This window comes from Cetorhinus maximus, chromosome 14 (genome assembly GCF_964194155.1).
Source record: "Cetorhinus maximus chromosome 14, sCetMax3.hap1.1, whole genome shotgun sequence".
NCBI classification, from domain to species: Eukaryota; Metazoa; Chordata; class Chondrichthyes; order Lamniformes; family Cetorhinidae; genus Cetorhinus; species Cetorhinus maximus.
In genome coordinates this window covers 52,292,127-52,364,215 of record NC_135892.1, presented here as the reverse complement: position 1 = coordinate 52,364,215, position 72,089 = coordinate 52,292,127, and positions in this window count along the sequence as shown.

Here is a 72,089-nt window from a genome sequence, read left to right as displayed (position 1 = left end):
TGTTTCAATATCGGGCACTTTGCATTTTAATGTCTCTTCCTTAGACAATGATGAGTTTTGATGGATCTCTGAGTTGTAGGAAAAGTCCCCCTCTTTGCACTTCCCTGAGGGTGATTTGTTTGTTTTTTGCCATCACCTTGGAAGGTGGCCTTGCATTTTTAAGCAGTTTCTTCAGGTTCATTTCAAATTGCAAAATTTCCATTTAGTTGAAAAATCATATTTCAAAACTAAGGGGCATAGCCTCATAACAGTGCCTTCAATGTGAAGGCGGGACTTTATCTCCACAAGGATGACCCAGGGTGGTCATTCCTGCCAATACTGTCATGGACAGATGTATCTGCGTCAGGTAAATTGATGAGGATGAGGTCAACAGGCTTATTCCCTCTTGTTGGTTCCTTCATCACCCGCTGCAGACCCAGTCTAGCAGCTATGTCCTTTAGGACTTGGCCAGCTCAGTTATTATTAGTTCTACTGAGTCATTCTGGGTGATGGACATTGAAGACTCCACCCAAAGTACATGCTGGACCCTTGCCAACCTTAGTGCTTCTTCCAAATGGGTTCAACATGGAGGAGTACTGATTCATCAGCTGAGGGAGGGAGGGGAGTGCAGTAGGTGGTAATCAGCAGGAGGTTTCCTTGCCCACATTTGACCTGATGCCAGGAGACTTTATGGGGTTCAGATTCAATGTTGAGGACTCCCATGGCAACTCCTTCCCAACTGTATACAACTGTGCTGCCACCTCTGGTGGTTCTGTCCTGCTGGTGGGACAGGATATATCCAGGGATGGTGTTGGTGGTGTCTGGGATATTGTCCGTAAGGTATGATTCCGTGAGTATAACTATGTCGGGCTGTTGCTTGACCAGTCTAGGAGACAGCTCTCCCAGTTTTGGCACAAACCCCCAGATGTTAGTAAGCAGGACTTTGCAGGGCCGACAGCACTTGGTTTGTCATTGTCATTTCTGTTGACTAGGTCGATGCTGGGCTGTCCATCCAGTTTCATTCCTTCTTTTGGCTTCATAGTAGGTTTGATACAACTCAGTGGCTTACTTTGCTATGGACCTGGAATCACATGCAGGCCAGACCAGGTAAAGGGCATTAGTGAACCAAATGTGTTTTTATGACAATCAACAATGATTTCATGGTCCCCGTTACCGGAAACTAGCTTTTAATTCCAGATTTGTTAACTGAATTTAAATTCCATCAGCTGCGTCCCCAAAGCCTGAACCTCCGGAATACTAGTCCAGTGACATTACCATTACATCGCCACCTCCCCTATGGGCCAAAATACGTATTAAAATCAAGGAAAAATAACCTAATAATGCTATTTTAGTGCGTTAAATAATGTTATCCAAAGTAGGAAAGAAGTCTAAGAAGGAATAGAAGAAAAGATAACACTGGGCAAAAATAATCACGGACAAATGAAATCAAAGGAAAGACCCGTTTTTTTTCCCTTCAGTTTGGTATTTTTCTCCCACCTTCCCATTTATAACTGCAGTTACATCTTGCTTTTCTTTTCCACATGTGACCTGTAATGTGCTGCTATGTGCCAAATGTATGCATCCATCTTGTGTAATATTGGAGAATTATCAATAAAATCTGTCAACTTTTGCTATGAATATCACACCATACTGTGCTGCGTTCACCAATGCCACAGTGGCAGCTAGATTGAACCATCTCATTTTTTTAAGTTAAACTATGGGCTTTAAGTTCCACATCGGTGATGCTTTATTGCCCTCACTGCTTGATTGCTATCCAAAATCCCAGCTCCAAACCAAGGCTAAAGCCACTTCAGGTGCATGCTTGGATGGCTGGAGAGGTCAGCACCAAAGTGAAGAAAATCCTGTTGGTAGTTAAATGAAGTGGCTTGGAACAGAAACAGAAAGAAAGTGGGCTGGGAGCAGATGGAGAGACACAAGCAGGAAGGAAACTAAGATGAAACAGGAAAAGCTGTTCGCTGAAAAGCTGGGAGCAAAGAAAGACAAATGCGAACTGAAATTAAATGAGCCTACAGGTATGTTAAGTTCACAGCTATAGAACCTATAGGCGATAGTTAAAGCTAATCCTGATCTGATAAATTGACATACCATCCTCATTATTTTGTATGTGAACATGAACTGGAGAAGTTAAATTCCTCCATATTACAGCTAACTTGTACATTAGCTAAATGTTAAAGTGCAGAAACTTTTTGGATGAAGTTACCCTCAATGATATTTGTAATAAATGTGTTACCATATTAGTATGAATCCTTTGGTCATTATTTTAGTGCCTGCCTTAACTCATCTAAAGGAAATTTTTTAATGATTTGATCTTCCCTTCCATTAAATGAAGCTTTCTTTATTACAGATCTTTGTCTGGAAAACATCAATTTTGAAATAAAACAAGTCCAGAAAGTTTAAAAAGATGTGCTGTGTCCTCATTTCAACAGTATTGAAGTGTTTAATCTGATAAGCAGCTGTGTTTTCCTTTTGTATTCCATGTTCTTGTGTGAAATGGTCTTTCTAGTGTTTTATTTATGAGTGATGTACTAATGAAAGCAGCTGTCTTCTTGAGAACCCTTACTTTGACATGTTGCAATCCTGGATGATCCTTCTGCGTGCCAGAGTAGCAAGCCCGGTCTCAGTTACTTGGATTGTGGCTTCTCTGATCACTTTTGCAGAGGCCCTTTCTGGAAAAGGACTGGCAGTGATTTGAGAGTAAAACACTTGCTCTGATGCACCTACACTACGTGCCTGTGTTGGAGCCAGCCACCAATCACTTCAAGCATCAGGCCTTTGCCCTGCAGTTCTTTAATAATTGCATGCTACCCAGCCTGCATGGCTTCTCACTCTATAGCATCTGTTATAACTTCTTCAACATGGTTTCACACACTGTGCCCATTGTCACTTTGGCCTTGGTGCTTCCTGCTTTAAGGAGCCTTCTGCAAAAAGGACAATCTGAATGAGCAGTTATCTTGTGTTCTGTGTTTTAGGCACAGCATAAATTTATGGCTAACCTGAATGTAAAGCACCTTGACAACAGATTGCTTGAGAACTGGCTGAATACGTTAGAGTTATCACCTGTAGATTTAAATAATTATAATTGGTCTGAAGTATTTTTCATGTGCAATTTTCTCAATTGTGCTTTTATGGCTTGCTGCACTACCTCTCAACAATTTTCAATACTTCCTTATGTGTTGCAATCCCAGCAGGTTTCTGGATCAGTCTCATGTTAACTTTAGCAAGCTACTGAAGTAAACATGGTTGATATTTTTAATTTATTTTTTTTCCTTTCATGGGATGTGGATGTCCCTGGCAAGATCAGCATTTGTTGCTCATCCCTAATCGCCCTTGAGCTGAGTGGCTTGCTAGGACATTTCAGGGGATTAAGAGTCAACCACATTGCTGTGGGCCTGGAGTCACATGTAGGCCAGACCAGGTAAGGATGGCAGATTTCCTTCCTTAAAGGACATTAGTGAACTAGACAGGTTTTTACAACAATTAATTATAGTTTCATGGTGACCATGACTGGGACCAGCTTTCCAGATTTATTAATTGAGATTAAATTCCACCAGCTGCTTTGGTGAGATTTTAACCCATGTCCCCAAGCATTGCCCTGAGGGTCTTGATTACCAGTCCAGTGGTGTTACCACTATGCCACCACCTCAAAACTGGGCTCTGGGTGCCTTTGTTAGAAGAGAGCTGGAAACTATGCTTTAGCAAACTAGTGAACGTTTCTTGACAACTTACACTTTTACGGAGACGGACTTTAGCAGGACTCCATTAGAACCTTCTTCCCTCCGGGTCCAATTCCATGTGATCTGACATCACTGATGATGCACCATAGCTATTAGCATAATAGCTATTAACCCTTTATACTACACCTCACCCTAATTCTTCTGTTCTACTCATTAACATTAACTGTTTACACATTCATCCTACTCCTACCCTCCTCCACCCCTCACTGTCTCTTGTGCCAGTCAATCTCCAACTGTGTTCTTGACTCACTTTCAGGATGTGTATGAGACATAAGCTCTCCATAAGCTTCTCTTTGGAAGGCACCGACCTCTGCAGAAACAGATTTCTGCTTCTGCCCCCTCAGTATAAAGGTGATGTACAGGGATTTTCATTTTTTTTCTCTCTTTTCTTTCGCTTCTTCTTGGTATTCTGGGGAAAGGTTGGACGGCTGGCTGCTCCTACTTGAAAAAATGAATCTCATTCAGCTCCTGTGAAGATCTATACAGTTGTATAGGGTCTACAGACGTCTATTTCTGCAACAAACAAAATATTATGTAATGAGCAAATCAGATAGACAAAGAGGAGGACAAAGAATATTCGGAAGAAAAAATTATGATTGTCCTGCTAATACTGTAGGAATTTCCTTTTCTGTAGGTAGTGGCTCAATTTGCACACTCTCTTCTGTGTGAGTTTGCTCCTTAGCAGGCATGAACATCTCTGGAACTTTATCAGAGCGTATGCTGTCACCCACATCAGCAGTGAAAGAAACATGCAGAGGCAGAGAAATTACACTTTCTTGTATGCCTATGGTGGTTAGTAAGATCTGTAGAAAGCACCTCTGTAGCCTTTTGATCTTCAGATTTAACTTCAGATTTAATACTAGCAGGGATTTGTTCTACAACGGTTACAGTCGCAACAGTAAACTTCTGGTCTCGGTTCTCTATTGTGCAAAAGAGTTGCTGCATCAGGTTGTTGCTGTATATCATTGGTGTCTTCAGCAGAATGAACAGACAGGTATGCATCTTTATCACCATCTTCAATAATATGCTGATCCGCCTCAGCAGAGGTATCTGGGCTATCATCGTCATCATCTATGCTGTCTTCAAAAAGTAAAGCAAGGTTCAGTATCGCCTCTCTTCTCCTGCCTTATTGATATTAATGGTATCTTGGTTATCATACTCTCCAATTCTTTCCTGAAAGAGAAAGTTAAGGTCTCGAATGTCATCTTGTGGCTGGTCACCTTCAACCTTGGTGTATCTATCTACAGTTTCATGTAGCCTCTCCTCAAAGAGAAATGCAAGATCTACGCTTTCCTCCTGTGGTTCTAGGGATGGAGTTTTGTCTATGAAGACTGATTCACAGTGTTCTGAGTCAACTTGAGTTTCTTCTGCAATTGGTGAATAAAGAAGATGCAAAGCTTAACAAGCTTCTCTGCTAGTGTTGATTTAGGAATGCCATATAGAGTATTGGTGAGCTCTATATCATTATAATGAAATGTAGCAATCATCTCTCCTCTCACCTTCCTGCACTGTGAAGTTGAATGGTAGAAAGCTGGAGAAATTCAGACTTCAGCCATGGTGTGATAATGGAAAGAATGCTCCAGTGTCCAGTTTAAAATTCACCTTCTTGCCATTAACCATGATATCTGCATACCAGAAATACTCTTGTGGCTCTGCCACTTCACCTAGGAAGAATACATCCAGTTTTTCAGTATCAATTAATTCTTGGGCATTTGCAGATTCGAATTGTCTATCTTAAAATTTTTGACTTGAAAATGTTTCCTGCTGCTGCAGCATACCATTTTAAAATGCCCCCTGTTGTGGCAGGAGTGGCACTCGGCACTAATGGCTTGGCATCTTTCTGCTGATCAGGTTTGTTCCCATCACAACGCAGACATGGAATAATGGCGGCGACCATGCCCTCTTCATACTGGCTCGGTTTTCTGGCAGGCGCACTGATAGCCCTATGGCTCACAAACTGGAAGGAGTCGGTGGTCTGCCTCCAAGAAGATTCCCTATAACCCCGGGTGAATAGCCTGTTTTGCTTGTGACGTTCAGCCTGCATTGCTAACTATACTATCCTGGACAAATTGAGATTTTCTCCAGACTACAAGAGTTCTGACAATGCTTCATTGACCAGCCCCACCACAATGTCGTCTCTGATGAGCTTATCTCACAATGTCCCATATTCACAGTTATCTGCTAAGCTATACAGGTTGTTTATAATGCAATCAATATTCTCTCCAGGTTTTTGGCTGCGCCGGTTGAATTTTGTCCGGTCCATTATAGTATTGCATCATAGACTAAAGTAGAAATCGAAGGCCTTGATAACCTTTTCATATTTAGCAGTTTCCTCGTTGAGCCCTGCCTTCTTAGGTTGCCATGAACACAGCTACCAATTGCATAACGGATAATACTGACCTGGTCCTTATCTGATTTCTGAGTGAATCTGCACATAGCCCAGCATCAGTTCAATGGGGGATGCCAGTTTCTCCAGGGTCCAGCTTGGCCGAGGCCCTCTACGAGGTCCAGGGCCTCAGGCAGAGGTAAGACTTTCTCCATAATCCTATGCACTTGTAGTGAGCTGTCTCGGGACTCTGGTAGTGATTATTTGCTCTGATTGCTGTTTCTCAAGCATTGTCTGCCGGGCTGACAGCCTTCGCTTTCTCACCTTTACCAGCGTCAACTGGGATCCTGAGTGAAAGATTCACAGAACGCTGCCGCCATGTATTATTATTGCAACTGGACACTGGGTGCCTTTGATAGAAGAGAGTGGAAACCATGTTGTGGCAAACTAATGAACATTTCTTGACTATTTACACTGTTTACAGAGGCAGACTTTAACAGGAACCCATTAGAACCTTATTCCTTCGGATTCCAGTTACATGTGATTTGACTTCACTGATGTCACACTCTAGCTATTAGCATAATGGCAATTAACCCTTTATAATACATAGTTGGCTTATATTGCTTCATGTAGCACTCTAATTATATGAAAGCCTGTTTATTCATACTCATTCAAACTAGCCAGTTGGCATTTTATTTTTTTTTACTTATAATCTTCTGCTCTTCCCAGGTCTGTGAGCCCGTGTTCACTGCTCCAACTTAAGTCTTCCATTCCAGAATTACACACTAGTTATTGATAAACACCATAGGGTCTATCAGGGATTCCCAAACAGTGGAACAGGACCTCCAATAGGGTTGCAGAGGTCACATTTGGAGTCACAAGTTGCCCCTCTCCCGAGCAGCAATGGTGACTGTGGTGAGGAGATGACTCAGTCTGAAGGCTCTGGCTTTGCAACCCTGGACCCACTTGATTAATTCCACCAAAAAACACGGGGTGGATGTTGAGCCGAAAGTGCTTTTTAACTTCAGAAAGCAACACTAGCGGTGAGTATGAGTTGGCCCAGGATGTTTGTGTGCCAACTTGGTGAAGCTAGAGGCCCACAAGTGTAACACAGTCACTGCCTGAGTGCAGGAAAAACAGGGAGGTCACATCCTGAGCAGGGAAGGTGAGTGGTGGCTTCAAACTTGTTTCTGTTTCTGCTCCTGTCTACCTGCTGTACAGAGTCCTTACCCACAGATAGCAACCCTGCTTCACAGGCACGGGCAACTTGACCAACAGCATGGAAGGAGAGAGGGGCTGGTGAGTGAGTGAGTAGGGAAAGGGGGTTGGTAAGAGGGGCTGCTGAGTGAGTGAGTGACTGAGGTGGAGGGGATTGTCAAGAGGGGCTCCTGTGTGAGTAAGTGGGGGGAGGCAAGTTGGAAAGAAAGGATGTTGAGTAAGTGCATGTGGGGAAGGGATTGAGAAGGGGTGCTACTGTATGAGTGTTGGGAAGAGGGGTGTGTGTGTGTGTTTGTGGTCTGAATGTGTGTATGTGTGTTGTGTTTATGTGTGTATGTGTGTGTGCGTGTGTGTGTGTGTGTGTGTGTGTTGTGTGTATGTGTGTATGTGTGTGTGTGTATGTGTGTATCGTGGGGGCTGATTTCAATGAGTCTGTGGAAATGGGGGAGGGGGCTTCAATGAGTCCTCTGTAACCAGGGAATGTGGAGCTGGGCTGCAACCTACATGAGTTCATAAAATTATAACATTTTTACAAGGTGCTTTAAAGCACAGATTGTCATATTTATATGATGTTATAAGTTGATCTAAATTAAATTATATTTTATTATATGTTGCTCTATAATATGCAAGCTTTAATAATTGTATATTGCATATTAATGCGCTGCTTTATTGCTGGCGTCTGTGGTCACATTAATCTTCAGGTATTAAAATGGGGTCACATTGGAAAACAGTTTGGGAGGCACTGTCCACTTCTCCTAGATACTATTACAAGGCAAAGATCTTCATTAGTAGATTTGGATAGCGCCTCATGCACTGTTGCTCTACTTCACCCAGAAATTGCATACCTAGCAACTGGGTTGGCTTAAAATGTATTTTTTAAGTGAATATTAAGATATTTGACCAGCACTGTTACTGATATACTCGATTACTCACTAGTATTAATGCACTCAATACACCTGAGTTTAAAGAAAGCACACATAGTGAAGTTGTGCATTCCTATAGCATTCGAAAAAATGGCAGAAAATTAGCTTTAAATGAATGAACTATTTGTGCACTATCTGCACCTTTGCTGAGCAGTAGATTGAAAGAAACTGGATATTCCATCGTCACTTTCGGCAAAAACGAATTATTTTTCCCTTGCATTGGCGCACAACGATACACACATAAAATCAATGGAAGTGGGGAATGTATGCTTCTTCTCTCATCACGGTTTATATATATATAAAAAAAACTTACATGAGCTACCTCTGTTGCTCTGGTTCCAGAAGAAAGTATAGAATAAATAAAATAGATGCAAGCAGTCAGACAAATAGTTCCTCTGTGCATTTCCAATTTTTAACACAACATCTGAGTTAGTAACAGACTGCTCTAAACTGAGCCAACGCTTTTATTTTTGAAATGGACCTTCACTGGCTAAATTTACATCACTTTGTTCCTGAATTCAGTTGAAAGAAAGCAAACTCGCAGAAATGATGCTGCAGTGGGACAAACAGGAGATCAGAGTTGCAATACATCTTTTATAATTCGGATTTTAATTGGCTCAGAAACATTGTACTATAGTGCATCTAACATGGAAAAAAAACTGTATTCCTCACTTTAGGTACATTTAAAGCAATTAAGAAAGACAAAATGAATATTTTTTTTTATTATTTTACCTAAATGAAGTGAGTTGGCAAACTGATTTAATGATGTGACAAGATATTCAGCATTGACAACAGACAACAATATACAGACAGATGGAATAGGGCAGCATAGTACTGCATCCTTATGGGCCTCGGTACAAAGGAAAAGCAAAACAGGATAAATACGGAATAGTGGTTCATTTTGGCAGGAAATTAAAATACATTCATTTTCTGGTAAATTAGGATAGAAAGAAGCAGTAAGGGTCTTCCTCTGTACAATCACTCACAGTTGAATAATTTTTGAGCAGGATTATTTGCATTGCTCACTGCCAGATGACAGTCATGTGCCAGCATACAGTGTGTAGTGCAATAGGGGAACTGAAGAAGCAGAATAATCTGTAAATATTATTTACATACCTCTGACTATAATTTGGCACTAGCACAAATGGTGTAGATTTTTTAAAGTTCTGTGTAGTGGATCAAATTTATGAGAATTGGTGTCTTCTTAATATGTTTTACTGATGTGCTAAATAGAAAGTTATTGGTGGTTTCAGATAGATTTGTTTTAAAGCAGCTCTGCATGTAAGTGCATAGTTACTCACTATTGCAGTCCTACATTCATATTGTGTATTATGGTCATTGCTACAAGACTGAGATACCAATTACGTTGTTTAGAAACATAGAATAGATAATAGCACAGAAGGAGGCCATTCAGCCAGTCATGTCTGTGCTGGCTTTCTGCAGGAGGAATTCATCTAGTCCCACTCCCCCTCCTTTTCCCCTTCACCCTACAAATTCTTTCCCTTCAGATAATTATCCAACTTCCTTTTGAAAGCCACGATTGAATCTGACTCCGCCACACTCACAGGCGGTGCATTCCAGATCCTAACCGTTCACTGCATAAATTTTTTCCCCTCATGTCGCCGTTGTTTCTTTTGCCAATCACTTTAAATCTTAATGATTAAAGAAAAAGATTTAATTGGCTAACCGTGATACAAAAATGTTCAGATGATAGACATAAAATTGTCCATATACATCATTAAAACTACCAGATGCACTGAATTCGACTTTGTATAGTGAATTTTCAGTTTATTACTTCGGGTTTGCAAGTTTGTTATCATAGCTATTCCATTACAAGAATCCTGTTTTCTGATATATTAAAAATAGGACATAATTGAGTCTGTTCTGCTGAATTCAAAGTTATTTTTTTAATGAACTGATAATGCTTTTTAACACTAAATTCTCACTGTGCTATCTTATTTACACTGCTTAATTTAGATTACTGAATGTTCAAACTTTTAGTACAAAGGAGCAATTTTAAATTATCTGTTGACTATTATAGGATTGCAAGAACAGAAATCCCAGATCATGCTTATGAAGAAATGTTTTGCAATTAATAAAGAAATAGAGTTCCCTAGATGCCTCAATGTCCAAATGCGCTCACACAGTATTGGGATATTTAAGCCAGAAAGATCCCAATTTCAACCTTGACCTGTGTTAAGAATGACTCTGGCTTGGAGGATATAATCGGATGGGGTGCATTACCCTTTGAGTTATTATCTGTTTTGAGACAGATAAAATGCAGTAAGAAAAAACAATTCCTCTTCTCAAACCCTCCCCTCAAAACCTGCACCTGCATGCTCCTTCTAAAAAGAACTAATAGTGATATGTAAAAATGAAAGCAATGGGAACCAAAGTGCAATCAGGTGCTTCAAGATCAACAGTGCACCCAGCCCCGATCTAATGATGCCTGAAATGGGGGTGGTACTGTCACAATCATTGCATCCTCTCCGTCGGTCAGCAAATAATCCTGCCTGCGAGGAGGTAGAGCCACATTTCAGTTCACAGTTGATCATTGGATGTGTCAGACCTATGCTACATGACAGCTTCAGGCATTTTTGCAGTAGATGGTACAATTCTTGAGCTGGCTCGCTGATGAGTGAGATTATGGACTGCATTTCATTTTGAGAGCAGGTTCCCCGCACCCCAGCGTAAATTTTAGGGCTCACCTCCTCTTAGCTGGCTCGCCCCACTTTATTTTTTCAGGCAATGGCTTTTTAATTAGTATGAGGCGAGACTTCTGTCCATCACAGGAGATTGTCCCATCTCATAGTGCTGCTGGCCAATCGGAGGCTGGCAGCTCTGCACACCTGCAGTGCCAAGCAGGAGCTGTGGCCACTGTTGGTACTGCAGGTAGGCCAAGGAGGTGTTATTCAGCAATGGAGCCAGTAGTTAGAGGACAAGTTGGACAGGGTGGGAGGGGCAGGATGGGCAAGGGAGGAAAAACTGTGGGAGAAAGTGCCTCCAACTGCCACGAGTGCCTGAGAAGGAGGATCCATGCACCCGCGCCCCTCCCCCCCCCCACTACCTCACCACTTTCACTGACCAGTAGCCTGCAGGGTTAAACCTTTCAGGCTACACTTCAGCCTTGACTTGTGTGCTCAAGTGCTACAGTAAGCCTTCTGACTCAAAAGAGCGGGTGCTACCAACTGAGCCACAGATGACAAAGCCATGGAAAGCCACAGCTAGGAAGTTCAGACTACATGACAGCTTCTTCATGCCCATTCAGTAGACCCTGCACGTCTATATCTGCAGAAAGAGGTCAATGTATTTCAATGATTGTAAAGTCCTTTGAGATGTCTGGTAATTGTGAAAGACACAATATAATTTTTTATTCATTCACGAGATGTGGGCATCACCAGCTAAGCCAGCATTTGTTGCTAATTGCCCTTAAGAAAGTGGTGGTGAGCTGCCATTCTGAACCGCAGCAATCCATATAGTGTAGGTACACCCCCAGTGCTGTTAGGGAGGGAGTTCCAGGTGTTTGAACTAATGGCAGTGAAGGAATGGCAATATCGTTCCAAGTCAGGATTGTGTGTGGCTTGAAGGGTGTTGGAACCAGTGCCCTTGGTTTGTTGCGGCTAAAGGGTCTGGGCTGCACACTTGTTTCGGGGTGACTGAGTTGGTACAGAGACAGAAAACATCCGGAGATCATTGTTAGAATAAACACACTGTTTATTTACAAACTAACTCAGCAGCTACACTTGTGTGCTCACAACATAAAACTCTGACTTCACTCATCAGTGATTAACTCAAGACTCTCCCACAAAAAGGTAGCCCACACTACTCTGCTATTGGATATTAAGATCATGTGACCTCACATTACACTACTTATCTTAAAGGTATATTACATATCAGATTATTACATCCCTCCCCCTTTACTGAAAAATACAATTTTTCAATATATCAAGTTATTTACACAGATCAATTATTTAAAAAGTCAGTCTCTCTGGGCGTTTCCTTATGCCTGTAGAACATCTCAGCTCTACAGCTTCTGAAGTTTGCTTTGGAATCTCCCTTACTGAAGTTGTCTGAGCTTCAGATTCTATAACAGGTACCTGTAAATTTGTTTCTTTGACTCTTTCAGGTACAGTCAGCCCTTCAAATACATTTGTACTTGGTTGAATTCTTTCAACAGGAGATGTTGATTCAGTCTCGAACGCTTGTGGAATGATTTTTGGATGTTTGGCTTCTCCTCTTTGTATGTGATCCTCATGTCTCCTTATTACTCGATCTTCGACTTTCATGTGGTAGGAAAGAGTTCCCATTACGGAACTTATTTCACCGAACAACCATGCTGGTCCTTTGCTAAAATTTTTCACAAATACTTTCTCTCCTACATTAAATGTTCTGTCCCGGCTGTGACAATCGTGTCCAATTTTCTGACTTTCCTGCCTTCTTTCTACCTTCCCCCCATGTTTGGCATAATTAGGCTCACTCTCGATTGGAGACGATGCTTAATCAACAATTCCGCAGGTGTAACATTTGTTGTCGAACGAGGGATGGTTCTTTAATGGAAAAGAAATTGTACTAATTTAGTCACTAACAAATCTCCAGATAATTTCTTCATACCAAATTTGAACATCTGAACTGCTCTCTCAGCAAGTCCGTTTGAAGAAGAGTATTAAGGAGATGTTTTCACATGAACAATGCCATTGAGACTTGTAAATCGGTTAAATTCAGCACTTGTGAATACTATTCCATTATCTGATACTAGCACTTCAGCTAATCCATTTATAGCAAAGCTCTGTCTGGCTTGTCTGTTGTAGTGGAAGATGTGGGTGACCTCACTTCGTATATGTCCATCCATTTTGAATGAGCGTCAGTGACAAGTAGAAACATTGTTCCCATAAAAGGCCCCACATAGTCGATGTGTACTCATACCCATAGTCTTTCTGGCCATTCCCAGGGGAACAGGGCTGTTGCAGGTAATTTTTGTACTTGTTGACATTGCACACAACCTCTGACTAAGCTTTCTATTTCTCCATCCATTCCCAGCCACCACATATAGCTGTGTGCTATTGCCTTCATTTAGGAAATTCCGGGATGTGCACTGTGAAGTTCAGATAACAATGGGGCTTTCGTCCTTTTGGAGGAACAATCATATGAGCCCCCCACAATAAGATACCTTCTTGGCAAGTTATCTCGTATCTTCTCTGGAAATATGGTTTCATTTCATCAGATTCTTGAGTTTGTGACTAACCATAAAGAAATTGATTTCTTACTTTGGATAAGACTAGGTCTCGGTCCGTCCAATCTTTAATTTGTTTTGCACAAATCGGTGATGAGTCCAGGAAGTTCAACAACAAGACATATTCCTGAGGAATTGGAACATCCTCAGCTTTTACTTGCAAGGGTAAACGACTGAGTGCATTTGTGTTTGCAATTTGACTTCCAGGTCTCTGAATAAAAATAGATTCATACGCTGCCAAGATCAACACCCATCTTTGTACTCTTGCTGAGGCTATAGGAGGTATAGCTCTGTTTTCACCAAATAGTCCTAATAACGGCTTGTGGTCTGTTATGATAGTAAAATGACAACCATTGGTGAAACTTTTTAACACCAAAAATGATTGCCAGGCCTTCTTCTTCAATTTGTGAGTACTTTTTCTCTGCAGTGCTAAGTGTTCTTGACATATCCTATAGGTCATTCTGATCCATCATCCATTCGATGGGAAAGCACTGCTCCCACTCCATAAGATGAAGCGTCACACGTTAATGTCAACTCTTTTTTTGGATCAAAATGTACTAGAAGTATAGATGACTATAACAACTTTTAAGCTTCTTCTTGTGGCGTTTGCCAGGACAATCTCTGATTTTTCTTGAACAAGTAATACAGGGGTGCCAGTTCTGTCGACAAATTAGGCAAGAAATGTCCATAGTAATTGATCTATTACTGATTTCAGTTCGGATGTATTCCTTGGTGCTGGGGCTTCTCTAATGGCTTTCACTTTTTCTTCAACTGGATGTAGGCCTTGTGAATCTACCTTGTGGCCTAGGTAAGTTACCTCTTTCACCTGGAATGTGCACTTTTCCTTTTTCAGTCTCACTCCAACCTGAGAAAAACATTTCAGAACTTGTTCCTAGTTTGTCAAATGTTCCTTTTCAGTGAGTCCAGATACAAGAACGTCATCCAAATAAACTTGAACACGGGGCAGTCCCTGTAGTAAACTTTCCATGTGTCCTTGGAATATGGCGCAAGTAGAAGATATGCCAAATGGTAAATGGGTGTATAGGTCCAGTCCCTTAAGTGTATTTATGGTGACAAGCTTCCAGGATGCCTTCTCTAATTCCAATTGCTGGTAGGCATGACTCAAATCTAACTTCATGTATGCCTTTCCACCTGTCAGTTTAGCATATAAATCTTCTCTTTTAGGTATGGGGTGTATGTCCAATTTTGCCACTTCATTAACTGTTAATTTGTAGTCCCCACATATTCTAATGCTTTGGTCAGGTTTGAGAACAGGTACAATTGGAGCTGCCCAATCTGAACATTATACTGGTTGTATCACTCACAGTTTCTCTAATCTGTCCAGTTCGGGCATTTACCTTATCCCTCATTGCATAAGGTACTGGCCTGACCTTCATGAATCTTGGCGTTGCCTCTGGGCCTCCATGAATGTTTGCTTGTAGCCCTTTAAATTTTCCAAGTTCTTCCTTGAAAACTGAGGCATATTTTTGTGCCTCCCCATGCCCACGCAGAAGATGCAACACCTGCCCCTTCACTTCCTCTCTCCTCACCGTCCAAGGGCCCAAACACTCCTTTCAAGTGAAGCAGCATTTCACTTGCATTTCCCCTAACTTAGTCTACTGCATTCGTTGCTCCCAATGCGGTCTCCTCTACATTGGAGAGACCAAACGCAAACTGGGCGACCGCTTTGCAGAACACCTGCGGTCTGTCCGCAATAAAGACCCAAACCTCCCTGTCACTTGCCATTTTAACATTCCACCCTGTTCTCTTGCCAACATGTCTGTCCTTGGCTTGCTGCATTGTTCCAGTGAAGCCCAACGCAAACTGGAGGAACAGCACCTCATCTTCCGACTAGGCACTTTACAGCCCTCCGGGCTGAATATTGAATTCAACAACTTTAGATCTTAAACTCCCCCTCCCCCCATCCCCACCCCGTTTCTTTCCCCCCCCCCCGCTTTTTTTTCAATAATTTATATAGATTCTTCTTTTCCCACCTATTTCCATTATTTTTAAATCTAAAACTAAAACCTTTAGTCTTTCCACCCCACCCCCACTAGAGCTGTACTTTGAATATCCTGTCTTCCATTCTTAATTAGCACTTTTCTCAGACAAAGACCACCACCTTCAACACCTCTTTGACCCTTTTGTCTGTGACATCTTTTGATTATCTGCTCATCTCCACAATCACCACACCACACCCTCAATGTGTCCCCCCCCCCCCCCCCCACCCCCCACCCACCTTAAACCAATTTATATTTCTCCCTTCTTCTAACTATGCTCCAGTTCTGCCGAAGGGCCATGAAGGCTTGAAACGTTAACTGATTTCTTCTCCGCCGATGCTGCCAGACTTGCTGAGTTTTTCCAGGTAATTCTGTTTTTGTTTTGCATATTTTTGTAGTAGCTCTGAAAGCCCATAAGTTCTTAGTTGGAAGATTTCAGTCCATTCCAATTTAATTTCTTTCATCTGAGGAGACTTAGGTCCCTTGCCTGCTAATACCATCAAGGGTAATCTCACTGTTTGACCTCCATAGTATACTGTGACTTTATGTATGCCCTTGACCTTTATGTCTTCTCCTGTGTAAGTTTTTAATTTTTCATCAGTTTCTTGTAAATTCATCTTACTTTCTCCATGATTCAGGTATTTGAACATATGCTCACCAATCACCATAGTGGCTGCTCCAGTATCCCCTTCCATTCTGATTGGCTTCTCATTCACTCTCATAGATAGGCTTCATTCTTCCTATCTTTAAATTATATAATGAATAGATATCAGCAACTATAACATCAGGCTTTTCAATGCTGTTAATCTCAATAGCTTTTTGCTTTTGTCTGAAAGTCTGCCTGATTCTATCTTTACAATGTCTCATGAGGCACCCATATCGATGGCAGAAGAAACATTCAATCTTTTTAAACTGTAGTTCATTACAAGGCTGTCTGCTTCCATCTCTGTTACTATTATGCCATGTTTTTGTTGCTAAGTTTTCCCTTTTAATTTGTCTGCTAGCAGTGGCTGCTTCCCGCCTCGGAACAAAGCTCTGCACTTTCGCGCTCTATTTGGTTGAGGCTCCTGGCCCAACTTGGAGGACGACGCCATTTTGCGCTCCTCAAATGGCTTCTGAGTCTCACACTGCACCTTCCATTGCAAGAGCGATTTCCAATACCTTCTGAAAATCTAGACTGGTTTCAGCCAACAATCTCTTCAGAATCGCATTTTCATTTATAGCGCACATCAAATGAACTCTAAGCATATCATTAATAGATGTACCAAACTCGCAACATTCAGTTAATTGTTTCAGACTCGCCACATAACAAGCAACTGTCTCCTGTGCAGCTCCATGCCTTGAGTTAAATTTGAACCATTGCATCATCACTGACAGCTTCGGCTGGAAATGACTTTTTATGCCGTTCACTAAGTCATCAAAACTTTTCAAGTCTGGGGCACTGGGCACTGACAGATTGTGAATTAGTCCATATGTCTTACTCCCACACGTGGGCAGAAGGATCACACGCCTCTTCTCGTCCCCCGCAATGTCGTTCATGTCGAAGAAGAACGTGAGGTGTTCAACGTAGTGAGACCCGTCGTCTGAGGTTGGATCGAAAGGCTCCACTCTTCCAAATTGCGGCATGCTCTGAGGGGATTTCTTCGACGCTCAAAAAGGAAATTTTCTTTAACTTACAGCTATCGTGCGAGGTACGGCCCAATTTCCGTTCTTCTGATTTCCTTCGTTCTTCCTCACTTTTTACCTCATTTTTATCTGTGGCTTTCATGCTTTTACTCTCGTCACCAGTTTGTTGGATCCAGTGCCTTTGGACAAAGTGTGGACAAAGTGTGATGTATCCAAGGTGGTGGACAATACAAAATTAGGTGGGTAAGTTGGAGAATGCAAAGAAAGACTTGCAGTTATAGAGAACTTATTTTAACCAATTGATGTCTCAAAGAGCCATTGAAATGCTTTAGAAGTGTAGTCACCTAATGTAATGTAGGAAACATAGCATTCAATTTGCACACAGTAAGCTCTCACAAACTGTAATGTGATAATGACCAGATAATCAGTTTTGTGATGTCGACTGAGTGATATATATTGGTCAAGGCACCAGGGACAACTCTCCTGCATCCTTCAGTTCTTGTGCATCCTTCTGCAAGGTCAGATGGGACCTCAGGTTAACATCTCATCCAGAAGATATTACTTCCTACAATGCAGCAATCCCTTAGTACTGTACTAGATTGGAGTGGCAGCCCTGATTTAAGGTTGAAGTCCTACAGTGGGATTTGAATCTGGAACTTTCCGCTTCAGAGGCAAATGTGCTACCAGCTGAACTACAACAAAAGGATTTAGACAGGGTAAATGGATGGGCAAAACTGTGGCAGATGGAATATAATGTGAAGAAGTGTGAAGTTATCCACTTTGACAGGAAAAGTGGAAAAGCTAAACTCTAACAGATTTCCCTTTTGTAAATCCATGTTGGCGTTACCTAATCACATTGTGATTTTCAAAGTGCCCTGTGCCTTTTCCTACGACTGACATTAAGCTAATTGGCCTATAGTTCCTAGCTTTTTCTCTCTTTTCTTGAATAGCAGGGTTATAGCTGCTACCTCTAATCCACTGGGACCATTTTAGAATCTAAGGAATTGTGGAAGACCAAAACCAATCTATCCACTACCTCTGTGGCTACCTCAACTAAAACCCCAGGATACAAGCCATCAGGTCCAGGGGAATTTTTGACTTTGGATGGAATTTAATGTAGGCAATGGGGGTCTGGTCTGCCCACTGGAGAGCTGGTGAGAGACCTATGTCGCCTCTTTTTTGGGAAGGCCCGTGTATGATGTGCCAGTCAGACACTAACTGGGCAGTGGTGGGCTTTCCTTGGGCTTAAGCATCCTGTGGGTGGAAGTTCCACGTGCCAAAAGCTTCTGGCCAATCAGAGGCCGGCAGCTCTTCATTGCTCAGCAGAGCCACTGGCTGGCTGCTGCCGGCAATGCACCATCTAAGGCCCCAGGATTGCCGAGGGATCCAGGCCATAAGAGAGTCATGGCAGGAAGGGGGTCACAAAGTGGGGTCGTGGGGGAAGGAGGAGAAGGGTTAGCAGTAAAGGCAGGAGGAGAGGCTGTCAGTGGGCCTCCCCCTTCCGGATATCAGGTGCCTTTGAATGAGGGACAGCCCCTGGAAGCCTGCAAGCAGCCCCAATAGTGTTTGCTTTTTGAGCTTGTCGCATGGCGAGTCCCCCATCCACCCCGTTGGGTGAATACTAGCAGTGGAAGAATGAGGCCCTGAAGTGGGCATTAATTGCCCATTTAAGGGCCTCAATTGGCAGGCGGCTGGGAAGGTTGTCCACAAAACTTCTTGCCGTGGACATAATCGAGGCAGAGGTGGGAGGGTGGTAGATTCCCACCCTCACCCCCCTGCTTGATTAAATGCCTCCCCAACACCAAACTCGCCACAGTACTATTTCTTTCAGACCCTCATTCTCATTAATTAAATAATTCCCAATTATTTTTGGAATGTTTCTTGTGCCTTCAACCTGAAGATTGATCCAAAGTATTTGTTTAATGCCTTTGTCATTTCCTTATTCCCCATTATAATTTCACCTGTCTCTGTCTCTAAAGGGCCCATGCTCACTTTTGCTAATCTCTTCCTTTTTTTCTTTACACCTGTAGACATTTTCACATTGGTCCAGATCTTCCAGTCAGCATCAAATGCTCTATGCATTGACCCTATTGCAAAGATTTCTGCAACCCAACCCTTTTACAATTTTTCAGCCAGGACTTCTGATCCCAGCTGAAGCATCAGTGGGTCAGCACAGATATCCACAGAGGAGAACATTGAGCGTAAGAAAAGATGGATGAAGACAGAACATGCTCCCTTTTCCTAATGGTAGCTGCCATATTCAGGTAAGCTTTTAAAGGTCAAGTCTTTCAGTAAGTGAATGGGTTTGTAAATGAATGAGTCACTAAGTGGTAAATGGGTGAATGGATGAATATGTGAGTGGGTGAGTGAGTGAGTGGGTAAGTGGATGAGTGGATGAGTGAGTGAGTGGATGAGTGGGGAGTGGATGAGTGGCTAACAGGGTGGGTGGATAAGTGGGTGAATAAATGAGTGGGTGAGTAGGTGAGTTGGTGAGAAGCTGAATGGGTGAGAAGCTGAGTGAGTGAAAGGGTGAATGCATGAGTGGATGGATGGGTGGGTGAGTGGTTGAATGGGTGAGTGAGTGAGTGGGTGAGAAGGTAACTGGGTGAACGGGTGAGTGGGTAGTGAGGTCATGTTGGGGATAGTCATGTGATCAGGGCTAGGTAGTTTGGTCAGGTCAGATGGGGGGATTAGTCGGGTAGTTGTGGTGGTTAGTTGGGTCGTGGGGTGGTAGCTGGCTTGGTGGGTGGGTAGTCGAATTGGGTCAGGGGAGTAGTCAGGTGGGGCGAGTAGTCAGCTCAGGTCAGTTTGGGAGGATGATTGAAGGGGTCAGTTGTGTTGCTCAATTCAGGTAGGCTGGTTAATCTCTGAGTTAGACCAGGTATTAAGCAGCGTAACATTTCCAGGTATCCGGTTAAATCCCGCGCATCTGGACCTAGTCTCTAACACTGAGCTCAGGGTCAGAGACTTTAATGGAGGCTCCTGCAAAGTGGAAATCAGCCCATTGGAAGTTTAAACATCCTGGGCAATTTCCGTACATGTGTGTGCATCAGGATTTCTGTGGGGCTCCGAAACACATCTCCCAACTTATGTCCAGTCACCAGATGATTTGGGCCGATATGTTTTGATGTCTCTTGATAGTTTGCTCTCATATTCTCTTTTCTCTTTATTTATACATTTTCTGGTCAGCCTCTGCTGAATTTTAAAGTCCTCCCAATCCTCAGGCTTACCATTCCTTTTAGTAACATTATACGGATAATGTTGGCAATTTTTTAGGGAACTCCATGGGTTGAATTTTCCCCGACGTCACTGCGCACTATCGCGATATTTCACTGGGTGGGCAAGGGATGATGTCTGACACGCGCCCGCCATGAATTAACTGGCCACTTAAGGCCCTTGAGGCGCCAATCGACACTGATTTTTTGGCGCCTGTGCGATCTTTGGCTCGGCGCATGGACGCAACGGACAGGCGGGTAGGACACATTTGTATAAACCTCATCCACGGGCAGGAAATGAGGACCCACTGGGGTCGTGAGTGTGCACAGGCAGGCAATTATCTTTGAGTGTTTTTGAAACTTGCCTGTGTGATCTGCAATGCTTCAAAACGCATACCAGCTGCTTTTTCTGGACTCTTAACCTTCAGGTCATCACTCTGCAGTGAGTAATCTTTTCCTGGCCTGCAGGTTTCAGGAAGCCTTCCCTTAGCTTGGGAATGGGAGCTGACCTGTCCACTGGAGGCAGCTCCTCTGAGGAGGAAGGGAGGGCTAGAAGGGGGAGGAGGCCAGGAGTGCACATTCAGCCTCCAGGGGAGCCACCTTTGGAAGGTCAGGCGCTGGCACAAAGGGTGCAGGGCTGAGAGGTAGTCCAAGGTGGAAGGGGCCGCAGAAGATGCCACTATCCTGCTGCCAGGGTATACAGGCGGTGAAGCAGCCACCTCAATGTGTGTGAGGTGCAGTGCCGAAGGAGGCTCTGTCTCTCAAGGGAGACAGTCAACTATATCTGTCAGATGATTGGGCCTGAGATCTCCCCTAACTGTGTGGGTGGACACCCCATGCCAATGGCTCTAAAGGTCACAGTTGCCCTCCACTTCTATGCCTCTGGCTCCTTCCAGGGGTCGGTGGGTAATCTTTGTGGTGTCTCCCAATCAGGTGTCCACACTTGTGTCAAGCAGTTTACAGACACACTCTTCAGACATACTTTGACCTTCATCCACTTCCGTTGGGTCCAAGCAAGCCAGACACAGCGAGCCAGAGGATTCGCAGCAATTGCTGGCTTTCCCCACGTCTAGGGTGCAATAGACTGCACACATGTGGCCATCAAGACGGGGGGTGGGGGGGTTGCGCAGCAGACGGGTAGGCCGACCTATTGGGTTACATGTCCAATATCGACATGGTACTCACCCTGCCAGGGCGCAACAAATCATTGAAGCGCTTGCGACACTGGATCCAGGTGCGCTGCACCACATCGCAGGAGCTCACTGCCTCTGCCACCTCCTCTCATGCACGTTTCATCATGCTGGGGGGCCTCCTCCTCCCATCCTGGGGAATCAGCACCTCCCTCTGTGCTGCCACCTCCTCGAGGAGGGCAGCAAGGCAGTCATCCAAGAAACGAGGGGCACACTGGCCCCCTGCCCTACCCTCTGGCCTGGCCTGTCCCACTGCCCTACCCTCCAGCCTCGCCTGCTCCACTGGCTTACCCTCCGGACTGGCCTGCTCACCAGAAGCCCTTCCACTTGCCATTGTGAGCAGCCCTGCAAAGTCTGCCAGCGCTTCAGATAAACAGGCCGTCAGGTCACCATTGGACCCGGCGAACAATGCACTCTCGCCGCCGCCCACCCACTCCCACTATCCTCAGGAGTCGGGCATTACACTGGGCGGGCCTTAATTGGCCCACCCGCATAAAATGGCGGCACGGACCCGATCACGGGTGGTGATCAGGTCACGCCCGTTCCGCCTCCCCCCGCCCAAACAGAAAATTTAGTCCCATGTTTGAATCCCTCCATTCAGGTTTCCCTCCAATCAGTCACAAATAACATCCTAGTCAACTGTGACAAAGGTAAACTTTCCCTTCTCACCCTTCTCAACCTGCATGCAGTCTTTGACATGATTGTTTGGCCATCCTCCTCCAATGCCTCTCCATCGTCATCCAGCTGGATGGGACTGCACTTGCCTATTTCCATTTTTATCTATTCAGACGTAGCCAAAGAATCACCTGCAATGTCTTCCCTTTCTGCTGCCGTACTGTTACTTCTGGTGTCCTCCGAGGTTCGATCCTTGGCCTTGTCATATTTGTCAACCACATGCTGCTTTATGGTGACACCACCAAAAAAACAGCATTAGCATCCTCTTGTAAACACCCAGCTCTACTTCAACACCTCTCTCAACTCCTTCACTGCCTCTACATTGTCTATCTGCTTGTCTGCCATCCAGTACTGGAATAGCAGAGATTTACTCCAACCAAATGTTGGGAAGACTAACGCTATTGACTTCAGTCCCTACCTCAAACCCCATTCCCTAGCATTGAGTCCATCCCTCTTCCTAACAATTGTCTAAGGCTGAAGCAGATTACTCATAACCTTGGTGTCATAATGCACATGAACTGAGTTCCTGACCATACATTTATTCCATCAGTAAGAATGCCTATTTTCACCTCTGAACATCATCCAACTCAGCCCCTGCCTCAGCTTATCTGCTGCTGAAACCCCCATCCATGGTCTCTGGTACATCTAGACATCAATATTCCAACACACTCCTGGTTGGTCTCCCACATTCTATCCTCTGTAAACTTGAAGTCAACCAAAACTCTTCTGATAAAAACAAAAAACTACTGCGGATGCTGGAAATCCAAAACAAAAACAGAATTACCTGGAAAAACTCAGCAGGTCTGGCAGCATCTGCTGAGTTTTTCCAGGTAATTCTGTTTTTGTTCAAAACTTTTCTGCCTTCTCCTAAGATGCCTGGTTGCTCATCACCCCTGTATTCGCTGACCTACACTGGCTCCTATTAATAACTTTTAAAATAAATCACTTTTAATATCCTCTTCATTGTTTTCACATCCCACCATGGCCTCGCCCCTCCCTATCTTTGTAATCTGCTCCAGCCCAACAACCACCGAGATAGCTGCGCTCATCTAATTCTGGCCTCCTGAGCATCTCTAACTTTAATTGTTCCACCAGGAAGCTCTAAACTCTGGAATTCCCTCCCCAACCTGTCCTTACTCTACCTCTCTTTGCTCCTTAAAACCTATTTCTTTGACCAAGTTTTTTGTCATCTATCTTAATGTAGCTTAATATCTCTTTATGTGGCTTGTTAATGCTCCTGTGACATGCCTTGGGGTGTTTTACTGTGTTAAAGGTGCTATTGTTGTAAAAGATAAATTACCCTGCCCTGACTTGCCAACATTTGTTGTGGAATAGAAATGGCTAGGGATGAGCACTATATTGAGATAGACTTGGAAAAATTAGAATTTGGGTCAAACTGAATTCTGAGGTCTTTGTTGTCCTGAATAAAATGAAGAGCCAATTGTGTTCATACTGAATTCATAAAACCAGGTTTCCCTGGCCTCTAAGCCAGCAAAACTACACACCTTCATGTTAGCGTACTATCTCTATTTGTAGGAAAGGCAAATATCTATATAATCGCTGTATTTAATCTGAAAGAGGTGTATGTTCAATTTTCCTTGGAAATTCCCATTCAATTCCTGACAGTGACAGATGAGTACTGACTTCAGTTCCTTTGTGTATATGAAGCACGCTATGAAAGTGCCTTCATCAAAGGTAAGAAATATGCTTTCCATCTTCAAATGGAGAAAGACTTGGATAGATACTGAGGAGCTAAACACAATGTTCTTACCCATGGGGCTAATTTTTAGGCTGGCGGGCACGCGCCAAAGTCGAAGCATGCTCACTGACAATTAAGGAGCCTATTCAGGTCATTAAAGTTGTAATTGTCTCTGACGTTTCGTGGCCTGTCCAACCTCGGTTGGCGGATGGGTGAATCGGCCAGGAGGACTTTGCATTTTTCATGAAACCTCATCCAAGGGTGGGATGAGGTTTCCATTATTAAATAAAATATAAATACAAATCTATGGACAGCAATTTTATCATGTATATGTTCAGGCGACTGATTGTGATGCTTGGACATTTTGTTTCTGGATTTTAAAAGCTTTATTTATTTGTTTTCAAGTCTTCAGCTCGCTGAGGCAGCTCTCTGTCTTCAGGGAGCTTTCAATCAGTGCTCGCCCGTGCCTGTGCTTACTTCAGCACCCGCCCTCCTCCCGCCCCCACCCCGGCAGCACTGAGCATTTCAGCGCACGCTTCATGCTGGTTGGCTGTTAATTGGCCATCCAGCGTGAAATCAGGGTCGGGGGCTGATCGCGGTCGGCGGTCCATTCCCCACTGCTCCCGAGCCTGCTGATCTCGTCTGCACACCAACCTAAAAGTCCTGTCCATGATATTGAGTGCAAGTGAATCAATTCCAGTTTTCATATGTGCCAAGAAGTAAATGTATAACCCAAGGTGCTTGATAAGACATTGAAGAATACGTCTTTGCTCGCTGGTGTGAAATTCTAAAACTGACTCCAAACGCAATTCATGAATTTACTAAAATGCTCAATTGTTGAAAGCCCTGTCGCTTAGAACATTTTCTCCCACTGAGGCAAGTTTGTTGAAAATGAGATTAAAAATGAGAATTCAACTACAAGCAAACAAAAACAAAAAAAAGGTTTACACCAAGCAAACTATTGCCTACAATTAAAAACAGTCAACTTGAAGACTGGCATGTGAAAGAATGTTGGTTATCATCACTCTCTGCATGGAAAGAGGAGCAGTGGTGCAAAAACATCGACAATTAGAAGGAAGACACAAGGCAAAGTCACAGGCTTTCTTCAGAACCATCTATATTTACATGCCTGAAAATATTAACAACGTACTTATGGAGGCTTTATATCTTGTCGGTAATATTCCATAAATAAAGCTGAATGGCAAACTAGTCATAAAGCTGCCTTTTCTCAAATGAAGTAATCCAGTGCAAACACTTGTTAGCCAAATGAGTGTCAACTGGACCAAGCCATAACACCTGCATTTGCATATTTCATAGTCCGAACACTTTATTTTCATAGGTTTTATCATATTTTTATCTAAGTAGCACTCTGTTAGAACCATTTGCAAAGTAATTTGCTCATATATCAAACATTTCAATACTGTGTTAAATTGTTGCGTTTGCACTGATAGGTCAGCATAAAAATTAATCTTAGCTTTTTTAAAGCTGGCATTCAGCATTTGATTCCCAAGATCTTCCCAAGATGTTATAGTAACAGTATTTTTGGATCTTGTTTTATTTTCCTCTCATAACCTATGGCCTCCACAAGCTGGAGAAAGTGGTGAGGTGCAATGGAGCATATAGTTAGTTGTCCCACAGCATCCAGTACCAATGATACATTATAACTCATTCAACAGAAGGCTATCTGCCTAGAATAAGTTTATGCTGAAATTAGATACCTATCAGAAGTGTGGACTCAAATATGGGAAATAAGTATCCAGAGCTACTGTAAAGGAATGTAAGATTTCAACTGAGAATAATATCATTATGATATGAGTAACTTAAGTACTAAGATGTGCAATCCAATCCATTTTTCAGTAAGATGAATAAAAGGGGATTAATATTCTGCATTAATAAAAATGACTTCATTTTCCTTTCATCACCATTTTATGTTGCTTGCTTCATCAAGCATCTATGTTGCACTGATGCAAATATGACCCCATCTGGTGTCTTAGAAGCATAAACCGCACTGTAGATTAGAGTGCTCAGTGGCTTGGAATTTCTTAACCTATCTTCATTTGTGAAATCTGAGAGATTTTGAGGCATTCAACTTGTGCTCAAAAATCTCCCGAGATTTTACTTATCTCAACTGACCACCCCTATTATCAAAGTTCAAATTGATTTGAATGGTGTGAATTCAGGAAAATCTGACTACTTTTGGATTTAAGATACACCTCACAATTAGGAGACTATAGCACCACTCTGAAATATAATTGCTACTTGTAGTTTATAATGCAACCTATAAAAAACCACAGAAGGTTTTGGGTCGTTTTATTCACTCACTGTGAGGATTTTTCCTTTCAATTGTTTTCCCAAGACCTTGGCACTGGAGTTGGTGGTGCTTGCCACCACAGATTGTGTTTAAGCAGATGTTGTCCCATTAATTAGCTCTGGACCTGGTTTTATGAGAGAATTCCCAGCTCTCATTCCAAAAGGGATAGGTCCCAGAGTGCGTGCTCCAAATCCACATTCCATAGCCAGCTCTACAGTAGCAACAGTGGAACTGCTGCAGGTCTGTGTAGAAGGGTTATTTCTTCATTTCTATTTTAGATTATAATTCACAATTGTAAGGTCAGATTAATGGGAATGGTCAGTGATATCAGGCTGGAAGCCCTTTGTCAAATGGGTGGAAAGTCCACAAAAGAAGTATTTGATTATTAAATTAAATACTGTGACAGTGGTCCATGGCAATTCTATGGATATATAATCAGTTGTTTTCTTGAAATCCTGCCCAGATTATCTCAGCTCATTCTAATGGAGAACTGGAATTCCATGTGATTACTTCAATTATGACCTAAATCCTTGGGGCTTTCAACATAAAAAAAAATTAACTGGGAGAAAGGAAGCTAAAATAGTGAGAAAATAAAAACCTTCCTTTATTAGCATTTTGGCAATAACTACTTACAGCACAGTTAGCAAGCATCCATTTCTCCCTCATCTGCATTTTTTATGCGGTATTTATAAATTACTTAATGTATGGTACAAGTATTACTCACTGACATATGACCAAGGATTAATTTCAGATATTGCAGTATAGTGAGAGTTGGTGTTCTTTCTGTGCATCTGCAGTCTTTGAAAGATAGCACCTTTTTTTTTGGAAATTTACTTGGATTGTCCTTTCAGGTTTGTAAATATCTAAATTTCGGGGAGCTCTGCCGCACAGAGATCAAAACATGTGCACTCAACCCTTGGACTAATCCACAACCATGGTGAGGTAAGTCACATGGATTTGAGTCTCCTCCCTCCTACCATACCCAGTTGCTCACCAGCCCTGGCACATCTAAACTTGACTAATTTGTTGGCCTTGAAATTACATTGTGCAACATTAGTGCATTAGTTTAAGCAGCTTAATGTCACTGCTAAAATTATGTTCAAAGGTTTTGCACACAAGTGTGCAGAGCATTTGTGCACTAATAAGGCATTGCACAATTACACACAATGTATGTCAAGCCATTGTTCATTGTTATTCCCATTGCAGTCTCTGTTTACAGGTTGACAGCAAATGGTGTCGTTGTTATAGCTGCGTGATTGTAACAAGTGAATTGGAGTGGCGGTGTGGAGTGAATGACTTAATATTGTGCACTTTTTTTCTTATTGTTCTTTTAATCTGGGTTAAAAATACAAGCAACCACTGCCTTTGTAGAAGGGGAAACAGCCGAAATGCTTGGAATCTTTGCAACAATAGGGTTAATAGCAGCCAGAAGAAAACTGCAAGTTGGCTACTGCCAGGTAGAGAGAATCTTCTATTTTCAAAATAACTTTATTGAGCAGTCTGTTTTTTTTTTAAATCAGCTTTGCTGTTGCTTCGAAACAATTCAAGCTTGAGAAAATCAATTCAGTGATAGATGATATTTGTATATCCAGGTTTTTGAAATGACATTGTAATATGTTGATATGCACAAGCCTATTTTTGTCTAACAGGACAAATATCCTTGGGTTTTCTCCATCAAACCAACACAGTTTTTCCATGTCAGAGGGGCATAATATCCTTTCTGTCCATACCAGCCAGTGCGTAAGGAATGATGCTGTTAATTCTCTTGGGCAATCTTCAGGTCTGATTATTGGTGAAATAAATTTGCACGCTGAATATGAGGTAGGTGAATCACGGAGAGTACAAATTATATTTCCTGACAGTGGTTAGCCGATGGTACTGCACAGCTTGTTTTTTTCTTTGTTGAAAGCTGGAGTATTTCAATTCATTACATGAGATTGGTTAGAATTCAAGTCTCTTTTTACTTGATATTGAGTCTGTTATCTCTGTGTGGACTAGCATTTTCCCCTGAGTACCTACCTAATCACTACTTAAAAAATCGAAACGTATAGTTAGTGTCATGATTTAGGTACCAGAGAAGCTTTATTTATCAGTACAGTGAGATAATTTCAATTTGAAACTTTATCACTCTCTGCATTTAACTGATTTGAAGGCTTTTTGCATATTGTGAGCGAGGCAGCTCCACATAGCCACTACATTGTGCCCAATGATTTTTAAGCAGTTCCAGGCAAGATTCATATTTCATGTGAAAAAAGGTTACCATGGATATAACTAATGAAAGCAGGTTTAAGAAGCATAGATAGTGAAAGTATGAGTAAATATATTTCAGATATGCTCTATCAAAATCCTGCATTGTCAAGAAGGCTCAGGCCTTTGTGTATGGTGCTTAAATATGAGATATGGTAGCTGGTGTATTGCACATGAATATTAAATTTTATATTCAAGCAATAGATGTGATTTTTTTTTAACCAAAGTATTAACGCTAAAGAACTTCATTCAAATTACTCAGACTTTCTATAACTGGAGTAAAATAGCTGTGAAAATTAATTTTAGACATTCCTTATTAACAAAATAATGAGATGTTACTCTAAAAAAGCACAGACGGCATTGGAAGGACAAACCTATCAAAGCCTGTCATTTGCTGTCAACACTGACAATTAATTCTTTTCATACATTTTCATGCACTTTTCCTGAAAGGAACTTATTTGATTTAATAATCGGCAAAGGAAATATAACAAACTAGTGCATTAATCATTTAATCAGTTGAAAGCAAAGAAGACATTTCCATTTTGGTCAACTCAAAGTTTATTGAATTATGGTTAATGCATTTTAAATGGTTCATATATAAACATGTTAAAAATTATATTATGACTAGTAATACCTGCACTGTAAAATTTCAAAATATGTATTATCCCTGGCCTTGTGTATTATAAAACTGATGAAGTGGTTAGACGTTTAAGCATGTGTGTGTATGACTGTGAACATGATGACAGGAATGATTTTTCAAAACCATCTAAGATAATTCATCTTGAAATATGTTTATTCCCTATTGAATTTTCTGGGCTTGATGTTATGATATAGTGTGATAAAACATATTATACAAAATGAAATTAAACATTTAACCTTTTAGAATTTTATTAGTGCTGACGTCAAAAAAGGTTGGCATATGGACATTGCAGAGGGAAATAACGGAAGCCTACTGTGGCTAAAACCAGTGTGTACTGGTTAGTGAACACTATGCTTTGAACATTTATCTAGTCGACTAGCGCAGGCTCACTCATCACACTACTTAAAAACAATGAGAAGCAGCAATAAAATAGTGTTTTTCATAGTATTATGGTGACTTAAGGGTAAGTAAATTTTTAATAAAGTTTTGAACTGGGAACATCACAGAAATACTGTCAATTGACATTGCTACTACCATACATACATACGAACTAGTGGAATATTACATCTCATATTTACATAATGCTGGTTATGATTTTATAAAAAAAATAGTCACTGTGCTGCCTCTACATTAGAGCATATCAAGAGATTTCTCCAATGTATCACCTATTGCAGAATAACAAGAACATTATCCTGGAAGATGCCTATACAATACAATTCAAGCACAAGAAGCATGGGAAACCTTTGATGGTGATCAATTGTTTTTATTTCTAAATATGCAGAGTCAATAAGTCAGTTCTGAAGATATATTCCTATGTTCCTGGGACATGTGGTCTACCAAAATTACATAATAATAAATAATTTGTTTTGATAATTGTTAATTATACCTTGTTTGAGGGCATTAAAATTTGTTTGCCTAATACATTGGATAAAATGTTGCCTCTATTAACAGACAATGAAAGAATATTCTGCACATTATCTCACTGAAGTTAGGATGTGGCAAATTTTTTGGGGGGAAAATAAATATACATACAATTTCTAGTAGACTCAAGGTAGTCATTTACATCCATTTACTCTAGGATTCTATATAAAAAGGGTAAATGTTCATCTGGCAGCAGCTCCATTGACTATGCTCATTTTATTCATTTTTCCATTTGTGACATTGTGCACAATGTCCACACTTATTAATCATAAAGTGGAACAGCAAACAAAACCGTATTTGATAGACAGCCTTAAAAAAAGTTGCTGTGTGTCAGAACTCAGTCACATGTAACTGAAGGACCTAGCTCATGTGTGATTTGACCTTAGTCTGCAAGCATGTATTGTGCATTGACCTATCATAACAAAGCAGGAATTTCAAATGACCCAAGCAACTGACAGAATATTTCACCTTTCAAATGTAATGTAATATTTTCTGATAAGGAATTTACGTTAGGTTTCTTTAGCCTGAAAACACACACGTGTGTAGTATTTTGTAGAATTGATAAGTTGAACAGAGAATCATCCTTGACCATGATTGAACAAACCATTCTTTTAGGGTAGATTTAAAGATGGTATGGGCTCCGTTTCTTTGTCAGTGTTTTGTGGATGTTTATTCTGTGGGGTAATATTGTGCATCGGTTCTGTCCTGACATCAATATTTTTCAATGCACATTCAATAAACTGAAGTTATGCATTAGCTTGCTCTGACATCAGTGTTTGTGGAGGTACATTTATTGGAGTGATGCTCTGTATAGGCCCAGTCCTGTCATCTGTGTTTGTGGGGGTACATTCACTGGAGCGATACTGACCACATAATATTTTCAGTGTTACCAGTGCTGTTCCAGGTACAAACTGGCGCCTGCATCACCACACTCACTTCTGGTGCCGTCCGCACTGGACACCATTTTGGTAAAGGCATCAGCGCAAGCACAGGAAGTGTGCACCAGAAGTATGCAGAGTCGGAATAATGTGATGTCAGCAAGATTTGATGTCAGTGCTGCTATTTTCAATCTAACTAATGCCAGTTAACCTCAAATAGCTCAACCTGTGTTCAGCAGCAAGAAGGACCTGCTACAGCCAACACTATTTCAAGCACTTTTAGTTTAGTTGATGATTAATTTCTACTGGCTGCTGCTGACTTAGTGGAATCGTTTGGTCATTTGCGCTGCTATTTAATGTTGCTGCAGTCTACAGGAAGCACATAAAGGCATAGACTACTTGTTCCAAAATACGGATGCAGTAGTTTGCATCTCCCTTTACCTTCAGCATGACTGGGAGAATGAGTTGAAGCAACACAGAGGAATACATGCTGCTGAAAGAGGGAGGAGGGGAGGGTTAAGGGATCTCAGCAGAAGGCCAGTTACACCCAGAGTCAGTAGATCATGCAGGTGAATGCCCAGTATCCAGAGAGCAGTCATGTTTTTTTTTTATTCATTCGATGTGGGCATCGGTGCCTAGGCCAGCATTTATTACCCATCCCTAATTGCCCTTGTTCAGAGGGCATTTATTATGAGTCAACCACATTGATGTGGGTCTGGAGTCACATGTAGGTAAGGATGGCAGATTTCCCTCCCTAAAGAACATTAGTGGACCAGACGGGTCTTTACAACAATCAACAATGGTCATCATTAGACTTTTAATTCCAGATTTTTAATTAATTCAATTTCCACCATCTGCCATGGTGGGATTCCAACATGGGCCCCCAGAGTATTACGCTGGGTCTCTGCATTACTATGCCAGTGACAATACCACTATGCCATTGCTTCCCCTGCCTTCATTTTGTGGCAGTCTGCAGTACCATCTGCTTTTGAGCTGCCATGAGAAAGCAGAGGGTTTCTGGGTGACAAGTGCTTTCTGTTGATCACCTGACTCATGACTTTTGTGCACAACCCATGCACACATGGTCAGCATGCACATAACAAGAGCCTTGCTGCCACCTGAGTTGTTATTGAGCGGACCACTGGGGCGCTTAAGCCTGGTCCACCCTGGAAGAGGCCTGCATTCCTCATTCCGCCAAACAAGGATTTCATTTCCACAACTCATCTGTGTCCCAGTTGAAAATGGCACTGATAATGAAACCCAGGCACCGCCCACCAAATAATCCCACCAGCAGACACATTCCTTATTGCAATATTTTATTGTAACATTAATGTTCATTTGATTCATTTTATGAAAGCCATCTGGAATAAAGAGTGAAGGTCCTAAACCAACAGACACGCCTCTTAAAATGAATAATCAAAACAGTCTGGACAGACAAAATCAGTATTGTTATTATAGTTTGTTGGCAGGTGAGTGATTAGGCTGTGGTGCATTAGGCAGTGTAGGGGATAAATAAGGCAGTTGGTGGGTTATGGCATTTGAAGATACATTTACTGTACTTGACCATTCGTGTAAGGTCATTGAACTTTTTGCAACACTGCATCCTGGTCCTCAGGGCTATATTCCTGGCATCGGCTGCCACAGCTGCCTGGTCCCACTGCCTTCTGAGGATTTGTCCAGAGGACTTCCTGGTCCCCTATGAATAAATTACATCTTTCCTCCTCTGCACCTCCTTCATCAAGGCTTCCGGTGCAGCAGTTCAGGCGTACAGGCACACAGCAGCACGCTTTGCACTGGTCGCATGCAGAAGTCATTTAAATTAGTAACGGGCGTGTTGTCCATTTTCAGACCTTATCTAATTTTGCAGTCACTGTGCACAGGCCCAGCGCTGAGATCAGTTTTTGTGGGTGTACGTTGAATGAAATAATACTGTGTATAGGCTCTGAACAACATCTGTCTTTGCACAGAATTCAGAATTATCCTTGTGCCTATAGAGAAACAATATTGCAGAGGTGATTTAATATTTGAATATCCCCATTTATGGATTGGCTGCAGTCATGGACATTAATGCACACAAGATGGAGGATGCCCCAGCAGGTAAAGGAACATTGAACTCTGGTCTTGTTATGAATTGTTGCCATTTTCTTAACATCTGCCAGTTGCTGGGCTCTTGCCATGGACAGGAGCTTAATTGTAAAAGTTCTCTATTTAAATGAAATACATTTTCCTATCAACATTGACAGTGTGGATCAAAGGAAGTAAAATTTAGTGCAGGGATTGATGTGCCTTCTTTAGATATTTTAGAATTGCCTACTGACATAAGACAGGTCCTGAAAATCAGCGTGGATCTCATTTATTTGCAGGAGGAACTTACGAGCAATCTCCAGCTCAAAGATATGTTCATGTGCAGCGGCAAGGGCCCTTCTGAGTTATCAGACAATATACAAAACATTGCCACTGACTTTGGAGTGACATTATGATAGCACACATCCAATGTTCAAAAGAAAATGGTTTTTCAACATCAGATGCTTGTCACTCATTGATACATCATTACAGGTAACTTTCAACAGGCTATAAGTAATACCCCCATTTTAGAGATTCCTCTTTCTTTTTCAAATTGTTTTTTAGTTGTACACTGTTTAAGGACATCGTCAACCTCACAGTAAGCAGTGTGAGAACGCAGCAATACATTAACAGGCAGAGGTCCTATCCTACATAATGAAATTAAGGCTTCATTTTATTTACTGGATTCTATTGAGAGCAGTGAGTTTTGGTTGCCGTTAGCCTTTGCTGTGCACACAGATTGGTTATTCATGATATTCTTCATGATAAAGGTTTAAATCTTAAACATAAACAAGGTTTTCCAACTGAAATCCATTCAACCCGTTTAATAAATGACATAATCCAATCAGAATGGACCCTAAATAAAAGCAATAGTTATCTGTTGATGATTAACAGATTATGTCATTAAGCATTGATTTAGTTCAAACAATAATGTTAACAGCTACTTTAAATTGATGCAATTAGTGAGGATATTTCTTGATATGTTTCATCAGGTTGGTTCAATTAGCTTGCAATTAGAAATATCCATGAAGAAATATAATGGACATATTTGCAGCTACTTTTCTTTTGACATCCCTCCACAATTTTTCACAAAATCAGTATGAAGCAAACAAAATCTATGTAGATCGAATGCTTGTTGAGTTAGCATTTTAAAAAAATAAATATTACTTACAAAGGTAAGGAAATTGTGATTCTGGATGTGATCATTACATTCACTGGAATATAAAATAACATGGTTAAGATTATTTATTTCTTCAGGCATCTAAACGCCAATGCTTTTGTGTTTATTAATGGAGTTAGTTGCCAATGACTCTGAATAACTCCAGAACACCTGAAAAAAAAAATTCTTTCAAGTTATCAACAGTCACAGATTGCAACTCTTCTGAGTACAACCACAGTTCTTGGTTTCCGGGAAACTCTTTCGAGTTACCAACAGTCACAGATTACAACTTCATTCGAGTACAATCACAGTTCTTGGTTTTCCAGGAGTGGGACATGAACTCACAACCTTCTGATTCAAAGGCGAGGGTGCTATGGACTGAGCCACAGCTGACACCTCAACACCTGATGTCAACAATACCAGGTGGTGTGTCAAGTGAACTGATCAGTCCATCCAAACTGATTTTAGTCTAATGAGCCAATTGATACCCTTCCATTTAATTCTAGGCTATTCTGACAAATGAGATTAAATTGGTTCATGGGCCATAATTCTCTTGTGTAAGAGTGATTCTGTACTCCTTCCCATGTAAAGTAACTGGCTTGTCAAATCCATATGTAAATATCATTATTGCTGGAAATCAAGCATTTATCTCTTCTAATCAGTTCGCATCAGCAAAAATAAATTGTCATTGGCTATTGCTTTGCTAATGTTTAGGTTAGCGGGGATGTTAAATAATTAATTCTAACTGCAAACATTTACATTTATACAGCATGTTACCATGAAAAAGTCTCCTATGGCATTTCACAGAGGCATGGTGAGATGGAAATGAACAACAAACTGGAAAAGGATATATTTGGAGGGGAGGAGGAGGGTCAAGGATCTGGGTTATAAGGAGAGTGTTAAAGGAGGAAAGGGAGATAGAGCAGTGGGAGTGGGATTTGCAGAGTGGGGCTGAAGACATGGCCGCCAATGTTGTGATGAGGGATGGAGCGTGCACAAGAGGCCAGACTCAGGGGAATGGGAAATCTTGGGGGCAGGAATTGTAGGGCTGGATGAGGCCTGCAGAAATAGGAAGATGCAAAGGTTTGAAAAGATTTAAATATCAGGATGAGAATTTTAAACATATGTAAGGAATTGTCCTGCTGAATACGATCTACTGTCATTCATCAGTTGATGGATCAGTAATCCTCCATGTTGAATACTACCTAGAGAAAACAATAACGGGTACAAGGGAACATACTATACTCTGGATGGGGGACTTCACTGTCCACCACCAAAAGTAAAACCTAATGGACTAGTGCTGGGATCGGTGGGGTCGGGGGGAGGGAGAGCCTCCTTGATGAGCACCTTGTGCCCATCAGAACCACCTCCCCCCACAAGATGTAAGCCCTTCCCCCCATGCTCCCCTCCCCTTGCCGTTTCCAACAATACCCTCCATCACCCTCTCACCAGGGCCTGCCCACCTGGCCAAGGCGAGACCCCAGACTCATCTTAAATCCTGGTTCCAACTCTGAACACTTTCCTCTTGGTCAAATGAGCTAACAAATTCCTGAAGAGCACTACTCCTGGTCAGACTGGACTTGCAGCAAGTAGTGAGAGATCTAGCATGAGAGAATAACCTCACTAATCTACCTGTTGCAGCTAGGTTTGTCCATATCAGCATTGGTAGGAATGACCACGCATAGTCCTTATGGAGACCAAGTCCCATCTTCATACCAAAGAGACACTTCATTGTGTCATGTGGAGCTATTACTGTGCTTAGTGGGATAGATTAAGAACAGATTTTAGCTGCTCAAAACTGGACATCAATAAGGTGCTGTGGGTCATCAGCAGCAGCATAATTGTGTTGCATCACAGCTCGTAACCTCATGAGCCAGAATATCCCTCACTCCTCCAATATAATAAAACTATATGAGCAACCATGGCTGGAATTTTACAGCCGTCCATGGGCGGGATGGGGGACATAAAATTGGGAGTGCCATGCCAGCGGCACTGTTCCCAATGCCTACCTGCCTGTCCCCTCTGCAATTTTAACCAGCTGCAGGGCAAGAGCCAGGTGGCCAGCTTGCCTTTAGGCCAAATGGGGCCCTGGTGGCTAATTAATGGCCATTTAAGGGCCTCCTTCTGCTGCCTCTGTGATTTTATTCATGACAGAAGAAGCACACACCTGGTCAGAGTAGTGGCCAGGTTGGGGGACACTGAGCCCACCAGAGACCCCACCAAAGTGCAAAACCCCCACCCAACATTCGCCCTTTGCCCTTTTCCAATGGTATCCCCCTAACCGGGGGCTTGCCAATGCGGTCACTGGCAAGACCCCAGACTCACTTTATATCCCGGCTCCAAAGTTGAATGTCTTTCCCTCAGCCTCGCTGTAGTCCCAATAGTGGCATTGTTGAGACATGAGAGCTACTGGTCACCCAGTTGGCTGGCAGCTCTCTAAAGCAGGACTTCCTCTTAGTGAGGGGTGGGTGTCCCACCTCAAGCCAATTAAAGCGGCCATCGGCTGTTTAATGGCTGCGTGGAAAGCCGGCCAAGTGGAGGTGAGCTTGCCACCAACCCTAGCATAAAATTCAGCCCCATGATTGAATGAAGAATGTGGAAGATCATGGCAGGAGCAGATCCCAGCTGTAGCTGAAACTGAAATGCCAACATCATGATGTTACAACACAGTAATACATACATGCTAAACAGTGGAAACAGCATGCAATAGACAGTGCTAAGCAATCCTACAACCAACAGATTGAGTCAAAGCTTTGTCACATCTGTCATGATTGGTGGGAGATGACTAAGCAGCTGATCGGAGGAAGAGGAGGCCCAATTAACATTCTTATTCTCAATGACTCAGGACATGAGTTTAAAAGACAAGGTTGAAGCATTTACAACTATCTTCAGCCAGAAGTACTGAATAGATGAGCCTTATCAGTCTCCTCCTCATGTCCCCACCATCACAATGCCAGTATTCAGAAAATTCGACTCACATGATATCAGACAACAGTTGAGAGCAATGGAAACAAAAAGCAGTAGGTCCAGATAACACCAGAGTTGTAGTGCTGAAAACCTGTGGTCTAGTACAAACAGAACACTATCATCTCCTCAACAAAAGCTGCCCAGTATACTCTATCCCACCAAAAGCAAAACTAACTCAACTCAGCCAATTACCACTCCAGCAGCCGACTCCTAATCATGAGTAAAGTGATGGAAGGAGCCATCAACAGCTCTTATACAGAAATAACATGCTCACCTATGCTCAGCCTGGGTTCCACCCAGGCTACTTGGATCCAGAGCTCATTATAGCCTTGGATCAAACATGAACACAAGAGCTGCATTCCAGAGCCAAGGTGGCAGTGATTGTCCTTCTTATTAATGCAACATTCGACTAAATGTAACACCAATAATACCTAGAATAACTGAAGTCAGAAGGTAGCAGATGCAAAGCTCTCCAGTGGGTGGAATCATACCTCACACAAAGGCAGGTGGTGTAGTTATTGGAGGTCATCACTGCATAGGGCACCTCCTCATGGGAAGTGTCCTAGGACCAACCATCTTCAGCTTCTTCATCTTACCTCCATCAAAAAGTCAGAAGTGGAGATGTTCACTGCTGATGGATTCAGCTTCAATAATGAAGCAATCCATGACTATATGTAACAAGATCTGGGCAAGATGTGCTGAATAGTTCCAACCAACATTCATGTGACACAAGTGTCAGGCATTGGCCATCATCAACAACAGAAAGCCTAACTACCTCCCCTTGACAATCAATGTTATTACCATCATCAAGTGCCCCAGCATCAATCTGCTTGGGATCACTGCTAACTAGAAACTCAACTAAATCTGCCTCGTAAATGCAATGGCTACTGAAGTGTGTCGGAGACTGGGCATTTTGCGCCCAAGTGGCTCACCTCCTGACTCTCCAAAGCCTCTTCCTCAACTTCAAGGCACAAATCAGAAGTATACCATGTCTACAATGTATACTATCTACCGGATACACTGAAACAAGCCACCAAGGCTTCTTCAGCAGTATTCCCCAAACGCTCAAGAACTTTGAAGAAGAAGAAAATGACATTGGAATTTGGACAGTAATTTGCAAGGACATCAGAGTCAAAGTTGGATTATTTAAGGAGTTGTTAATAGTGTTTTTAGAAGGGTAGGGGATAGTAACTTAGGGGAGGGAAGCACTAGACATTATTTAGAAAGTATCCATTAATTGATGCTATGAAATTAAATATGTAAGCTTAGAAATCACCATTGTTACTATTAGCAAATGCTTAATGCATTAATATGACAGTCCTCTGTGTTTTCTTTTATTGCAGATGTTAAATCATTTACTTTAAATGGGTTAATGTTTCTGCTGAACTAGCGAGCAGAAGAAAATCCTACAACCTCATAGGGCGGAATCTTCCAATATGGGGAGTGGTGAATGAGTCAACTTAAGTCTCTGATGCGCTCAGGACCCTGAGGAAGTCCTGATGGGTGCACATGTGCGGTGCTTATGTGGGAAGTTTGTTATTTATACCCTTCCCAATTGCTCCATGATTCTCTAGGAAAGTGGAATCAGATGGCCAGAATGATACAGACTTGGGCTGTTTGCCCTATACTAACAGTGTTTCTCACAGAGATTTACTTAGACATTTTCCTAGAAGGTGCAATGCCTGGTCAGGAGTATAACTCTAAATAAATCAGCTGGAGTGTCAAAGCCATCTGCACCATGGCTCAGCAGCCCCCCTCCCCCCACCCGCCCCCGACAATGCTGACCCATGACAATGTTCACCCCCCTCCTGAAAATATTCACCCATCCCCAAAAGACAATGCCCACCCTCCCCCAAAAATGCTCACCGTCCCTCTGAACAATACTCAACCCCACCTCCGGACAATGTTCACTCCCCCTCCCGATAATATTCACCATGCCTCCAGGCAATGTTCTCTGCCCCACTCCAGACAGAGCCAGCCGTGTCCTGGGCGGGGGATTGTGCATTGTGAGGAGGGAAGGGGTGAGCATGGTTGGGGGTGTGAGGGGAGGGTACGTGAGCATTACAGGGGGCTGAGGGGGTAAGCATTATCAACCGGTGAGGGAGGGTGAGTATTGTCAGTGGTGAAGGAGAGAGGGTGAGCATTGTCAGGAGATGAGGGAGTGAGGATGAGTATTGTCGGTGGCAAGGGAGAGAGGGTGAGCATTGTCGGGGTGAGGGTGAAAGGATGAGTATTGTTGGGGGTGCAGGAAGGAGGGTGAGCATTGTCGGGGAGAGTGGAGGGATGACCATTGTCGAGGTTGACAAGGACATTTTAAAACTCTGTAGGTTAATTAACTGAAGCCAGGCCTTAAGGATTGTGTCTTCAGTTCATGTTGAAAAAGGCCGGCATGTGTCTGCTGTGGTAATGATTCACCACTAGACCTCCTGACTCTGCTCGTCACTGGATTCAAATTGGAGCCAGAACCAGAAGGTCCTAAGGCTTCAGCATATAAAGGTAAGTGGGCAGTTTAAATCGCAGTCAATGGCTGGCTCTCCCTTTCCGCCGCTGATCGGAAAATCTGGGCTATTAAATATTTGTCCAGTAATATTACCAATAGTCGTTTCATGCTGTAATGTTTATATCATAAATTAGCCGTACCTAGTGTCAGAGACTAAAGGGCCAACCTTGGTTAAGCAACACTTCTTATAGTGTTCGACTTTTCCTGCACCTTTGAGCTCGGAAACATAAAGTTACTGTTAGTGGAGCTGATAATGGCACAGTGAGGGCAACACAATATCTGGGACCTTAATGAACAATGGGACCACAGTATATCTCCAGTGTATCTCCTTAACTATATGAGATTTAAGAGTTATGAATGAAACAGAGGAACACCAAAGATGCTTGAGTTAGAGAGGATAAATTAGAGTCAGATCAGATACAGAGTGAGAAATAGAGAGGATGAAATATTGGTATAAGAGGGAGGGAAAAAAGATATAGGAAAAATAAGGACATTTTAAAACATTTTAAATTTAAATTGTTCATTGTTTTAAGAATCTAGTACATGCAGGAATGGGACCCAATGGTTTAAATAGCTCCCTTCCTAGCTGGCAGCAGTTGATTCACATTGCATATACAATTAGCACTTCATTAAAAGGGTATTTATGCTGTAAATATAAATCCTAACTTTCTGCAGCAAGTTTAATGGATTTTGTACATCTGTTCAGTAGGTATCATGAAGAGGTCCTGTGTCCTGTATGGTTGAACATTAAGTGTTCATTGATGACACATAACTATGTACGTATATACAGGGTAGACCCCAAGCTATGAGTTAACTACATGCTTGCTTCTACACAGGTCTCTTTCCAGTCCTCAACTCTCTCTAGTCTCAGGTCATGTGGCTCTTTATATCACACTGTGGGCAATACCTTTTGCCAGTCCCACATTAACTCTTGCTGTGCCAGATACCCATATACTACAATGGACAATTAATGTGCAGATCCAACAAGTTCTTAAAAGTAACTGGGAGATTGAGGGTGAGCTGCCTCTTGGTGTAGCAGCATAATTGACTGGTAAGCTATGGCCATTCACAGCTCTCTTCTTAACCTGGACTTGCCAATATGTGCGTCAGGAACTTACTGTTATTTTCCCAACAGGATTTGGGGCAGAATTTTGCCCTTGGCGGTCGTGTGGGCCCCACCGGCTCGGCGGTGGGCAGACAGCCGACCCCCGCCACCGAAACGGGGCCCCCCGCCATTTTGAATGGATGGGCCAATTAAGGCCCGCCCAGTGGCTTGCCCGACAGGAAGCGCTATGCGCTTCCTGTGCAGGGGTGGGGAGGGATTCCCCAACTGTCAAAGTGTGTGCTGCTCTCTGAGACTAAGTGCTGTCTCAGGGAGATTAGTGACAGTCCAAAGAACTTTAAAAATAGAAAAATTAAAAAATTATTAACATGTCCCCCTCATGTGACAATGTCACACGAGATGGGACATGTTAATAAATATCACATAAAATGTATTAAAGTTTTTAAAAACGGACATGAAACCTCATCCCGCCAGTGGATGATGTTTCATGTATTATCAGAAGCCCACTAGGGCTCCTGGCCTGCCCGCCAACCTTAAGGTTGGACAGGCAGGTCTTTAATTATCTTAATTAGCCTGTCAATGGCCTTAATTGGTCATTGACAGGTCGGCGGGCAGACAGCTGATTTCACTGTCCGCCCGCCTTCCTAAAAATTTAAAGGGACTGGGATGACGTCAGGGGTTCCTCCTGACGTTATCCCGCGTCATTTTCCTGTCAGCAAGTAGGCCCTGCCCCCAAATCGCCGACAGGAAAATTCAGGCCTTGGTCTTAAATTTTGCATCAGCATCTTTTTGGGATCATTACTGTTCTGATATAAACCTAAACCAATCAATTAAACCAAATGCCAAAAATCTACTATTGCGGATAAATGGGACTTGTCTTAGAGGGTTCTATCCATTAAAATCTTTCACTGCTGCTTCACTCCTGGTTCTTATTACACACACCATCAATAGAAGCTTGTCAACCCAGCTGATGTCCTCTGATGCTTTGCACATTCAGACCCATTGAATGGAGGCGAACCATCATAGATGAAAAGCTCTTTTCTCTGGGAATATTGATGTTTGAAAAGCCTAAGTATTCTTTTCAGTCTATAAATCCTCCAGCATAAATCACTTTAGATGATTACATTATAACTACTTTGTCATCAGGAATGCAGTATTCTACCTATACAGTCATATCTGTAGCAATAGCTGCTCTTCCCATCCCTACACCATCAATGCCAGATCTAACCTTAGTCCTCCTCTTTCTCACTTATTAACTGCCCTAGGTGGCATTATCCAGGGACTCAGGGCCAGCTTCCACATACATACTGATGATAACCACCTCTAATTCTCTACTACCTTTTTGGGACTGATCCACTGCCTATATCAGACCATTTCTCAGACATTCATTCTTGCACAAGTCACAATATCCTTCAGCTAAATTTTGGGAAGACCAAAGCCATTGACCTTCACCAAGAATTCCATACTCTACCATCGTATTAATTTGCCTCCTATGTCACATGCCTCAACTTGAACCAGAGTGAACTTCTGATCCCATATCCTCTCCATCAAAAAGACCACCTGCTTCCAACTCTGTAACATCACCTGCCTCTGCTTCCAATTCAACCCATCTATCATTGAAATCCTCACCAATGTTTTTGTCACCTTCAGATCCAATTACCCCAATGGTCGCCTAACCAGCTTAGTAACCACTACAAAGATCTTGCTACAAGCTGCATATGATTGGCATGTAATTATTCCAATTAGAAAAGACAGGGAGATTGGGCAGTAGCAATGTAAACATAATAGGAAGAAGATTAGGCATATAAAACATCAGTAAGCAGATTATTGGGGTGCTCAAACAAGGCTTGCACTACCTGGATCACTCTGGACCAGCAGATAGGCAGAGTTGAGGAACAGTAAATGCAAATGAGAATGATCCACACAACTCCTGATAGTAATGCTATCATGGGGATGTATAAATACACACATCAGAGAAGCCTGTAGCAGAAAAATGTGTGCATAATGGAAGAATTTATTTTTCACATAAGCTTGGGAGAAGCAAAACAGCTGTAGTAGTAAAGACAATGAATTTGGAAAGTGTATTCAAAACATATTGTAGAATGCGGAATTGGGGTTGTGTTCACTGGTACTGCAGTCAGATGAGCTGATCACTGACAGCCTGGCTGGAAAGGGTATAGGTTGGTCACCCCTTTGGTCACCTCTTCCTCCTCCTCTTTTTCCTCTTCCCCTTCCTTGCCCTCAGCTGCTCACCATATCCCTGTGCCCTCATGATAGCAAGGTAGTGCAGGACGTGGTCAACCACAATGAGTTACAACATACCCTCAGGACTATAGGGCTCCTCCAGAGTGGTCCAGGTAGCGCAAGCCTTGTTTGAGCACCCCAATAATCTGCTTATTGATGTTTTATATGGCAGCATGACTCTGATTATTATGCATGCAGCTCACATAGAAACATAGAAACTAGGAGTAGGAGTAGGCCATTCGGCCCTTCGAGCCTGCTCCGCCATTCATTACAATCATGGCTGATCATCCAACTCAATAGCTTGCTCCCACTTTCTCCCTATATCCTTTGATCCCTTTGGCCCCAAGAGCTATATCTAACTCCTTCTTGAAAGCATAAAATGTTTTGGTCTCAACTACTTTCTGTGGTAACGAATTCCATAGGCTCACCACTCTCTGGGTGAAGAAATTTCTCCTCATCTCAGTCCTAAATGGTCTACCCCGTATCCTCAGACTGTGACCCCTGGTTCTGGACTCCCCCACCACTGGAAACATCCTTCCTGCATCTACCCTGTCTAGTCCTGTTGGAATTTTATAGGTTTCTATGAGATCCTCCCTCATTCTTCTGAACTCCAGCAAATATAATCCTAATTGACTCAATCTCTCCTCATATGTCAGTCCTGCCATCCCAGAAATCAGTCGGGTAAACCTTTGCTGCACTCCCTCTATAACAAATACATCCTTCCTCAGATAAGGAGACCAAAACTGCACACAATATTCCAGGTATGGTCTCACCAAGACCCTATACAATTGCAGCAAGACATCCCTGTTCCTGTACTCAAATCCTCTGGCTATGAAGGCCAACATACTATTTGCCTTCTTTACTGCCTGCTGCACCTGCATGCTTACCTTCAGTGACTGGTGTACAAGGTAACCCAGGTCTCGTTGCACATTCTCCTCTCTCAATTTATAGCCATTCAGATAATAATCTGCCTTCCTGTTTTTGCTACCAAAGTGGATAACCTCCACATTATACTGCATCTGCCATGCATTTGCCCACTCACTCAGCTTGTCCAAATCACACTGAAGCATCTCTGCATCCTCCTTACAACTCACCTTCCCTCTGAGCTTTGTGTCATCTACAAATTTGGAGATATTACATTTAATTCCCTCATCTAAATCATGAATATATATTGTGAATAACTGGGGTCCCAGCACCAATCCCCACTAGTCACTGCCTGCCATTCGGAAAAAGACCCGCTTATTCCTACTCTTTGTTTCCTGTCTGCCAACCAGTTTTCTATCCGTCTCAATACACTACCCCCAATCCCATGCACTTTAATTTTACACCCCAATCTCTTATGTGGGACTTTGTCGAAAGCCTTCTGAAATTCCAAATAAGCCACATCCACTGGGTCCCCCTCATCAACTCTACTAGTTACATTCTCGAAAAATTCCAGTAGATTTGTCAAGCATGATTTCCCTCTCATAAATCCATGCTGACTCTGTCCGATTCTGCCACTGTTTTCCACGTGCTCAGCTATTAAATCTTTTATAAGCCATTTGGAAAAAGACCCGTGGTTGGGTTACACATATCATGATAATGAAGGAAAAATATGAATTGTATCTGGAAATATTGGACTTTAAAAATAAGACCTGAGTTTTTAAAAATGCACACAAGCCACTGGTTGGAACGCTGCAAAGTGACTCCCTAAGAGGTAATGGAACCTCACCCTGTTGCCAGACAAGGTACTTCTAAAGACATCCAGAAACTAATTGCTCCCTCCGGTAGAGGCAATGGGACATAATGGAAGATGAGTATCATTTCATCAAGAAATCCTGTGAGCAATGCCCAGACAGATTTGTGAATCCACTTCCTTCTTGGAATATACAAAGAAGGAGTTAAAAGTGAGCTGAAAAGCTGCCCCAATAGCTGTCTGGCTATTGTTCTGAGAGAGCAAGTGCTGGAAGTTTTACTCAGAAGTAACTGCCACACACAGTACCCCTGCAAATCACCATTTTTAAAGGTATCCCGATCTCTCTCCCTCTCTACCAAATTCAACATTATTGGAACCTTGAATATATTTCTTACTTTTAACCTGTATGACCGTATATGCATTTGTTTTATCCTTTCTTGCCTTTAGTAGTTAATAAATTTACTCTTACCTTTAACTCAAGAAAATCTGATCAAATTGGCTCCTTCAAAACCAGAACGATTGGGTCTGGGAATAAGGTATCCGCAAAAGGATCCTTCTTAGATTAAATCATGTTGCGAACAATGGCGGTTGGGGGAGGGGGGTGGGGGTGATGTTGGGGGATGCTGAATAAAGGCCGGGAGCCTGTTCATCCCTCCTCACCCGGGGCATGACAATTTGGGGGTGACCCAGACGGTGACAAATTGAGGGGTGTCACCTGGATCAACAACTTTGGGGAATCTCACCTGTGGGTGGGTTGTGACACACATCAGAGTCATGAGTTAGCTGGTAAATGTATAGACCTTGTCACCCAGTAGCTACACTCTGGTTTGACAGGGAGGTTCAAATACTACATGTACAAATGCTACAGTGGACCGGCTCAGACAAAAGACAACATGACTTGCTGCCAGGATAGCAGGTACTCACCTATATGATGTGCATCATTGCACATCAACTCCACATTAAGGGAATAGAACACTTTTTGGTGGCGTTGTATCTCAGCCTTCGGGGCCTGGCATCTGTAAAACCATTTGTGTGCAATCAATGGCACCCTGCACCTTGGGAAAGCTCACTATCCTGGCAAATCCATTGTACAGTCACTTTTATCGCACTATTCAAACTTTTGGACAATTGATGGGCAGAGCTTGCTGTTAGGCCTCCAACTCAGCCACCTCAATTCAGGTATGATCCAATTTCTTGGCACAGGGTATGTGGATGCATGTCTTCAATTAACTGTATCCACAGAAAGATGAACTGTAATTAGAAATAGAAAAGGGAAATGCCAGTGGTGAGAATGCTCTGCCTCAGCATTTACTATTAATAAGCAAAAGTTAAGTGTTTACTTTGTTCCCTGTATGGTGGATGGAGACACTTGTTCTCACCAGATACAGCCCAATGTTGCTTCAGCAGTTATGAAGAAAACATGGCCTTCAACTGCTACAAAAAGGACAATCTGCCACATGCTCTTTGACCCCTTATGTAAGTGAGCAGATTGTGCTACTGTTTGGGAGGATAATAATTCTCTTAGGAAAATGGGAAAGTTCTCTTAGTTAGGTCAAGATTTTTTTAAAATTTCTAGCTCGAGACATTTTTAATCATTAAACTTGCCAAATCATGTTAGACGTATAGTTCCACAATGATAAGTGAGTTTACATTTGCTCCTCATACTGCAACTGCATTCAGCATTGATCTTGCATCACCAAAATGTGACCTATCACGAGTTGATTTTAATACGCGGGGCTGAATTTTGAGATTATCCGGAGGGTGTGCTGGGCGGGCCCAGGAGCGGCTGTGAAACGGTTCACCCCCCACGATCGGGCCCCAGTGAAATGCGATTTCACATTGGCGAGCCAATAAAGGCTCACCCAGCATGAAACGTGGCTCTGCACTGGCCCGGAAGGGCCAAGTGGGGCAGGGGGTCTGTCGGCCGCCAGGTCCAATGGCGATCTGGCGGCCAGTTTAAAAATGGCCCAGGCAGCTCCTGGAAGGCTGCAACGGAGAAGTACTTTCGCAATGGACTTGAGTGTGGCTGGACATGGCAGGTTGGAGGGCAGGTCGGGTGGGAACTCGGCTCCCTGCTTTTCCAACGAGTGTCTCGCCATCTCCTGGAAGAGGTGGCTGCCAAGAGGAACACCCTTGTCCCCAGGGATGGGAGGAGGAGGCCACCACACCTCACCCAGAGGGTATGGGAGGAGGTGGCAGCAATGGTGAGCAGCCGTGACATGGTGCTGTACACCTGGGTCCGGTTCTGGAAGTGCTTCAATGACCTGAGTACCGTGTTGGCATGGGTCAGTGTGCATAAGTGTTAAGGTGTGGCTGTCCCCCCATGGACCTCAGGGGTGTTAGACTCTGAGTGCCAAGTGTCAATGAACTGTTGCTGGCCAAGGTGGTGAGCCCTGGCTGCTTGGACTGAGCATCTTGCAGCTCGAGGCCCACGACTCGGATGTGCCCTGCAAGATGTTCCTCAGCTGGGGGTGGCCAGGTTGCAATGGCGCTGCAGGTAGAGAGTGGACGAATCAATGCTCCTCTGTTGTTTCAGGAGAAGATGGCCCACAACAACATTGAAAGGAAGCGGACCGACGGAGGCCCTGCTAGCCTCCTAATCCTTTCCAGATATGAGCAAGACACCCTGGAGCTCGAGAGCTGCATGCCCTACTTGCAACAGGGCATGGAGAGGCAGCAGTGCCAGATGAAGGAAAGGACGCAGAGGTGAGACTTTCAGTTTGTGCAACTATTCGAGTGTAGTCTCTTCATTGATGTGAGCCTCGAACCTGGAGCCCCTGTTGATCATTGGAAGACGATGGCACCATGATGCAGATTCCTATTGTCCCACCATGGTGCCTGGCATGCACAGTGACATTGTGCTGCATTTAACTAATGCCACGTCCTTGTTCCTCCTTTTAGGTTCGCCAACAGGCGTGCGCTGTCTGGGCCCCGAAGGGCCACCCCTGACATCGGAGGACCACCAAGCTTCTGTTGCACCTGCGCCACACCTGCTTTCTGAAGCAGGCACCAATGCAGATACCAGCACTTCGGTGAGCATTAGATCAGCGGCTAGTAGCTTGGTGCACATTGGTGAGGGCACTTTTCACTCGCTTGAGGTGCAGGCAGAGGCAGAGAGTGCCCAGGGCGCCTGCAGCTGGAGGACTGCTGGAGACCAGGACGATGCTCAGTTAAAGGCTGATGATGAGCCTCTGGAGTCATCCATTAGGCAGCAGATGCTGGATGTCCAGCAAGATATACGGGAGGATCTGGCGGAGGTTCATGAGGGTATGCGTGCCATGATCTCGTGATGGAGGAGTCCATGCAGAGCATCAGCACTGCGTTGACCATCATCGCCGAGCACACTGCCTCCTCCATTGAGAGAGTGGTGACTCTCATTGAGAGGCAGCTCCAGGGACAGAATCAGTAGTTCCTGGGGTTGTACTTGGACCTGCAAGCCCTCACACAGGCACTGACTTCAGGTGGTCAGTGTCAGTGTGGGAGATGGTTGAGGCGCCCAGTATCCCAGCTAGGTGCTCATCTATCAATGGTGAGCAGGAAGGTCCAGAGCGATCTCACATTGTCGCATGAGCTGTTCCTCTCGGGGCACTCTGCATGACAGCAGCAGCTCTTCTGCCCCTCCACAAGTGACTGTTGCATCTGATGAGGCTGCAGCGACTGGGGAGATGCCAGCTCTGGCACAGGCCACACCCCCTCAGGTGAGGCCAGCATAGGCTCCACTGGCCAGAGGATGACTGCCAAGGTCATCAGGGCCAACAAGACAGCAGAGTCAGCAGGCTGTCTCCAATGCTGCTGCAAGCAACAGGGGAACACCATGACGTAGGACTCGCAAATGTAAGTTAAAGGCACCATGAACAAAAAAGGGACAGGCCATGGGTGATTTTATGTTCATTCATGTTTCCTTTATGTATACTGGTCAGGGTTGAAGACCAGAAACTTTTATGTAAATATTATTGAACTGCCAAAATGAGATAAATTATGTTTTTGTCATCACGGCCTAAGTATACTACACCTTTTGATTTCATTGTTGTGGGGCACATCAGTATGTAATGCTGGACATAGGTGGCACTGAACTTTATTCCACAGGCACTGAATGTTCTTTGTGTTCAAATGAAAGGGTCATTTCAGACACCCGGGATGGAGGCCACTGTGACCTTCAGAGCCACTGGCATGTGGTGTCCACCTGACAATCTCAGGCTCAATCATCTGATAAACGGAGGTCACTGTCTCCCTAGAGAGGCAGAGCCTCCTTCGGCATTGCACCTCGGACGTATTGAGGTAGCTGCATCGCCACCTGTAAACCCTGGCAGCAGGATAGTAGCGTCTCCTGTGGCCCCTTTCACCTTGGACTTCCTGCCGACCCTGTCCCTCCTTGTGCCTGTACTCTCCTCCCATAGGTCCCTCCCCTGGAGGCTGCATTGAGACACCTGGCCTCGTCTCCCTTCTGCCCCTCTCTTCCCCCTCAGAGGAGGTGATCCAGCGGAGACCACAATCCCCATTACCAGGGTAAAGGAAGGCTATCCAAGACCTGGAAGGGTCCACACAGTCTGCATCCTCCTGAAATGAAGCCTGGAAATGCTAAGGATGAAGCCCCGAACAAAGATGAAGCTGCCAAGTACCAATAAGCGACCAGCAGCAGACTATCTGCCAAACTCCTCATTACTGACACTGGCAATGTTGCTGATCCTTTTTATCACGCCCGTGGATGAGGTTTTTGAAATTGTCAGCTGGCCTCCTGTCCGTTTTGCATGTGCAGCAAGCGCAAAATTGCATGGGCAATGAAAAATCACCGTCAATTGGTTTTTTAATCACCTTAAGTGGCCCGTTAATTGATGGCGGGCGTGGGTCCAGCACCTACTCACGCCTGCTGAGCAAAATATCGCACGAGTGTGCGATGACGTCACATGCTATTTTAAGCCCGATCAGGTTGGGTGTGCGCCCGCCCACGGGACGTAAATTTCAGCCCATGGAGGTCGGACAGATATCTGTGGCTATCGTAATTATCTTTGCATGGTAAAAATAAGCAAACAGCCTGGCTTATGATCATTTTAAATTTAATAGGGTGACTGTTATCGTGGTACCACTGCAAGTTCTAATTCCTGTGGGGATATTGTGAAGACAGGGGAGGAAGGGAAACGTAGCTGTGTCTCAGATTCATAGCAGAACATGGTTGACATTGACACCATGCATCTTACAATTGTGAGAGACTAGATGAGCCCATCATGACAATGAGAACTATATCATATGACTGCTATTGGTGCATGTGATCCAAAACTATATAACTGCTAGAGACATCTCTGTAGGTCAGTTGATTTTCAGATGTACTCAGCGCTGACACCAGCCTGAGGTTCTTAAATGTAATATAGAGAGTAGCACACGTTGGTATTCAAGGAGGACCTATACAATTAATATCAATCAACCTTTATTAGAATGTGCTAAATTGTGATTATAGTCAGTAGGTCATGGAAAAATTGGTAAAGGTTTGAAATAAATCCACTGGGACTGAACTAACTGAGAATTTGCTGTGTATTTTATATCCACCCATAAATGCACGTGGCACCTGCATATAAAATAATACATCTATTCATTCATTAAAACATTTAAACTTTTCAGTCAAACAGAAGGTAATTCCTCATATATGAACAGTTATTTACTGTATTAACTGTAGTTACGACTCAGAATATTGTTTTTTGTGTGTCTTTCGATCTACAGTGTTCGTCTGACAAACTAAACAGATTCCATCTCAAAATTTCTAAGATATTTTGCAGATGCACATAGTGAACCATGAGTAAAAATTGTATAACAATGCCTTGCTCACATCATCTACATGTTTCAAATGTAGCATTTGAACCTTTTGTGCAGACACTTGGCCTGGAAATAATTTGCATACATTATCCCTTAAAGATTAGCATTTTTGGCAAGAGCAAATTAAATTAGGATTTAGCACTAATTGTGTCTCTGTTACGTATGGTTTCTCTGTAGTTGCAGCGAGCTCATGATGTGCAAAATATTTTCACCTTTTGGGTGTTAATTGTTGTGGAAGGAGGGACAAAAGGGCAAATGGAGAAATAAGGATCTTATTTTGCCCATTCTTAAGCACTTAGAATAGCACTCCAGAGAGACAGTCAGGTTAAGTAATCTGAGCTACTGTGAAAGTTTTACAAATATTTAATGAAGAAAAAGAAAACTACTTGAGTGATATCCTTAACAACACAATATCAAACACTGTATATTGTAAAGTTCCTGGCCCTTGGCCCTGGAAATCATTTAAATCCTTGACATGAAGGCCAGGCAGAATTAAAAGGGACAAAATAAAAACAGAATTACCTGGAAAAACTCAGCAAGTCTGGCAGCATCGGCGGAGAAGAAATCAGTCAACGTTTCGAGCCCTCATGGCCCTTCAGCAGAACTGCAGCAGTTCTGCTGAAGGGCCATGAGGGCTCGAAACGTTGACTGATTTCTTCTCCGCCGATGCTGCCAGACTTGCTGAGTTTTTCCAGGTAATTCTGTTTTTATTTTGTTTTGGATTTCCAGCATCCGCAGTAGCTTTTAGCTTTTTGTTTTTATCTTTGAATTAAAAGGGACCCAGATTGTTGGGTCTCTGCCATTTAACACTGCACTGAAATATCCAAAGCTTTGCAGTGAAGCCACACCTTTAATGAAGTACAGGCCAGATAGAATTCAGGTCCCTTCAGTTCAGAACCCCGATTTTCGACCCTGATTGAAATCCTTCCTCAGATTTTTCAGGGCGATCTTCCGATGGAGGATCCTGCAGAACTCAGTCAGTGCAGGAAACCTTGGAGGGAGCAGCATAAAGAATCCGTGCAGAAACTACGACCCCTTTTTACAGAACCAGCTGCCATACTCTGTAACTAAAGAGCTTAAATGCTCCAAAGCTTCTATGAAAAGCTACCAGAGAGATGGTAAGTGGATAAGGGGATAAGGTGGGTAAGTGGCTAGGGTAGGTGAGGGATAGGATGGCTAAGGTAAGTGGGTGAGGGTTTAGGGTGGCAAGTGAATAGGGTAGCAGTGTAGCAGTTGGTTAAGGTAGTAGTTGGTGAGGGTGGCAGATAGGTGAGGTGGTAGGATGGAAAGTGGGTAGAGTGGCAGGTGGGTGAGGTGAGTGGGAAGGTGGGTCAGGAATAGTCGGGTCAGGAGGGATTGTCAGGTTGAGGGCTCGTCAGGTCAGGTCGGCGGGGTGGGGGGAGCTGGGGCCAGGGGGGAGTTGGGTGGTGGGAACCAGTCAGGTTGGGTCAGGGGCTAGTCACGTCGAGACAAGGGCTAGTTAGGTCGAGTCGGGCAAGAGCCGGGGGGGTCAGGAGGGGTCAGATGGTGGAGCTAGTCAGATCAGGTCCGGGGCTAGTCAGGTAGGGTTGAAACAGGGTTGGGAGATCTTGGGTGATTGGGTGAGGTGAGGTCAGGTCAGAGGGTAGTCAGGGGTTGGGGAGTGGTCAGGTCGGGTCCAGGGCTAGTGAACTCGGGTCGGGGGCTAGTCAGGTTGGGTCAGGAGGGTAATGAGATCAGATTGGGGGGGTAATTGAGTTGCGGAGGCTAGTCAGGTCGGGTCAGGGGGAGTCGGGAGGTCGGGGGGATGGGAATCGGAGGGTCAAGGGGGGAGTCAGAGTGGCGATTCAGTGTGAGTCATTGAGAGGTTAGCTGTATAGTTTCCCAGGAGTTAGACTAGGTTATTTTCTTTCTAACATTTCCATACCTACCTAGGTAGGTATGTTGGACTGTCTGAAGTCTCTGACTTGAACTCAGAATTGGAGACTTTTTCGGAGGATCCCAGTGAGCAGGGGAATTGCCCAGTGGAAGTTCAAACGTCCCAGGCAGTTTCCACAAAGACCTTGCATTGGGACTTCTGAGCAGTCCCGTAGCACATCTTCCAGGGTACGTACGGTCTCTAACCATCCGGAATTTGGAAGATCCAGGTGAACCTTTCTAGCCTCCTGCCTTATTTCTGCACTTAAGGTAACTGTGCTCAATTCTGGCCTTCATATTATGAAAAGGACGTAGAAGCACTGGTGGAAGTGCAAATAAGATTTGTAAGGATGGCAGCAGAATTGAGAGATTCCAGAGATCAGGAAAGATTGAAAAGGTTGGTGCTTTTTTTCTTGTGTAGAGGGAAGGCTTAGAGGTGACCTGATTGGGATCTTTAAAAATATGTATGAGATCGTCATGTTGGATATAAAGGGAATGTTTCCACTTGTGGGAGAATCCAAAACTAGTGACCATAAGTACAATATACAGTAAACTTTGTGTTATCCGGCACTCTACCAACCAGAATGCTTCTGATATTCCCCTAATACGAATCGTTACTTCACCAACTGGAAGCAATTACAAAGCTATCCAATACCCGTACCTGTGTACTATATAATTTTATACTTTAATTTATGTTTTAATGTACTCGTGAAGATTTAGAAGTTAAAGTAATACTGTCCTTTACCTCCTGAGTACTTGCATATGAGTTCATGCAACAAGTATTGTGCTGTATTCTATTGGTAAATGGAACTCTCCATTAACCGGCATTATTGATTAACCAGCACCACCCATCCCCCGTGCATGCTGGATAATAAAGCTTTTACTGGAGTTGCTAATAAATAATGGCTTATTAAATAAGTAAATAGTAAATAGTAATTAATTATCATTGCATAGTTACTAATAAATTGAAGTCAATGGGAATCAGAGAGAAAACTCTCCAGTGGCCATCCAGGAGAACAGGCAGTGCAGGAGTCTTTGGGCTTTGTGCAACTCTCAAATTGGTATTTGACATTGGAGACTGCTGGAAATGATGACACCCTAAAGGTGTGCAGTGCAGACTGTGGTACAATGAACAAAGGACTGCACAGGAGGGAACAGCAGAGAGTAGTAATGCAGTTGTTGCGGGAGATTCCATAATTAGGGGACAGACAGGTATTCCTGTAACCAACAATGTGAGTCTTGCATGGTGTGTTGCCTCCCTGGTGTCAAGGTAAAGGACATCACAGAAAGGGTGTAGAATACTCTGCAGGGAGAAGGGAGTGAGCCAGAAGCTGCGGTACACACCAGTACCAACCACATAGAGCGGGCAGATATCGAAGCCTTATGGTCAGATTTTCAGGAGCTAGGGAGGAAGTTAAAAAGTAGGACCTCGAGGGTAGTAATCTCTGGATTACTCCCAGTGCCGGATGCTAGCAAGAGTAGAAATAGGAAGACAAGGAAGACCAAGCATAGCTTGAGGCATAGTCCAGGAGGGAGGGCCACAGAGTTTTGGACATTGGGACCAGTTCTTGAGCAAGAGGCACCTATTCAAAGGGGATGGGTTGCACCTCAACAATACTGGGACTAATGCCCTCATAATGCACTTGTGTGGTTGGAAGGGTTTAAACTAAATTGGCGGTGTTCAGAAAAAATGGAAAAGAAGGAAAAGGAGGTGGGGGTGGCATCATTGATTATGGAGGTTATTGCAATGTTAGAAAGAGGGGATAAAGACAGAATCCATTTGGTTAAATTTGAGAAGCTAGAAAGGTATCATCACGCTACTGAGAGTATTCTATAGGTGTCCAATTAGTGGGAGAGAGAGAGAAAGAGTTGGAGGAGCAAATCTGCTGGGAAATCACAGATGCTCAAGAACAATAAAATTATGATTTTGGGGGACTTTAATTACCCAAATATTGATTTTTTTCAAATTTATTCTGTCATGGGCATCGCTGGTAAGTCTAGAATTTGCTACCTATCCCTAATTGCCCTTGAACTGAGTGGCTTGCTAGGCCATTTCAGAGGGCATTTAAGAGTAAACCACATTACAGTGGGTCTGGAGTCACATGTAGGCCAGACCAGGTAAGGATGGCAGATTTCCTTCTCTAAAGGACATTAGTGAACCCGATGGGTTTTTTGTAACAATTGATGATAATTTAATGGTTACCATTACTGATATTAGCTTTTAACTCCAGATTTTATTAATTGAATTTAAATTCCACGAGCTGCCATGGTGATATTTGAATCCATGCCCCCAGAGCATTAGCCTGGGCCTCTGATTACCAGGCCAGTGACATTACCACTATGCAACCATCTCCCACTTGGGATGGAGTAAAGGGAAAGGAGGAGGAGGAATTTCTGAAAGTTTGACCAGTATGCTCTTGGTCCAACGAGGAAGGAGGCATTGCTGGATTTGGTGCTGGGAATGAGGTGGGCCAAGTGGACCAAGTCTGTGGGGAGCACTTGGGCAAGAGTGGTCATCGTATATAAGGTTTAGATGAGTAATGGAGATGAGCAAGGAACAATCTAAAGTAGAATTTCTAAATTGGAAGAGAGTTAACTTCAATGGGATGAGAGGGGATAAAGTCAGGGTAAAATGGAACCACTGACTGGCAGGAAAGATTTTTAAGGAACACTAGGTGATCTTTAAGGAAGAAATTTCCTAGGTTCAGGCTAGGCATATGCCAACAAGGGCAAAAGGTATGGGAACCAAAGCTAGGGCTCATTGGATGAAGAGGAAGGTAGGGAAATTGATTAAACATAAAAAGAGAGTGTATGATGCATGTCAGGCAAATTCTTCAAGCAAGAACCAGGCCAAATACAATAAATTGAAAAAGGAAATGAAGAGGAAAGCAAGATTGATAGACTGAAAATATGAGAATAGAAAGGTAGTTAACATAAAGGGAACCTAAAAATCTTTGATCGACATGTGAATAGTAAGTGGGTAATAAGAGGTGGGCTGAGTCCTATTAGGGACAAAGAGAGTAATATATTCTTAAAGGTTCAGGGCAAGGCTAGAGTACTTAATGAGTACTGTTTTGATCTTTACTCCAGATGAGGATATATGGAAAAACACTAGTAGAAGTGGAGATGGTAGAGGTAATGGATGGGAGGAACCTTGATAAGCAAGAGGTATTGGAAATGCTTACTGTGCTTAGAGTGGAAAGGTCACTTGATCCAGATGACTTGCATCCCAGAAAGAAAGTGGGGGTGGAGATAGTGGAAGGGCTTGCCTTAAGCTTCCAATCTTCCCTAAATACGCAGGAACTGCCAGAGGGTTGGAGAGTGGCAAATGTGATACCTTTATTCAAGATAGGGTGTAAGGACAGTCCAAGCAACTTCAGGCCAGTTAGTTTAACATCAGTAACAGGTAAAGTTTTAGAAACAATAATCGGGGAAAAAGTCAGCAGGCACTTGGAAAGGTTTCAGTTAATTAAGGAGAGACAGCACAGATTTATAAAAGGCAGGTCATTGCTTGACTAATCAAAATTATTTTTTTTTTGATGAAGTAACAGAGAAGGTTGATGAAGAAATATAATGTCGTCTATATGGGTTTTAAGAAAGTGTTTGACAAAGTACACATAAAAGGCTGGTTAACAAAATTGAGGCTCATAGAATAGAAGGGTCAGTGTGAACTTGAATAAAAATATGGACAGAAAATGATGGCATATAGTTGCTTTTCAGAATGGAGGATGGTAGACAGTGGAGTTTCTCAAGGGTCAGTGTTGGGACTACTTCTTTTGTTTGATTTATCTAAATGACTTGGATATTGGAACACAGAGTAAAATTTCAAAATTTGCTGATGATACCAGATTAGAGGTATGACAAACAGTGAGGTGATTCCAACCAACTGCAACAGGACAGGGATAGGCTAGCAGAATGGGCAAACAAGTGGGAAATGGAATCTAATAAAGAGAAGTATGAGGTGATGCGGAAGGGATTGAGAGAGGCAAAAATAGACTTAAAGGCAGAGATCTAATAAGTGCACAGGGGCAGAGGCACCTCGGGGTTCATGTGGGTAGGTCTTTGCAGGCAGAAGAACATATTGAGAGAGTAATTAGCAAAGCATATGGGATCTTGGGCTTCAGAAGTAGAAGTATTAAGTACAAAAGCAGGGAAGTTATGCTGCACCTTTATGAAGTTTGGTTAGGTCATAACTAGAGTATTGCGTTGAGTTCTGGTCGCCACACTTTAGGAAGAATGTGAGGATTCTTGAGAGGCTGTAGAGGCAATTTAATAGAATGGTTCCTGGGATGAGGGATTTTAGCCAAAATGTTAGGTTGGAGAAGCTGGGGTTGTTTGTCTTGGAGCAAAAGAGATTGAGGGAAGATTCAATAAGGGTGTACAAGATTATAGCAGGTTTAGATAAGGTAGACAAAGAAAAGCTGTTCCCATTAGTTGGTTTTACATGGGTTAGGCGACACAGATTGACGGTTTTGGGCAAGAGATAAAGGGGGGATGTGTGGAAGAAATTTTTTCTGCAACAAGTTGTCATGACCTGGAGTGTGCTGCCTGTGAGAGTGGTGAAAGCAGAGATGATCAATGATTTCAAAAGGAAATTGGATGGACATTTGAGAGAAATAAACCTGCAGGACTATGAGAATCGAGTGGGGTAATGACACTGACTGGATTGCTCTACAGAGAGTTAGCATGGACTCACTAGGCTGAATGGTCTCTTTATGGGCCATAATAATTCCATGGTTGGAGATATACCTAGTCCAAAGGAACATGGATGTATTTATTGGAGGTCAATCAACTCAACCCCATGACATCTCTGCAGGACTTCCTCAGGGTACTGTCCTGTCCATGTTTAGTTGCTTTATCAATGACTTTTCCCCAATATAAGATGAGTAGTGGGGATGTTCACTGATGATTGCACAGTGTTCAGTTTCATTCACAGCTCCTCAGATACTGAAGCAGTCCATTCGTGCATGCAGCAAGACCTGGACAACATTTGGGCTTAGTCTGATCCTTGGCAAGTTACATTTATGGCACACAAGTGCCAAGCAATAACCATTGTCATGAGGCTATGCCCCTTTATTTTTGAAAACATGACTTTTTGACTTTAAATGACTGGAAATTTTGCAATTTGAAATGAGACAAAACAAACTACTTAAAAATGCAAGGCCATCTTCCAAGGTGAAGGTGAAAAAGCAGACAACTCACCCTCAAGGTAGTGTGAAAAGAGGGACATTTCCTATAATTTGGAGACCCATTGAAATGTGTCACTGTCTAAGGAAGTGACATTAAAATGCAAAGTGCTGGATATTGGAACAAAGTCTGCCACAGACAGACCCACCCAAAACACCTTGGAAATTCAATGGGTGAAGTATAACAGGCCGGGCTACAGCCACTACAGAGAGATTGCAAGGAAGCTTTCAGCAGAGGAAACAGGCTGAGAGCTGCTGCTCTCTCTGTCTATCTTCTGGAAGAAACATATTACTCGGTTTGGAATCTAACATCACTAGAAATCTACCGACAAACCGAGATCTCATATAATTGTAATATCTTCTACACCTGACCATATCCTCAAAACAGCTAATCCAAAACGGCTGCAACATTTAAAAATTTACGCACCAAAGACAATACCATATATTCTTTCAACTTTTCTTATTGGACTCTAACTTCCCTTTTTTTATTATTATTTTTTCTCTCGGGTTTGCCCTTTCTTTAACTCCAGATAACCTTGTTTGATTGAAGCCTTATCATTCACAGCTTTAATAGTTAGATACAATTGGATTTGGAAAAGGCATGTCCTCATGAAAAAGAAACTTAAACTTTTGTTGTCACCAGTCAAGGAGGGAAACCAGTTCGCCGCTTCTCACCTGGTCATAACACCAACTACAACAAGAGAGAATCCAACCATTCCTCCTTGTTGTTCAATGGCATTATCACTGCCGAATCCCTTGCCATCAATGACCTGGAGGGGCTACCATTGACCAGAAACTTAAGTAGATTAGCAATATAAAAATTTTAGCTCTAAGAGCTGCAGCAAATATTTCATCTCCTGACTCCCCAATTAAAGCCTGCCCACCATCAATGAGGCACAAATCAGGAGTGAACTGGAATACTCTCCATTTGCTTAGATAAGTGCAGCTCCAACAATATTCAGCTGGACACCATCCAGCAGATAGCAGCCCAATTGGTCTGCACCCCATCCACCATCTAAACATTCACTTCCTCCACCAATGGCACACAGTGGCAGCAGTGTGCACTATCTGTAAGATGCACTGCAGCAACTCAGCAAGGCTCCTTTAACAGCAACTTCCAAACCTGTGACCTCTGTCACCTGGAAGAACAAGGGCAGCAGATGCATTAGCACATCACCACCTTCAAATTCTCTTCCAAATCATGCACCATGCTGACATGGAAGTATATTGCCATTTCTTCATCATTGCAGGGTCTAAATCCTGTAACTCCCTTCCAACCGATTGTGGGCATACATAAATACATGAACTGCAGCAGTTCAAGAAGTTGGTTCACCAGTACTTTTTCAAGGGCAATTAGGAATGGGCAATAAATGCTGGTTTTGCTAGTGGTACTCGTCCCATGAGCGAAAATTTTAAAATTCCCATAGAGAAGTAAGGAAAAATGTCTTTAGTCAGAATTATTATAATGTGGAACTTGTTACCACAGCAAGTAGTTAACACAAATACCTTAGATGCTTTCAGAATGAAACTAGCCAAATATATGACTGAAAAGGGAATAGACAGATATGCTGAAAAAGCTGAGATGAGGCAGATGGAATGGGAGAAGAGTCATGTGGCATAAACAACAGCACTATCGAGTTGGACTGAATGGCCTGTTTCTGTGCTGTATATTCCACATAATTCTATATCATTCCCTGGTGTCTTGCTTACTGGAATTCCAATGCATGGGTGTCCAAGGAATATACCATTATAGCCTGCTCCTCAAGCCTTGGCAATCACTGGGTCCATGAGGGTCAGGGGTAGGCTGGATAATTACAATTAAGCCTCATGTTTCAGTTTTAGGCCCACACCCCACTCCAGAGTTGAAGATCAAATTGTGAATTCCTGGTTGCCCATCTCCATTGTATTGGATGGCTTGAGTGATTGCAGCACCCTCTGATCTCCCTGACACTGCTACTGACACCAGGAGGAAGGCCTGCATCAGAGATAGCTGATAAGGGATCCACATGATCCCAGAGCTATACAGATCTGTGCACTTCATGGGTAGGGATGGGTCAGGTAATCTAGTTGTGCATTGTTTATTCTTTCATGGATAGTAAGCATTTGTTGCCCATCCTGAATTGCCCGTGAGCTGAGTGGCTTGCTCAGCCATTTCTGAGGGCAGTTAACCACATTGCTGTGGGTCTGGAGTCACACGTAGGCCAGACTGGGTAAGGATGGTGCATTAGTGAACCAGGTGATTCAGCACAATTGTTAACTTAATGGCCTTAACAGGCCTTTTAATAGTCGGCGGGCGCGCTGCCAGCTCCAGCGCCCGTCCACCGATCGAACTATTGTGAGAGTGTGTGTTGATGTTGGCACACTTGGCTGACGTCAACATGCTTAATTTCACGTTCGGGCGTGCACCCACACGTCAAGCAAAAAATCCTGCCCATGGTTATTTCTACAATACAAGCTGTTTCTCTAATTTCTCGATTACATATCGTAGATAATATACTAAAGTTACTAGAATTATTTGATTATTTGGTTTGGCACCCACTTGCAGGTCTTACGGTTCCCCCCACGGTGCCCGAGAGCGAAATATCCTTAGGGTGGGCCCGCTAGCAGGATCATCCGCTCCCGCCGAATACCAATGGACATTTGGCTGGCGCATGACATCCCCCGCAGCGGGTCCCACCATGACAGGGCTGGGAAATCCCTAACCTTTTGCGGGAGTGCTGCTAATCTTTGGGCTTTTAATATATAAGTACATCTAAGCAAAGTAATAGATTATGTATGGACTTAAAAGATTCTCCAGCTCTCCCTTCACCTGTATCTATCTTGTGGATAATTTTTAAGTATTATTTCTCTCCAACCTTCATTTGTCCCAATCCAAAATTCCTTTTACTTTGATTTGACTCTAAGATGGTAATGGTCGGGGGGAGTAGCATTAATGTCTTAAAGTCAGTTTCCCTATGGAACATGTGCCTTGATCATTTTTTAGAAATGTTTTCTTACTCTTCAGGCCATCTTAACCATTTCATGTCAGGCTGTTTATCAGGTAGCTGAGCAAGTCTCGGACCCGTTCCCCAGTGCAGCTGCGCCATGCACTCTCACATGTCAGTCACTTCACAAGTTACAAATCACTTCTGCACACTCACACTGATGTCCCAATACCTTCTTTAATCCTCGATTGGAATTTCACATTCGTAAGTCATCTTCACACATTTCCCCATCTGTTGGATGTGGTCTCCAGTGTTTTTTTTTAAGCAGGTTTTCTATTTGGGCCGTGTTCTTCCATCATGCTTGGTGGTAACCTTTCTGCCCTCTCCCACTCTAGCGATTGTAAGTAAAACTGTTCCTTACTCTTTTGGGGGTCATGTGATTGTATTGATGAATGAGCCCGAAGCGCGGGTAATCTTAGGGGCAGAGCTTTCTAGCCGTGGACCTGGTTCAAGCATATAGCTTCTTCAGGAGCTCTGTAAATGAAGTTAATTGTTTCAAGTAAGAAACTTGTCCGGTACAACAAAGTTTATTACACCCACAAGCCCTTGTTTTGCATTTGTGGAAGGTATATCAGGTCCATAGGGACCATGCTGCGTATTCTGCCAATCAACTTCATCATCCAGGATTTCACTGTCTTTAAAGGATGCACCATTTGATAACTCTTCCTGACTTTCAGGTAACCTTCTCAAAAGATCAAAGGGGGTCTCTATCTCAATATCTTTGCTTATTCCCCCCTGTATGGACCCAATGTCCCACCCCAGATGGTGGCCAGATTATCAAATTCAGTTCTCTTAAAAAGTTCATAGGCAAATACACAAATATCTCCAAGAGAAAGCTGTCACCTTATTCATCTTGTCTACAGTTTCCTTTCAAATAGAATGTACATCAATACCCAATTTACATATTCTATTGAACTACACCAAGGTGAGCTATTCCAATTCCCATTTGGTGCTGTGTCCTTTCTCCCTAACTATATCTCTTATTCTAAGTGGGGCATACATTAATTACCATTGCATCTTTTTCAGTAGTTCTGGAGAAACTTTACAGTCTAATAAAATATTCTCGTAATATCTTTAAAGCAAAAATCAAACATTCCCACTTGATTTCAGGCATTAATTTTTAAATTTTGCTTGTTTGTTCTTGCTGTGAGAGATGGCCAAGTTGGTACTATTGATAGAGTTGATCAGCAGACACTTCTTAGGTGGAAACTTTTGGTTTATTTACAAAGGTGTTCAGCAGCAACTACATGCATGCTTTCACTTCAAACCCTATCTCTGCACTACTAACTACAGAGGTAGCCCACGCTACTCTCCTATTGGGTACTGAAGATCATGTGATCTTCCTTAACAAGTATTACTCTTAAAGGTATATTACACACTAAATAAAACCATAATTACCACAGTTCTTTCCCTTAAAAACGTTTTATTTTCTCAAAAGAAATCCACTAGATCAGCCTTGCCCTGGGGCTGGCCCGCGAGGTGGCTTGATCCAGCCAGCCACAACCTTGGACTTAGTCGGGCTGCAGGCAACTTCGAGCAGGGTGGGGAAGGGGAGTTGGGCCTCAGCCAGGGTCCTGATGCAGCATGTGGGGGGAAAGGGATCTTCAAAGGCTGACAGATGGGCATCAGGTCTGGGATGTGCCATGGCACTACATTGACTCCCTGTTGCAGGCATAAACAAGGGCAGAGGTAAGGCGATAAATCAATCTTCTCATCTGCAGTTTGTTCACAGGGACGTGGAGCTGTGTTGCCTAGAGTGATAGTGAGATAAATTTACATTCATCTGAGTCTGTTTGCTTTTCTTCCCAAAAATTTAAAATGTGGCCCCAAAAGCAAAAAGGTTGGACAAGCCTGCACTAGGTTGGGCCTGATTTATTTATTTTAAAATTATACCAAATTCAGATAGCAATGTTGTTTGGCTGACAGGTTTTGTTGGTGTTAAATTTATTTCTTTCAAAAACAAACTTAATTTTTTTTTGATACTAAGAAACCACCTAGACTGCTTTCCCGTTCGGATTTTTGGGAAAATTGGAATTCGTTTATCCCTTTAAACATCAGGTATTTTTCGCTTTGAATGCTTGGAATAGCAGCTCATGACCAGTTATTTATCAATTCCAATTTCAGAAACAGGCTTGGTGGTTTTAAAAGGTGGTTTGCATCAGAGACAAAAGCTTATGCAATCAGTCTAAAAGTGACTTCCATATCTACCATATTGAAACACTTTGGGCGGAACTTTCCCATCTCGCCCACGGCGGGTTTCATGGCGGGCGGAGAATCCAGCGGCGGGCAAAAAGTCAGAAATTTTCCAGCGTGAGAACAGTTTTCAATTCTCCTGATGGTGGGTTTATTGGTTATCCCACTGACTCGTGGCTTGAATGCAATTTGCATTCATTAACATCTCACAAATTCTCATTAGAACAGCTGCTCGCCAGAATCTTGTCAGGCCTTCCAATCTTACAGCGGGAAATTATGTCGGCCTCAAACCCATTTGAAAAGGGGTGGTGTGCACAAGTCGGACATCAGTTCATTGGTAACTTTGAGGTGAGTAGAACATACAAAGCCTACCTGCCATAGCGCTGCACCGGTCTTGTTGTGATGAATGCCACACTACTGGGGCTGTCTGGTTAGTCTGCTCCTGCTCTTTGCCTACATTGTCCAGAAGAACACCACTGTGCTGTGGCACTCATGCAGGCCTCCCCTTTCAGACAGTGACCAGTACTCCACCGAGGGTTTGGGAATGCAGGGGTCTTATACGCCCGGTGGTTGCAACTGTTGGCCACAAGGACATGACTGTGCAGTGGTAGTCAGGCAGAATCCACTTTCAAAACTAGCACTTCAACCAGGGCTGGGCTGTGAGGCAAGAGTGGGGATGATGAACACAAGGGGAAGGAAGGCTGTGGAATGGCAGTGAGAGGGAAGGGCAAACATGAGTGGGTCTTTCTGGGGTCACCCTCTAACTTGTTGCTGCAGGAGCGAGCAGGAGTCTGCTTCGAAAGAAAGGAGGAAGACCTCCTTGTGATGAAAGCCACTGAAAGCCAATGGCTTCATTAGCACTGTTAAAGGGTTACTCAGAACTCAGCAACTTCACATCACAGTTGCTACATCTCCAGAGTAACACAAAAGAATGTAGAATTTGGGAATGCAGGCAATAGTGAAGGAGGCACAGCTGCATCATATATGGAATTCCATCAATGAAGGCCTGTCACATTTCACCAGATTTGACACTCCTAACGGGCCAAAGGGCATCCACTCATTGACCATGAGCCACTGATTGGTCATTAATATACCACATCAGAGATTGGAGCACAGAGCTAGGTTGTGTCACTCATCTCACTGAAACTTTAGCATTCCATGCAGGGCTCAAGATGTTACATATCTGCGATGCCATCTTGGTCACCTCGATGTGTGCTAGTGTCTCAGGGATACGGTGGCATCAGCCACCATGCAAGTAGGGCAGGAAAAACTATGGACAATTACAGCTTCCAAAGGCATCATCTTCTGAGCTTCACAAACTTGCCCCTTGAATCATTGATGTCTTCAATGCTCTCTTTCAGAGAGAAGGCAAAAGCAGATATGGATCCGGGGCTCAATGCTGCCTTTGCCAGGGTCCTAATGCAATGGAGGAGGTGAAGGAGGGAGAGGTGACTCCGCGAGCAGCTCTAGCAGGAGGGACATGGTCAGGCAGAGCCAGGTCATGAACAGGAGGGTCGGGAGGAGAGACCCAGACAATGGGGGCAACTCGCCAGACCTAGGGTTTATCGCAGAAGAGTCTCCTATTTACAACTGAGTGAGAGGCAATGCCATGCACACTTGTGCTTGTCCCAAGCTCTGGTGCATCACTTGTACCACATTCTTTGCGAAGACCTGATGCCACGTGGAGTTGGAGGGTATCCCCTGCCCGTAGCTTTGAAGGTGACCGCAGCACTCAATTTCTTGGCTTCTGGGTCTTTCCAAGGATCAACAGGTGACCTGGACAGCATCTTTCAGTCTGCAACAAACACATCAATGCATAAAGGAGGTCACAGATGCCCTTTACAGGAAGGCCCATTATTATGTCAGGTTTGCTCTGAATGAAGATGGCCAGGCTGCAAGATTCACCGGCTTCGCTGCCATCTCAGGCTTCCCTAGAGTGCAGGGTGCAATAGACTGCACCCATGTGGCTATAGGGTCTGCATGGCAGCAGGCCTTAATGTTTATAAACCACAAGGGCTATCATTCCATCAATGTACAACTAGTGTGTGATCATTGGAAGCACATACTGCACGTTTGTGCACAGTACCCTGGGAGTTGCCATGGCTCCTACATCCTGAGTCACTCCCAGGTGCCTGAGATTTTTCGAGGGGCCATTACGTCTGCAGGGATGGCTGCTTGAGGATAAGGGCTATCCACTGAAATGCTGGCTGATGACACCGGTGCGTCACCCTCAGAATCATTCTGAGGAGAGGTACAATGGTGCTCACAACTCCACATGGTCCCTTATAGAGCAGACCATAGGGCTTCTGAAGATGCGCTTCCGGTGCTTGGACCGCTCGGATAGCTCACTACAATTCGCTCCCGACAGGCTTTCCCGCATCATCGCAGTATGTTGCGACCTTCACAACCTGGTAATGCAAAGAGGTGAACCCCTTCCAGAGAATGAACTGGAGGGGGATGAGAGCTCATCGGAGGATGAAGATCCGGAAGCCCAGGAATCTCAGGAGGCTGTTGAAGGTCAGTATGGGCGTGATCACGCTATGGAGCAAGGGAGACGTACCTGAGATGTATTATTTGCTGACAGGTTCCAGGAAGAGTAAAGTTAAGTGAGGGAATGTGGCCATATCTCTCCTAACCCTCAATGCCATTTTCTTTCAACTCAGGGGGTGTCCACTCACTTGCAGTGAGAGCGAGACCCGCATTCACACTTGCTCGTTCCGGCCTCATGAATCGCCAGGCCATGATCTTTGCTTTGGTCCGTGGGGCCCTGTGAGCAAACTGACTCTGGGAATTGAGAGTCCACTTAGGAACAAGATCGATGCGAGAGAAGACTTGAATCCTTCGCCACCATCTAATGATGCAAACATTGCAATGACTGAGATGTGGACATGCCTAGGGATCTCCTCCTCCTGTGCATGTCTTTTCTTCTGCCACTACCACTAACGAGACACAAATGCCGCTAGAATATCGATGCTGATGAGCTGCCCGCACTCAATGGTGTTTCTTGAGGAAGAAGGGTTAGAAATGTTTACATCACACACTTCCAATAAAGATTTAAACACATCTCCCTGATGTCACACAAGGGTGCAGAGGCTATGTGAATATGAATCTCACAGTGGGACACCATTACTGAGTAGGAGGAAGGCTAAACCTCGAAATAAGAGGGTTCCAAAGTACAAAATCACGATGCCTTCAGTTGCCCAAAATATTCTCATAACCATCAAATGTCTCCCCGCACGTTGCCTATATCTTGATGGTGTCCACCAGAGTATGTGGCGATGGACTGCAGGGCCGAGGGCAAATCTGTCAAGACCTGCTGGGCCAAGGTCTCCATGGTGACTGTGAGGCACTCGCATGTCAGAGCCTTGACATCAGGCAGAACGCGGACGGATGCCTCCATCATTCGACCTAGTCTGCTGAGTGACTGTCGAATCTCTGCCTGATGTTCCGCCACCTGTCGTTGTATCTCCAGCATTGAGTTGGTGACCACTTCCAGAGGCTCATCATCTGTCTTGGACAGCATGGGTGGCTGGTCTTCAGCAGCCCTCCAAATGCCGGAGACCTGCGCTGTCCCTACCTCCAACTGTTTTGGGGACGTGTCAGTGAAGTGTCCTGCAGAAAGTGAGCCCGAGCCTAATCTACGTCTATACCCCACCAATGTGTTTGTCTCTGAGCTAGTGGAGGCTCATATGGACCTGAAACTTTAACTCTGTTTCTTCCTCCACAGATGCTGCCAGGCCTGCTGAGTTTTTCCAGCATTTTCTATTGATATATTCTTGTTTGGTAATATTTTAAGGATATACGACCAAGGCAGGTAAATGGATTTAAGATACAGATCAGCCATGATCTAATTGAATGGCAGAGCGGGCTTAAGAGGTTGAATGGTCTACTCCTGTTTCTATGTTCCTCTCTTTGTTTAAAATAAATGCCTTATTGTTTTTGTTAATAAAAAGCAGACAAAGGAATTTCATAGCAGCACATTTAAGTGTTCATACTAATATTACACAGCAGGTTTTCACCCCATGAATGTTTAAAATAGAAGATAGAATTGTGAAGCAATACCTCTTTAATTGGATGTTTATCAGATTACCTATTATAAATATTGCAGGCTGGCCTGGCAAATAAACATTATTATTTCCCACTTCAGTTATTAAGATTTTGATTCACATTTTAACGCAGTCTCCACTGTTCCTGTGAGATTCATATCTCCACCAAACCTTGAGATGTCACTGAATATAAATTCAATGGATGGCATCAGATACAATTATTACACTTAAAGTTCTTATTGATTCAGAAATTATGCAATGACTACCTGGGGGCTGATCTGCTGTGGCAAGATGAAGCAAAGAATGCCATCTCAATAGAAAGGTGATGGATTAGAACATTCCCCACATTAAATAAGGGCATAATTACAACACCCAGATGAAGAAAACGGTTCATAAACATGTTTACAAGCCCTCTCTGTTACCTATTTTGATATGGTGGGATGTTGTTCACAAGCAGCGAAACTCTGTTGCAATGAAGGCTATTATTACAACATATCTTCACCACAGCAAAATTGATTGTTAACTGCTCCCAATCAAGTCAAAGTGCATTGCAACATAATTACAAATAAAATTTACCAAACATGATTGGACGAGCTGAAGTTTATGGAGGATGCAAGGGAAAGTAGAGCAGTAGAGTGTTGAGCTTCAAAATCACAAAATCAAGATAAGCATCTCATCAGCAGAGGCGCTGAGATAGCTAGGGGCAGAAGGACCAATGTTGCAGAGGTGGATGTAAAGTGGCTTAAGGACGGATAGAATATAGAGCTTGAAGAGTAGAACATAACACCATGGAGTCTGGTTCAGCCTGCAAGAGGTGTCTGAGGAAAGGGATGAGCCAGGGGCAAGGGAACAAAATTTGGGGAAGGCCAAAGACAATGGCTTTCATCTTTCCAATGTCAAAACCTGATGTCAGACAGACAGTCTCAGAGGACAGTGGAAGTTGAGGGGTTAGATGGAGAGTATCATCAGTGTCCATGTAAGAGTTGGCTTGGTGCGACCAGATGATTAGTGGATATCATGGAGGAAGAAGAAGTATCCAAGGATAAATCATTACAGAACCTTGGAGTTGATCATGAGGAAAAGGGAAGATAAATTGTTGTTTGCCGTAAAATGGTTATGATTGTACAGGTAGAAATTGAATCATGCAGGAGTAGTCCAATTGAACAGAATAAGAGAGGAGAGGTGTTGGAGGAGGATGGTATGATTAGCTATATTGAATGCTTTGGAGAGTCAAAGATGTTGAGGGAGGAATTGAAGCAAACAATATGATAAATATGGTCATAATGATGTGATTATTGGCTATCCTAGACTACAATGGAACATCCACTTCAAAACTACATCATTGGTTAGAAAGCACTTTGAGACTCAAGCATGGACTCAATGGACTAAATGCCTCTTTCTGTGCCATACTGACCCCATAAAATGACTCTATAGGCAGGCTTTTCATCTGATGGGGTTTCCCAGCCCTGCCACCCAAAGATTCAGTGGGGAACACAGCCCAGGCAATTCTGTGGAGCATTAATTAGCTTCCACCTCTCACTTTGGAGGAAGTCCCGCCTTGGACAGCAGGTGGCCAATCTGATTGGCTGGCAGCTCAGTAAACCCAGCAACGCCAGGTTTAAACGGGGGCCACTGTTGGGACTGCAGGCAGTATGCGAAGAAGAGGAGCTAATGGAGGCTGGACTTCAGGTAAGTCTGAGGTATTGGCAGGCCCCAGCAATGGGAGTGAGGAGGATGGGAGGCCAGGTTTGAGAAGACAGATGGGGAGGACTAAAGGGGGGAATATGAACTTGTGGGAAGGGTACCTCCAATGGGCACAGGGGATCCCCAAAGGAGGTCCCCTCTCCTCTAGCCCAACATCAGCTGGCTCGGTAAAAGCTGCCAGGCCTCCATTAAGGCCAAAGGGTGGGCAGGCTGCGCAATGCCTCCATGCCCGGCATAAAATGGGAAACAGGTCGGGGTGGGCAGGTAGGCGTCATGTATATGAACATACGTACAAACATACGAAATAGTAGCACAAATAGGCCATTCGTCCCCTCAAGCCTGCTCTACCATTAAATAAGATCAGGGCTGATCTGATTGTGGCCTCAACTCCACATTCCGTCTACCCCCGATAACCTTTGGCGCCCTTGTTAGTCAAGAATCTATCTACCTCTGCCTTAAAATATATATTGACCCTGCTTGCGCTGCTCTCTGGGGAAGAGAATTCCAAAGATTCACGACCCTCTGAAAGAAAAACATTTCTTCTCATCTCTGTCTTAAAAGGGAGACCTCTTGGGCAGGATTTTTCACTGAGTGGACAGGCGCGCACCTGACCCACTCGAGTGTAAAATGATGCGCGATGATAATCACAAGAAACATGGTACCTAGAAATGGACCTACATAGTCTACATGTAGTCTAACCCAGGGTCGACCAGACCTCTCCCACGGATGCAGTAAAGCTGAAATGGGCAGCTCCTGCTGTTGCTGACACTGGAGACAGTGTTTCACCATTTTTTCTATATCACTGTCCATACCTGGTATTATGACACAGCCGATGGTAAAGGCTGAGTTGCTCAAATTCCAGAGGGAAACTTGAAACAACTGTCATAATCTATTTTTGCAATTTGTATATTTCGAGATGCAGACTTCGAATTTAGTAGTAATAAGACCGCCACATCTCAAGAGGTTTTTTTTATAAAACTACAAAATTCCTACTATAACAACTACAAAAATCCCCTAATTAATCTGACTCTCAGTGACACCCCTGTTAAGGCAACAGTAAAACTCATAGATTTAAAGAGACACCTGGCAATGCACATCCTGGACAGTCACATTCAAAATGAGTTTCTTTCAGTCCTTCATCCTTGCAGACAGACTTGAGGTTTACAGGTTGGAGGCTTTTCACACTTGATGGATCTTAAAATGCCTCTCCCTTACACACAATCTCCTTTCTCCTTTATACATATCTTTCTCTTTGAATGTAAATTTTCCATTGTGTCACTTGGCTTTTAATTTTACCTCTTTTAACAATAACATCCTTTCATTCTACCAATTTCATGAGTAAGCTGAAAAAAATATACACATTGCTTGGCGGCTTCTAGCTAGGTGCAAGATTTCACCCATTCTTTTGAATGGTTTATTCAACAAATGAAAATGTACACTTTACCTTTTAACTTCCTTACTGTTTCCCCAATTAACATCTCAAAACTACTATACATCAAAGCACCCAGACTAGCTGGCTTTAATCCAATTAAGACACACACAGACACACACATGGACACAGACCCCACTAGAACTCCAGTTTAGAAAATAATTTCCAACAACATGATAGACGTTAATCTCTTCATGACACCTGGCCACCAGATATAACTTCGTGCAAGCATCTTCATTTTCGAAATAGCAGGATGCGCACTATGAAGTTCTGTCAGTAGTAGTTCTCTTCCTTGCACAGGGATAACGACTCTTGCTCCCCATAACAGTATACCATCTTGACAACTCACTTCAGATCTACATACAAAGTATGGTTTTAATTCTTCAGGAACTTGTGCTTTTGACCATCCTTGTAATACCTGTTCATGGATTCTTCTAAAATTGGATTCCGATTTGTCCATTGTTTCATCTGTCTTGCGCAGACTGGTGAGGAGTCCAGGAAATTCAAGATAAGTACTACCTCTTGAGGTACCGATATGTGTGTAATACTATCTGGCAAAGGGAGATGACTGAGGGTGTCTGCATTTGCTATATGCACATCCAGATGGTGCATAAAAGTGTACTCGCATGCTGACAAAATTAAAACCCATCTTTGAATTCTAGCGGAGGCTATCAGTGGGATTGCCTTATCTTCACCAAACAAACCTAAAAGTGGTATGTGATCTGACACAATGGTGAAGTGTCGACCATGCAAATATTGATGCAACGTTTTTACTCCAAATACGATATATAAGCCCTCTTTTTCAATTTGTGAGTAACCTTTCTTGGCTGCAGAAAGGGTTCTGGATACATATCCTAATAGTCTTTCTGATCCATCCTCCATCTTGTGAGACAATACTGTCCCCACTCCATAGGGAGATGCATCACAATTGAGTATCAATTCCTTAGATGGGTCTTAGTGCATTAGCAGACATGACGAGTGTAAAAGCTTTTTGACTCTTGTGAAGGGTTCTTCTTGCTGTGACTTCCAGGACCATCTGTTGTTGTTCTTCAATAATAAGTGTAAAGGGGCTAACACAGTATAGATTAGTCAAAAATTGGCTGTAATAATTACCATGCCCAAAAAATACTCGAGCTCCATGATGTTGGTAGGAGAGGGCACTTCCTTAATTGCCCTTACTTTCTCCTCTAATGGATGCAACCCTTGGGCACCCACTTGATACGTAGCTTCCTTTGCTTGGAAGGTGCAGTCTTCTTTTTTTTTAACAAACGCCAGCCTCTAAAACTCTCTTCAGAACTTCTTCCAGGTTTGCCACTGGTTCTGTGGATCCTGTGATTAGGACGTCACCCAGGTACACTATAACTCGGGGATATCCTTGTAGTAGGCCTTCCATGGTTCTTTGGAAAATCGCACAGGCAGATGACACACTGAAAGGTAGGTGTGTATTTGGTGCAGGCCCTTGTGCGTGTTTATGGCGACATAACTTCTTGATGTGTTGTCCAGCTCAAGCTGTTGTTGTGCATGACTCATGTTCAGTTTAGTGTAGGATCTTCCTCCTGCAAGTTTAGCATACAGATCTTCAATTCTTGGCATTGGGTACTTGGTTAATTTCATAGTCTTGTTCACCATTAATTTATAATCCCCACAGATGCTCATGGTTTGGTCTGGTTTTATCACAGGGTTTATTGGTGCTGCCCATTCCGAAAATTGGACTGGCTGTATTATTCCTAACTTTTCCAAACAACAAAATTCCGCATCTACCTTTTCACTCAGAGTGTAAGGCACAAGTCTTGCCTTAAAAAAACAGGGTGTTGCTTCGGAGTGCATGTATATTTTGGCTTGAGGACATCACAGCGGGCCTCCATGGTGTCTAAAAGGTGCTCAAGGGCTGCAGTCTTCTTGCCTTTCGTGGCCATGTCTTCTTTGCTGCAGTCCTAGGCTGGAAGGACTGAACGGGCTCTGATTCGCCTGGAGTGCAGGATGGGCTTCTTGTTAGAAACAGTAAACTTTATTTACAGATTCCAGATGAGGCTACATGCTAGTTCCAAGACCAAAGCAAAAAAGCTCTGCCCCTAAGATTCGCCGTCCTTATCTTAGGGCTGATTCGTCTGTACAGTCACATGATCCTATAACAGTAAGAAATGGTTTAACTTACAATTACCACAATACATTTTTAAACAATTGATTTTGGATTAGAGATTACATGAGAAAAGCTTAGAATTTTGTCAAAACTTGAAATACACATACTGAAATTTCCTCAGCTTAATCATCACTTTGAGATTTCAAACCAATTAAAGATCAAGTATTACTTGCATAAACTTATAATTTTTGATCCTTTTAA